Below are 72,089 nucleotides of genomic sequence, written 5' to 3' on the forward strand. Positions count from 1 at the left end.
GGGAGCTAAAATTCCAGATGAGATTTGGGTGGGGACACAGTTAAACCATATCACGCCTCAATAAAACCATAGATGCTGACTCTCAGGCGGGCCTCCTGGGTTGGCCATACTTGGCACATATTGTCACGAGTACCTTCTGGGATAGGAAGGACAGCACACCATACTGCCCCATGCAGGGCTTCCCGGATGCCCCCAACTCTGTGTCTCTTTGTTTGCTTGTTCTAATTTGTATCTTTTTGCTGTCATTAGAATGTAATTGTAACCATAGCATTCCCCTGAGTTTTGTGATTCATTCTAGTGAATTATTGAAATGGAAGGTAGTTGTGGGGACATGCCTCCAAATTTTTAGTCAGGAGGTCTGAACTGAGGGTGGCCCTGGAGACCCCCAATCTTGCAGCTGATGTCTGAAGTGAGGGCAGCCTTATGGGGACTGTTGCCTCAGCCTGCGCAGTTTGGCCGAACTCCTTTGTGATAATTCATTGAATTCATTTTTTTTTATTTGCTCACACGTTTCATTTCTTACAATTTATATTTAGGTTCACAAAATTTAAAAATTTCAATTATAAAGCATTGAAAAGAGACATTTAATCACCATGTCAGACTGGCCTCTGTTCCATATGGACTCATCCATAGGAATATTAAACTAACGCTTATTCAAGACCTGCCTGCATCAGGGATAGTGGGAGTTGGGCGTCCATGCCAATTGGCATGAGGCATGGCCCTGCCCTGGAGATTTCAGAGCGTATTTCTGTCAATCTGGAATCACTGCACAGTCTATTAATATACATTATAATATATGTTATTTTGAATCATATAATTGTTTTTATTTATACTTACGAGTTTCCAGTCTATTAATGTCATGCCCAAATGTGTGAGGAAATCCAGTTCTTTATCTCTCTCTAAATGTGTGGCTTATCTCCCCCATCCTACCTCGTTAGGTAGCTGGTGGGGGTTTCAGGATGGGATGAGTGGGAAGGGAGGAGTAGGTGGGCTCTTGAGAGAACTTCACCGGTGATGGGCGAATTTGGGAGAAAGATCAGCTGCTTGTCCTTGCGTTTGCCTGACCACGAAGGGGCTTTGCTGTTGTCCATGCTCCACTGCATGCTGACCTTCCCTGGAGGGTTGACAGGCCACTTCAGGCTGGGGAGCCTGTTTTGACTGTTTATCTAAACTGCACTCCCAACTGACTTTACCAGCAGCCAAGAGCTGTATTTTGGTCTTTCTGTCTGTGACACATACATTTTCTGCTCAAACCATTCCTTCTGAACCTAAGATGTATGACAAGTTGAATGGTGTCCCCAATGAAGATGTGTTGAAGTCCTAATCTTCCATACCCTATTTGGAAATAGGGTCTTTGTGGGTTATCAAGTTAAGATGAGGCCATTAGCATGGGCCCTAATCCAATATGACTGGTTACCTTATAAAAAGGGAAATGTGGACACAGACATACACACAGGCAGAACCCCATGTGAATATAAAGGTATATAGGGGGGTGATGCCTTCACAGCCCAAGGGATGTCAAAGATTGTCAGCAAACACCAGAAGCAGGAGAGAGGTATGGGATAGATTCTCCCTCCAAGCCACAGAAGGAGAAGCTCTGCCAGCACTCAGTGTTGGGCTTCTGGACTCCAAGACTGTGAGAAAATACATTTCTGTTGTTTCAGGCCACCCAATATGTGGTATTTTGTTCTAGCAGCCTTGGGAAACTAATTCAGGAAGATAACAAAAGGTGAATTATGTTGCTCCCTAAAAAACTCAGCAGTCTCTTTACATATATTTTGGGTCTCATTTGGATAAAGAGTTGAGGCTTCCATTGCGTCCACGCTGGGATGGGCCGTGGACCTTCTCATCAACGCTTCTTCCCCTCAATATCCCAGAGCAGAAAGGCCACTGGACACACCAACTGCCCTACACTTAACAGGCAGCAGGAGAGTCCCCTCCACTGGGGAAGATGCTCAGTGTGACCTTTAGGTTTGGTCCTCATGTGTTCTATGAGATAAGACAACTTAGAATGTCCCACTTTCAGGGCAATATCTAGGTTTCACGTCCCTTGTTTTGCTGAAGAGTTCTATTAAACTCAGTTCCAAGACAAAGTATTGATGCATGGGCTCTTTATTCCCTAAGCCTGGGTTCCTCGAGGCAAGAAAGCTCATGGCTCAGCCTTGGAGGTAGAAGGCTGCAGAACAGGATCTCATAGGAGATGCAAACGCTTGCTGGATGTTTGCGTGCTTGGGTGAACATCTGAGCACCCTCTCGGCAGCCAACTGCACCAGGACAATGGTCAGCAGCCCCCCTGCACATCTCCACTTTGCATATTTGTGCTTTGAGAAGTATGTAGGTTAGGATGCTTTTGAATGTGTATTAGTCAGTTCTCACACTGCTATAAAGAATTACCTGAGATGGGGCAATTTATTAAGAAAAGAGGTTTAATTGGCTCATCATTCCGCAGGCTGTACATGAAGCATGGCTGGGGAGGCCTCAGGAAACTTACAATCGTGGTGATAGGCAAAGGGTGCAGGCACATCTTCACCTGGCCAGAACAGGAGGAAGAGAGAGAGGGCAAAGGTGCTACACACTTTTAAAGAACCAGATCTCATGATAACTCACTCACTATCATGAGAACAGCATCAAAGAGGAAGTCCATACTCATGATCCAATCACCTCTCACCAGCACCCACCTCCAATATTGGGGATTACAATTTGACATGAGATTTGGGATGGGACACAGACCCAAACTTTATCAGGCTGCAAATAACAGAAGCCCTGAATAAAAAGCATCAACATAAGATGTTTGTTAACTCACAAATAAGAAAACTAGGGGCAGAGTGGTTCTATAAAGTCTGCAGTTTCAGTGTTATGATGGCATTATCGAAGGCCTGGAAGATTCCTGTCTTTTTGCTCTTCCATCAGTGACACCTAGGCATGTCTGCCTCCAGGGTGGAGGATGTCTGCTGTAATTTCAGACTTCACAGGCAGACCTGGGTCTTCCGTGGCTCATACTTAGTTTCACTTTTCAAAGTAGGGAGGAAAATGCATCCCCTAGGCCCACACGTTCCTCAACTCCACTGGCCATAGTGGATCACCCTTCACTGCCTAGACTGGCCCTTGGCCAGGGGAAGGGCTAGTTCAGGCCAATCACATTTCAGTCCTGGGGAAGAGAAAGTTTCCCTCTCCCCAATCACAGAGCTGCAGAGACTCTGCTGCATGAGGAAGCAGAATGGCCCTTTTTGGGAAGGGAGCTGCAGTGTCTGCACAGGAGAATCCACGGTGTTATGTCTTGGCCAGGACACAGGGTAGAAATAGGTGAACAGACAGGTGTAGCAAAAGCATTCAGAGTAGAGTCTGTTTTAGGATTTAGATCTAGGATCATGCTCTGGGCCTTTAAAGCTCTGATATGGTTTGGCTGTGTCTCCACTGAAATCTCATCTTGAATTGTAACTCCTACAATTCCCATGTGTTGTGGGAGGAACCAGCTGAGAGGTGATTGAATAATGTGGGCAGGTCTTTCCTGCACTGTTCTTGTGATAGTGAATAAGTCTCACGAGATCTGAAGATTTTAAAAATGGGAGTTTCCCTGCATAAGTTCTCTCTTTCCCTGCTACCATTCATGTAGGATGCGACTTGCTCCTCCTTGCCTTCCGCCATGATTGTGAGGCCTCCCCAGCCATGTGAAACTGTAAATTCATGAAATCTCTTTTTCTTCCCAGTCTCAGGTACCTCTAACCAGCTGTGTGGTCAACTAGAGTCCAGGGTTCCCTAGAGGTTAATTGAGAGCGATTCCTTGGCCTCCCTGCCTCCTTCTTTTCTCAGGGTGCATCTCTACAGGGGACTTAACACCTTATTCTAGAACTATGAAACATGGGGTCTATAATGAGTAAAAGGAGGACCATAAGAGCTGCCTCTTGCTGGGTTCTGCACTCAGCTCTTCACTTGGAGTGTCTCCTTTAACAATCCTGCAAGGTAGGACCTATTGCCCCCATTTCACAAAAGAGGAAGCAAATCCCCAAAGACTGTGTTACCTGCCCAAGGAGTGGGACTGAAGTGGCCTGCATTCAGCTTCAGCCACATCTCTCTGGGATGCTATGCCCCTAGCAACCGTACTGGGATTCCTAAAACGGGGCTTTCTAAGTGACTTAGGTCATACTGATAGCTTGCGAAGACCCCAGGCTTTTTCTTCTTATCTCAAAAAAAAAAAAAAAATCATTTTGCTCCTCCCAACCACTGGCTCTGCTGTCACTTGTCTTTCCCCACCCACATTTGTGGAATCTTTAAGAATCCCTCCATCTTGAGCACAGGTCCAGGGGTTCCCAGAGGTTGCAGTGAGTGGAGACAGTGTCCTGCCCTGGTGACTCGGACCATGCATCCATCTTCTTAACCTCTCAGCCTGTGGGCTCTCCACCCTGGTTACCCTCTGGCTGATATCAAGGGTGCTGGTGATTGAAAATGGACAGTTCTCCTTCCTGATATCTTCCTGGGAAGATGCACTGAGCCGCTGGTATCTCCTCACTCTCCCTAGCCATTCTTTCCTGTGTCCACTGCAAAGATGTTCAAAGTCCTTTTGGAGCCTAGATTCTAGGCCCACATCAGGGACTGGCAGCTCCAGCCAATCCCTTGAGAGCCTCCCAGTTTTGCCCCCTGCCTGTCCTGCTTAACCTCAGCCCACAGGGCCTACACTTCTCAGTTTGCTGATTGGCTATGCCAGAGCAGAGGGCCAATACATGGCCAGCATGATCTTTTCACTGGACTGGTGACTGGTCAGTCATGCTGTGTGGCCAACACCATCTGTTAGGCTGCAGTGGCCAGTCCCTCACCTCTATACCATTGGTGTTCTGAGTGCTGACACTGTGGAAAATCTTGATCCTGGAAGTGGCCCAAGATTGGGAACAAAGTCATATGGTTTGGCTGTGTCCCCACCCAAATCTCATCTTGAATAGTAGTTCCCATATTCCCCACATGTGGGAGGAACCCACTGGGAAGTACTTGAATCATGCATGTGGTTACCCCCATGCTGTTCTCGTGATAATGCATGAGTTCTCATGGGATTAAGGGGCTTCTCCCACTCTTCCCTATGCACTTCTCCTTCTTGCTGCCATGTGAAGAAGGGCGTGTTTGCTTCCCCTCCACCATGAATGTAAGTTTCCTGAGGCCTCCCCAGCCATGCTGAACTGCGAGTCAGTTAAGCCTCTTTCCTTTACAAAATACCCAGTCTTGGGCATGTCTTTATTAGCCATGTGAGAATGGCCTAATACACAAAATAAGGATGTCCCAATTCACTACTCCTGTCAACATCATACTGGAAGTCATAGCTAATACAATCAGAAAAAGAAAGGAAATAAAAGGTATACAGATGATGAAGAAAGAAATAAAATTGTCTTTGCTTACAGGTGACATTATCACTTAAATAGAAAATATGAAAGAATCTGCAGAAACAAAACAAAACAAAAAACCTTCCTGGAACTAATAAGTGATCGTAGCAAGGTTGCAGTATACAAGGTTAATATACAGAAGTCAATTGGTTTTCTATGTACCAGTAATGAACAAGTGGAATTTGAAATAAAAAACACATTACTATTTACTTTGGCACCTTCTAAAATGAATTACTTAGGTGTAAATCTAAAACAAAATTGTACAAGACCCATATGAGGAAAGCTACAAAACTCTGATGAAAGATATAAAAAAAAATAAATAAATCTTGCCTGTGCATAGATAGAAAGACTCTATATCATCAAGACATCAGTTCTTCCTACCTTGATCCACACAGTCAATGCAATCCCAATCAAAAGCTCGCAAGTTATTTTGTAGGTATCAGCACACTGATTCCAAAGTTCATATGGAGAGGAAAAAGACCCAGAATAGTCAACTCAATATTAAAGGAGAAAAACAAAGCCAGAGAACCGAAATTACGTGACTTCAAGATTTACTGTGAAACTGCAATAATCAAGATAGTGTGGCCCTAGTGAAAGAATAGACAAATAGATCACTAGAACAGAATAGAAAGCTAAGAAACCATCCCACATAAATATAGTCAACTGATCTTTGACAAAGGAACAAAGTTAAAATGACCAAGCAAAGATATAATCTTTTCAACAAATGATATGGGAATAATCAGACATCTATGTGCCAAATAATGAAACTAGAAACAGACTCTACACACTTCACAAAAGTTAACTCAAAATGAACTATAGTCCCAAATATATAATGCAAAGCTATAAAACTCTTAGAAGATAATATAGGAGAAAATCTAAATGATCTTGGATATGGTGATGGCTTTGAAATACACCAAAGGCATAATCCATGAAAAAATAATTGATAAGGTAGACTTTATTAACATTAAAAAGTGTGCTCTATGAAAGACATGTCAGGAGAATGAGAAGACAAGCCACAGTCTGGGATAAAATATTTACAAAAGACATATCTGATAAAAGATGTTTATCCAAAATGTGCAAAGAACTCTTAATACTCAACAATAAGAAAATAAGAAAATGAACAACCTCATATAAAAAAAAGCCAAAGATCTGAACAGATACCTCACCACAGAAGGTATACAGAAGGCAAGTAAGCATATGCAAAGATGTCCAACATCGTATGTCATTAAGGAATTGCAAAATAGTAGACACCATTGCACACTTATTAGAATAGCCAAAATCCAAAGCACTGACATCACCACATGCTGGTGAGGCTATGGAGCAACAGGAATGCTCATTCATTGCTGTCAGGAATGCAAAATGATGCAGCCACTTGGGAAGGCAGTTTGGCAGTTTGTTACAAGACTAAACATGTTCTTACCATATGATCCAGTAATCTCACTTCTTGGTATTTATCCAAAGGAGTTTAAAACATGTTCACACAAAAGCCTGTGCACATATATATATAGTAGCTTCATTCATAATTTCCAAAACTTGGAAGCAACCAAGATGTCCTTCAGTAGGTGAGTGAATGAAAATATCTGTAGTATATCCAGACAATGGAATATTATTGAGTGCAAGCCGTAAAAAGACATGGAAGGAGAACCTTAAGTACATATTACTAAGTGAAAGAAACCAGTCTGGAAAGGCTGGATGATTCCAGCTATATGGCGTTATGTAAAAGACAAAACAATGGAGATCAGTGGTGGCTAGCGGCTATGGGGAGGAAGAGATGAATAGATGGAGCACAAGTCTGGAGGATTTTTAGAACAGTGAGACTTCCCTGGATGATACTATAATGGTGGACATGTGTCATTCTGCACTTGTCCAAACCCATAGAATGACCAGCACCAAGAGCAAATCCTAATGCAGATAATGGACTCTGGATGATAGTGGCATGTCAATGCAGGCTCATTAACTGCAATAAGTGTACCACTCTGGTAGAAGATGCTGATCATGGGGGGAGGCTGTACAAGTGTGGGGATGGAAGGTACTTGGAAAATCTCTGTACCTTCTGCTCAGTTTTGCTGTGAACTTAAAATTGTTCTAAAAATAAACTTTGTAGTTAAAAATAGAACTTTTTGGAGTGATGGAAATATTCTATATCTTGATGGTGATGGTGTATGCATTTGTCAAAACTAATCAAAATGGTGAGGTTCATTTAATAAAAGTTATATTTCAGAATGGCTGATTTGAAAAATTTAGAATTATCCCTAAAATCTGCTTCTCTGCAAAGGCAGCATTTTATGTGCATTGTATTTTATGATTTTGGCTTGGCTAATCATAGAAAAGGATGAAGTTTCTACAGTTGATGTGACAACTCTGAGCTTGGGGGTCTGTGTACTAAGTGCATCACCATCAGGATCAGAAGCTCCAGGGGCCCACCAGAATTATCATGGGCATGGGATTAATATGTGTGATCAGCATCTGCCCAGAATGGGCCCATGTGCCAAGGGGAGAGTGAAGGAACACCTCCCCTTGTGTGTGAAGTGTGAAAAGTGAAGGGCACCAATTGCAAGACTGGGGAGCAGGGGCCTGGCAGAGGTTCACCCTCTGGCCAGCTCAGGGCAATTCAGTTGAATTCAATTCAGCATAGGTTTGCTGAGGCCAGCTATACAGACCCTGCTGCCACAGCTGGTGAGGGAAGAAGAGAAGATGAGAACAACCTCCTTAAGGGAGTGGTCTGGGAGGCAGACGTAGACTGGGAGCAATGGTTTGTAGCTGGGGGGTCTCCTTTCATGATCTGTGTTGTGGAGTGTGGAGCAGAAGAGCTAGGGGTCTCTAACTGGGGGAACTGAGGGCAGTTCCCTGCCACAACATCTTTACCTGGGTCTTGGCATTGGGCAGGTTTCCACAGGTGACAATGCAAGAATGGCAAACCAGGAGGCGGAAAACTCGGGGTAAGGGATGTGGTATGTGTGTGCTCCTCTTGTGTGAGCAAGGTAAGCAAAAACAGCAGAAAGAACCAGAAAATGGACCAGCATCTTGGGGCTGACACCCAGGTGTCCCCAGGTGAGTGGGAAAATCCCCTCCCAGCCTGCCTTCCCATCACATGGTGTGCCATCTGCTCTGCTGGTTTTTGGTCTGAATGTCTGTGTCCCCCTCAAATTCATATGTTGAAGTCCAGACACACAAGGTGGTAGCATTTTGGGGTGGAGCCTTTGGGAAGTAAGGAGGTTATGGGAGTGGAGCTGCCATGGTGGGATTAGCATCTTTATAAAAGAGGTCCAGAGAGCTTCCTCACCCCTTATACCACATGGAGACTTAGCAAGAAGGTGCTGTCTGTGAACTAGGAAGAAAGTCCTCACCAGGAGCTAAATGAATCAGACCCTTGATCTTGGACTTCCCAGCATCTAGAACCATAAGCAATACATTTCTATTGTTTATAAACCACCCAGTTTATGGTATTTTGTTATAGCAACCTGGACAGAAGAAGACAAGCACCAAAACCCTCTTCACTGTGTGGAGCTGCCCCTCCAGCTATAGAGAAAAGAGTGGGTCCCGGACTCACTGAGCACCCTGGGGGGCAACAGGTTGGGGCCTTACCTATGCTGATTTATGCCAGGAGTGTACTTGAGCCTACAGGGATGCATGAGGCTGTCTGATGCTGTGAGTGGCAGAGTTGAGCTTTGCTTCATGAAGACCACTGGGCTGTGGGATGTGAATGGCCCAGAGCTAGGAGGTTCTTTCACCAGGGCAGGCTGGAGGTCAGTAGAATGGAGCCAGGTGGCAACACCGTAATAAAGGAAGGGGACAGATGCACAGAGCAGTTCAGAGGTGGAGTTTATCTTTCTTCAGCGCAAGTTGGACACGAGCCATGAAGGGAGGGTAGCATGGATCTTTCTAGGACTCTCAGCCTGGGTGACTTGGGGAATAATTAACAATAATAACTACATGTGACTATTACTGAGTGCCTATGTGTGCCAAAGAAGTTGTACAGCATGCTGAGATAAAGAATTCTAATTTTAATCTTCGCAAATCCTCTAGGAGGGGAGGGCTGAAAAAGCAGTCTCAGGGAGGGTAGGTGTCCCGCCCAAATATCCAGGAGGGACTAGAATTCAGAGCCTCAACTCATGTTTGTCCACTCCTGTCACTCAGCAGAGGTGATGTCCCAGGCTTGAATCTGGGTGCAGAGATTCTGGGTTTCAGACCTAAGCTGACGATCCTGAGAATGACCCGGCAGGTGGCTTGAGAGGAGTGTGGAGCTCAGGGGGCAGCAGGTGCAGCAGGAAGGGGACTGGAGGACCGTGAATGTGTCCCAGTGGAGAACATGGCAGAAGCAAGGGAGGAGGCGGTGAAGGGACCTTTGAGGAGCCGTGCAAACACAGACTGCGACCTGGCAGAGGGGTCTGCCACCTTCCTGACCTCCCCTCCCCTCCCCTCTTTTTCAAGCCATCTGTCTCTCCCTTCTCTCCATTTCAAACTAATCATTTATTTCCTTAAATAAACTGTAGCTTAGACATAACATTTCACCAGTGAGAATTAAGCACGAAAACTCCACCTGATTTTTTTTTCTTTTAAGAACAACCCAGACCTAAGCAAAACTGGAGCTTTGATTTACAAAATCACTCTCCCGGGCAAGCAGAAGGAAAGATGCAAATGAAAGCTACTGTTTGTAGTGAACACGCTGAGTACATGACTACGGTGTTCCTTCAGCCAGGGGGGTTGCAGTTGGCTGCAAACATTCATGGACCACCAGAAGGGAAGACAGGCAGAACGAAGGGCCGAGGCGTGGGGCAAAGTCTGACGTCTTCATTGCGCTCTCCCACAAGAAGCAATCGCTGGCGAGTGCCACGGAAAGCTGCAAGACAGGAACAGGCCAGGGATCCAGGAGGGCGCAGGAATTTGGGGAGCAGTTAATATCAACTTTGTCATTCATATGCTACTCTCCCTAAAGCAGAGCTGCCTCAGTGTGCCTTGGGGTCCTCAACTTCCTTGGCTATTTGATATAAGAACCCTGCATTGAAATTTGGGTGGGAAAAACACTGAAATACATGAAGAGAAGTTAGACAAGATTGGCAAAGTGAGCAGCACACATTGATAAGCAGCTTAGATGGAGCCCGCCCATCACCTGTCGTCCTCCATGGTGTCCAGGTGACCCAGGTTCTTCTAGGTTTGCAGTGGGAGCTAGAATGTTCCTGCCCAAAGAGATTCGGAAGCAATTACAGAAGTCCTGGGGGAGCCGAGGGCACGCTCATGGGGTTCAGGAACAGCCCACTCACCCCCTTTATTCTTCATTGTTCCAGCTTCAGCAAAAGCTCAGGTTTTCTTTTAGCTGGAGCCAGGGCCAGGGCAGGTGGGAGCCAGCCAGGCACCACCCCCACCTCCGCAGCCCTGGGCTTCTCACTCCTCCATTCAATTTCTGTGCAGCGACTAATTATACTTGACTAGTTGCCAAATATCCTATTTTGGTGCCTGAGCTCATATGACTGAGCCGTGATAACAAGGCTGTCTTTTTTCACACCAACTGAGTCATGAATAATGATCTTATATAGATATTTTTGGTGTGGGTCAGAATTTTGTTCTGTTTCTAAATGTTCCCTTTTTCTTCCTTTTAAAACCAGAGTGAGGCTTGAATGGTAGGCAGCTAAGCCTTCCCGAAAAAGGGTCAGAGACAGCTTTGATGCCAGGGTCTGTGGTCCCCTTTGGGAGCCAGGGCAGCCCTCTCTTCACTCTTTTCCCTCCTCCAAACACAAACTTCCCACGAAACCAATTTTATGTGCCAAATGTTCCCCAAAGCTGCAAATCTCGGTTCTGTGAGTGACATTGATTGAAAAACATGAAATCAATCACAACATTTATTAAGTATGTAAAATGTTGTACAACACCAGGGTTTCATATTGAGGTGTAAGCAGCACTAAATTAATAACTTCTGAGATCTTGGGGCCCCAAAATAGCCAGGAGATAGGCCTTGGGGAAGAGCAAATGAATCAATGTGATCAATTATTTGTCATTTACAATTTAAATAAGCCCCAGGGATAACATTAACATCGCAGTCAAAATTGGATAAGCCTCTCAATGATATCTGGAGTTATTATTTTGGGGCCAGGTCAGTGTTTTATTCACGCCTCACTTCTAAATTCCAATTACAGATGGCACTTGATCCTGAGGAAAGGAAGCGGAGTGAGGATGCTGGAGGAGGGAAGCGTGCCCAGGAGGCAGCGGACAGGAGGGAAGGAGGCTAGGCTGCCTGGAGTGTCTGTTCCACAGTCTGAGGGTGAGGAAACTGCTGGGTGGAAACAAGTCCTCCAGTGTGTGGCTTGGCGAAGGTGAATATTTAACACCGTCTACGGTTGACTGAGCAGCTCAGATTGTTCTAGGGAAGCGTTTCAGAAAGTCTTATGAGCCTTTTTTTAGTATTATTTTTAAAAAATCGGGTTGTTAATGGCAACCATTGAAAAGATGATTGAATAACTGCATGATGCAAGCAGTGTGCCGCCGGGCCTGGAAATGGAATGGGAGTGTCTCCATCACTGCAGAGGTGGCATTCTGATCTATCGTGTGTGTGTGTGTGTGTGTGTGTGTGTGTCTGTGTGTGTCTGTGTCTGTGAACATCGGGCAGGCCCTTCTGCCCTCTTTCAACCTCAGTGACTGAGAAAGAAGAACTGCTCCTGTGAACAGGTTACCCCCAGGGCTCCAGCGTCCCACTCGTGGAGATGTTTTTCAACCCCCAAGAGAAACACCCTTTGGATAAGTATTTGTGAGCATTGAAATAATCCTCAAAACATGTCCTTTGTTCCCCCCACCCCTCTCTAGTTAAGGACATAACATTCAATTCCTTTTGCCGTCTCACCTAACCTTACATTCAGCTTAGCAGCAGTGTGTGCTTTGGGTAGAAGCTCATACAGAGGGATCTCCAAGAGCTGAAGAAGCAATCCGTTATTTGGCTTCCAGAGTTCTCTTCCAGTGCTGGGGAGAATTGGCAATCCCCCCTTCCCCTGCAGAAAGAACATGGTGCTCTGTGTTCCTGGGTCATCGTTCTCCCAGGAGGGGCTGCTGAACCCACAATGCGCCATTCAGTCTTCTCAAGAATTGGCAAGAAAGAGCCTTGTGCATTGAAGGCCACTGAGGGCATGTCCTCCTAGGTCTGCAGGGCTTTCCTCAGCAGACAGGACTTTTCCAAAACCTTGGACACATTCTCCCAGGTAAGCAAAAGCAGCAGAAAGAACCAGAAAATGCATCAGCAACTTGGGGCTGACTCCCAGGTGTCCCCAGGTGAGCGAGGAAAACCCCCTCTCAGCCTGCCTCCCTATCACGTTGTGTGCCACCTCTCTGCTGGTTTCTTGGTCTTCTTTGGATCGGGAATGCATTTGAGGAACTGGAGGAAGCACAGGCCTCCCACTGGATTGCTGCTGCCAGACAAACTCACAGGATTCCATAGTCCTTCCGCGGTACCTTGAAACCATTTAGGGCAGCACAGCCCCCTGGAATGCTCCAGGGTGATGGGAACATTCTATGCCTCTATTGTCCAGTGTGGAAACGACCAGCCACATGTGGCTATGAGCACTTGGAGTATGGGCAGTGTGGCTGAAACACTGACTTTCTAATGGTATTTAATTGGGACTCCTGGATTCAGGTCAGTGGCCTTTGGCAAATGAAGAATGACAGTAGGTTCTTAAGTGTTCACTCATGGGCACATTGACCTTCACTTTCAGCTTAGGGGCTGGGAGCAGGGGGACTCAACAGAGGAGTCTGGAGAGTGAGGGTCAGGGATGATGCAGCCACGTTTGCGCAGCGTCCCATTCCTGTCCCTGTCACTATCACTATCATCAAAGCAGCCCCAAGTGCCAACCAGCCTTTGGGCAGAGCCTTCATCTCTGGGTCCTGAGCTTCTATACGTGAAGCGGCTGGACACACATTCATCTACATTCACACCTACTTGAAGGCGGGCACCAAAAAACGCCAGACATTGCGGGCAGCCTGTCCATGCCCCTGACAGTGGGGATGGGGACGTGATCGGCTGTGCTTCCTGTCGGAGGCAGTCAGGGATGGGCAATGTGAACAAACAGCGCAAGGTCCTTTTTGAACACCACTGACCTTTTATGAGCCCAGGTCCCCCCAGGCACTGCCTTTTCTTGGGCCTTTACGAGGAAGAGAAGGACTTCTCTTGTGAGCTTTTCTAGGAGATGTGAGTATCTTTGAAAGGGAAATAATCATTTAAAACGAAAATGCTTCTTACCAACGTCCAGCTCTAGAAACCTGCGAACTAAGGACCATGGGAAACAGGCCCTCCAGGTGGCATTTTAGAGCAAAGTCGGGAGTGACCGTCGCTGGCAGGCACCTATAGTGATGAAATGGGACAGTTCTCTTATCCTCCTTGCAGGACATGTGACAGGGGTGTGGCCCTCTCCTTCGGTCACCCACTGCTCAAACCCCTCGCGGAAGCATGCAGTTGGGCAGATGCAGAGGCCGTGGGGATCACTTCTGGTCTCTGGCCCCACAGCAGCATCTAGCGATGGGTGTCTTCGACTCCCGAAGCCCGAGTGGGCACGTGTTACCGAGTCCTGTTAGATTTGCTGTTTGCAGACAGCTTGTGTGTTAATCAGCTCAATGAACCCTCTGCCTTATCCCAAGAGCAGGGCCAGTGTGACAGGCTTCTGTATCCTGAGTCCTTGCCCAGTGTATCGGAAGAATTGGATCACAGGTGAGCTTGAGGGAAGACAGCAAGGTTTTATTGAGTGGTGGAGGTGGCTCTCAGTGAGACGGATGGGGAGCGGGAAGTGGAGGATGGAGTGGGAAGGTGGTCTTCCCCCGGAGTAGGACTGCCCAGCAGCCATATTATTCTCCCACCGCCCTCGGCTGAACTCCCCTTGGCGTCTGGATTTCCTTCCTCATCCCTCTTTCTCTGCCATGTTGTTCCATTGTCACTAGCCTGCTGGTTCTGACATTCAGCTGTTTGTGTGTGTGCCCACTGAGGTCTCAGTTCTATATGGGGGAAGGATGGGGAGTGTGGCAGGCCAAAAGGCAAATGTTTGGGTGCAAAACCAGAAATATCTGTCTTCATTTAGGGCTGTGGCTCTTCAGGCTTGAGGGTGGGGCCTTTGCCGGGGAACCACCCTCTTCTACCCAGCATTTCCCTGTCTCCTGTCCGTATCAGTGACACCTGCCTCCATGTGATGTGTCTGTCCTTTTTGAACAGAGATTTCAGCCCTGCATCCCAACAGACATTTCAGAGATCTGTTCTCCCAACACAGCCCCTCCTCTCCTTGCCAGGGTGCTCAGTGTCTCTGCTCTTGAGGTCAAGGGCCAAGAACCCAATGCAGAGGACACTGTGTGATGATGTCTCCCAGGGTTGCTCCTGCTGGTAGGAGCCTCACCACCCTGGGACCAGCCCCAGACCCCCAATATCTTCATAAGGCTCTTTCCCTCCCTGGGTGTGGCTGGTCCTAAAACTACTGCCACGAGTGGCTCCTGAGTCTTTTGATGGGGGTTAGAACATTTCTGCCATGTAACTGCCTCCCCAAGGCCAGGGACAGCCTGTCCTCTGAGTGGGGATCACCATGGGCCACCCCTGGAGCTCATCTTTGTGTTGCCAGCACCAGGCGGCACCTTCCACTGTGCTCTGGGCTTTTGGGTCCCTCCACAAAGCAACATCTTGATGCTACCCCCTCCTGTGCCTCCTGCTAAGAGTGGCAGCCTTTCAGATTGGGTGTGATTGTTGGGGATGGGGGAGGCTTAAGGAGGTAGAGGAAACATGGGCCTTAAATGGGAGTTTGGAAGGGCTGAGAAGGACTCAGAGGCCCTGGAGACCCCAGATTCCAGCTCTGCCTACTTGACCATGGGGCAAACCCACCCACTGGGTCTACTAAGAACCCCTCCCTCCCGGCATTGTGGGGAGAGCTGAGGAGTTGATCTGTAAAAGCCCTCAGCCCTGCTGTGCTTGGAAAAACCTCTCCCCAGATCCGGGTGCCACGTTTGTCTTTTATTTTTCCACAGGTGAGCCGAGAGGTGCAACTTCCTTCTTCATTTCCTCTGCCCCCAAGCCTACACTACAGTAACCCTTTAAAGATTCCTCCCAAATACATACCTGCCCAACCTTGACAGTGAGATTCGCCCTTGTGTTTGTTGGTTATCCTATCTGGGCAGGAACCCTTTCCTCCTGTAGTGGCGGGCAAAATGGAACTCAGTTGGCCTCCTCTTTGGGGAAAGGGAGTGGATAAGAAGATCATGGAGGTACATGTGAATTAATTAACTTAAATTCAAATTAAATTCAGATTTTAATTACATTTAATTCACATTTTAAACTGATTAAATTAAGTCACATTAAAGTCAAATTTTATTCAGCCAAATTTCTTTTAGAATAAACTCAATCTTCTTTGAGGTCAGTTTTAAGATGATCAACTATTGGCCAAGTATTTGTTGACTACCTCAACTGTTGACAATACTCTGCTAAGGTGTTGAGATGCAAAATAAGCTGTGTTTTACCTGCAGGTGACAGAAGGATGAGTTCTGCCTTCCTTTCTTTTTATTTTTTTCCCCTTTGAGGCAAGGTCTTGCTCTGTTGCCCAGGCTGGCATATGGTGGTGCAATCATGGCTCACTGCAGCCTCAAATTCCTGGGCTCAATCGATCTTCCTGCCTCAGTCTTTTGAGTAGCTGTGACTACAGGCATGTGCCACCATATCTGGCTAATTTTATTTTATGTTATCGTAGAGACAGGGTTCTTGCTATGTTGCCCAGGCTGGTCGTAAACTCCTGGCCTCAAGCAATTCTCCTGCCTCAGCCTCCCAAAGTGCTGGGATTACAGACATGAACCACTGTGCACAGACCTTTCCTTTTTCTTGAAGGTGACATAGCTTGGCCAAGGATCCAAGGTTTAATTTAAAACAAAAAGTAAATTCAGAACAATGCAAGATGTCCAGTTGTGTGAAGGCATGGAGTCTGTTTCCCACAGCACAGCAGTAACCCCATCCCCAGGGCATCTGGGTACAGCTGGTGCACAGCAGGGACAAGGCAGGTAGGGTGTTCTAGACAACATGGCCTCCTCCCTGGGAGGCTACACCCAGTGACCAAGACCAGCTCTGGTTCCCGGGCCTGGGCCCCATGAAGTGGCTCTGCTTCTTGGGGGAACTTATACTGTCTCAGATTCTGGGCCCTAGGCTGACCTTTCTCTCACTTTGGAATTGGGTCCAGAGTTTGAAATTGGCATGATGTGAATGGAATATGAAAGTCTCCTGCAATTCAGCCATATAAGAAGGAGTAAAAGAAAAGAAACAAATGAAAACTTCCTCATAATCCTCACTCCTTAAATTTGGGCTGTAAATAGCAGTGACTTTCTACCAGACACTATGGTATGGAAAAGGGGAAGAGTCATCGCCTGGTGAGAAATCTGACAAATGCTCCTCCACCAGGTAAGCATGAAGGTCACCACAACCGTGATGCATCAGCTGCCCTGGGTCTGATGTGATGGGAATAGCAACTTCACCTCTGGGGTCTTCCTTCCCTAAGACCCGTAACCCCAGTCTGATCACAAGGAGATCATCAGACAAGTCCCACTAGAGGGATATTCTATAAATGCCTGGCCAGTCCTCAAAACTGTCAAGGTCATAAAAAACAAGGAAAGCCTGAGAAATACTGCTGGGCGGAGACTGAGATGTGATGATCAGATGCCACATGGTGTCCTGGGTGGGATCCTGGGACAGATAAGGAGATTAGGTAAAAACTAAGGAAATCCAAGTAAGGTATAGATTTTAGTTGACGTATCAAAGTGGGTTTGTTAATTGTTACAAATGTAGCATACTAATGCAAAATACTAGTATTAATAGGAAAAACTGAATGTGGGGTACATGGGAACTCTCCAAACTGTTTTTGAAATTTTTCTGTAAAGCTAAAACTATTCTAAAATAAAAAGCTATTAAACATTTTCCCTCCTTTTACCAAGAATAGTCAAATTCATAGAGACAGAAAGTAGAAAGATGGTTGCCAAGGGCTAGGGAGGGGGCACCAGAGGTTAAGGATTAATGAGGACAGAGTTCAGTTTTGCAAGAAAGAAAAGCAAAGCAAAGTCCCGTGGATAAATGCTGGTGAAGAATGCACAACGAAGGGAGTGTAAATGTCATCAAACTGCACACGTAACAAAGGTTAAGGTAGTAAATTTTTTGTTATGTGTGTTTTACCATGAATAAACATTTTTTTAGGTTTTGACATTTGATTTTTTTTTCTTTTTAAGTTCTGGCATACATATGCATAAGATGCAGGTTTGTTACATAGGTATTTGTGTGCCATGGTGGTTTGCTGCACCTATCAACCTGTCATCTAGCCTTTAAGCTCTGCATGCATTAGGTATTTGTCCTAATGCTCTCCCTCCCCTTTCTCCCAACCTCCCAACAGGCCCCGGTGTGTGATGTTCCCCTCCCTGTGTCTATGTGTTCTCATTGTTCAGCTCTCACTTATGAGTGAGAACATGCGGTGTTTGGTTTTCTGTTCCTGTGTTAGTTTGGTAAGGCTGATGGTGAGACAGTGTGGTGGTTCCTCAAGTATATAGAACCAGAAATACCATTTGACCCAGCAATCCCATTACTGGGTATATGTCCAAAGGATTATAAATCGTTCTACTGTAAAGACACATGCACATGTATGTTTACTGCAGCACTATTTACAATAGCAAAGACTTGGAACCAGCCCAAATGCCCATCAATGATAGACTGGATAAAGAAAATATGGTACATACACACCACAGAATATTATGCAGTTGTAAAAAAGAATGAGTTCATGTCCTTTACAGAGACGTGAATGGGGCTGGAAACCATCATCCCCAGCAAGTAAACAATTTTTTTAAAACTTCCCTCATCATCTTCCATTGCAGCCTTGGCCCCTAGCTGCCCAGTGTGTGCCAAGGAGTGTCTTAAAAGCCTGCCTACACCTGTCCTCCCAGCTTTGCCTTCCTTTTGGGTCATGCAGCTCAAGAGCAAGGCTCTGCGCTCAAAAACGCCATGCCTTAGGAGAACGTGTTAACCGCACATCTCTACACTCAACACCACCATGCCTTAGGAAGACGTGTTGACCACACATCTCTGCACTCAACACCACCATGCCTTAGGAAGACGTGTTCACTGCACATCTCTGCACTCAACACCGCCATGCCTTAGGAGAACGTGTTGACTGCACGTCTCTGCTCCCATTTCCCTGTGGACTCAACACCCAGTGGTTTCTGCCTGGTGCTGAACAGCTTCTCCCAGGGTCCTAAACAGCCCACAGTGGACAGATGTGTGGCTGACAGCAGCTGATCAGAAGAGTTCTCTTGTAACCCAGTTGGGGAGAACAGATTTACCGCCTTTCTAAACATTTCTGATTCCTCCACGAATGTTTAGGAGCTGGACGGACGGTGATGACTGATGAGTCGTGTGTGCTGGGCCCCCTGTCTTGGCATGGAAAACACACAGGTGCTGTCCTCCACGCAATTACCCTTTGCTGCTTTCTAGCAGTGACGTATTTCCACCACCGATAGCACTCCCCTGGCCGCCTTCCCTTCGGGTGACAGCTCTTCACCTTGTTACGTGGCAGGCTTCCTCTATGCATGATAAATAGTCCTCATTTTCTTCCCAACAGTCCCACAACCAATAAAAAGCAATAAAAGTGAAATGACACACAAATTGCATCCCCAAAGGGCTGTAAAGGCCTAAGATGTTGCTGCATGCAATGATCAGATGAGATTCTTTGCCTTTAAACAAATAACCCTCATTAACAAAGAGAGGTATTCAAATGAGGGGGAGGCAGGGCCTTGGGGGGCTTGGGCAGGGCAAAGAAAGGTGAGTGGGCTGATGCCAGCTCACCTCCAGGTGCTGGGGGCTCCGAGTGCATGTAGAATGGGTCAGGAAGCTTCTTTGGGATGATGGCAGATGACCCAGAGACACACCTGGCAATTTTGTGCCGTAGCAAATGGCCGTGTCATTGCTCTGGGTTTTGGATTAGTGAAAAATGATATTGCTGCAGCTTTTAAGAAGCCTCAAGAAACACTGATCTCTGGTTTGTGTGTGCCGTAATGATCAGATGTGACCATCCCCTAGAATCTCCCCAGGAAACTTAACAAGAACCGATGCCCAGATCTTGGGCTTAGCGTTTCTGATCCCGTTGCTTTTGGAGGATGCCAGCATCTCTGTTTTTAAAGGGAAGTGCCTGCAATATGCAGCCAGGTTAAGAGCCTTGGGAAACCCAGGGTCCACACATAGCACACTGGCAGAGGCTTGTAATGTTCAAAGTTCTCCATTCTCTAAAGTGATGGACTATCAGCTCCTCTCCCTCCTGGCACCCTCCTCATGGGAACATGCAGCCTTTCCTGATTTACCAGAGAGGAGGAGGAGGGAGGAGAAAGCAGTGAATTCTGCCCAACTACCTATGAGAGTTTAATTTCCTCCTACTTACCGAGTGCCAGGTACCTGCTCAGTCCCTCCTCACACCAGCCCTGTGTGGCATCACTGTCCTCTTGGTAAAGATGAGGAATTAGGGCAGCAGCAGGAACCCAGGCTGCTCCCCACCCCTGCAGATCACACCTGGTTTGGAGTTGGGGTCTATGATTGGGCATGAGTGGATGCCAATGGGAGATGCTAGAACAGTCTACAGAGCTGGGCATTTGTAAAGTGAGCAGCCTGGGAGGCTTCCAATGAGAGCCAGGCTTGGCAGTGGCTCTTGGAGGCTCTCTGTGCACCCATAGGTGGGCTGGCTGGAGGAAATAACACACTAGAAAGTGTAGTGTTTGAGGTAACAGTTAGGAAATACCAAGTTACCAAGTGGAGTCACCACAGTTAGTTTTAAATGTGAACAATATTTTGCCTTTGGCTGTTCCCAAAATGTTTTTCTAGAATGAGGGGCCTGAGTGTGCATTGGCACGGGAGGATCCCTGCCTCACCTCTAATCTTTCAGAGGGAAAAGAGTAAGGTAGGCTTTTGAGCTATAGGACACACATCAACCCCAAGCAAGCACTGAAAAGTGCAGGTGTGGTTACCCTCTCTGGTGTGCCCCGCCCTCTCTGGGAAGCTCATTTTCCTTCCGTCAGCTGCAAGCAGGGTCTGTTGTCCTGGGCTTGGAGATGGCTGCATTCGCACCATCAGAGGCGGTCTTGCCTGGAGTCTTTTGCTTGCAGCCACACTGGCACTTACGGCTGCATCTCCTGCCTGACAGACAAGTCTATCATCCCCAGGAGGCACAGAATCATCACTCACTGTCACCCCAGCAGGGCCCCAAGGGGCCAGAAAGGCAGGAGGCCTCCAAGCAGAGCCAGGGGAACCCAACGCATGTCGGTGAAAGGCAAATCCTAAAAGTAACCTCAGAGAGACTTTGGCTGGGAGGGAGTCATGGTCGTGCCTTCTGACCTGTCCAGGCCCTGGGATCAGTTGAGCCACATGCCCAGCATCGTGGTGACTCTGACAACACATCCACATAATTCCCTGGGCCAGGAGAGAGACTGGAATATTTTTAAATTCCAAGCAGCGCTGAAACAAAAAGACAGTTCTGGGTACTTTTTTTTTTTTTATTTTTGAGACAAAGTCTCACTCTGTTGCCCAGGCTGGAGTGCAGTGACACAACCTCAGCTGACTGCAACCTCTGCCTCCCGGGTTCAAGCAATTCTCCCACCTCATCCTCCCAAGTAGCTGGGATTACAGGTGTGCACTTCCATGACTGGCGAATTTTTGTATTTTTTTGTGGAGACAGGTTTTTATCATGTTGCCTAGACTGCTCTTGAACTCCGAGGATCGAACTATCTGCCTACCTTGACCCTCAAAGTGCTGGGATTACAGGCTTGAACCACCGCATCTGGCCCTTGGTATTTCAGCTGACTAGGATCCCGCTTCACCAGGGTCCCTGGAATCCAGGCATCGGGTTGAGTGAGGTTTTCCTCCCCACAGACCAGAGAGAGAAGCCAGGGAAGACTAGAGTCCAGCAAGCATCACGTGGCCTCACTGGTGTGTTGAACACTTGGCAGTCACTAATATTTCAGCTTTAATCATGAAAGCTGGACTTTTAGATGGGCATCGAGACACCTGGGGTGTTCTAGCTGAGAATATAAAAACAGATGTGAGGACTGTGAGGACAAAACAAGGCTGAAACAGTGAAAACATCTGACGCCAGTGAGGGCTCTGGTCCAGTCACACCACTTTCATCTGGGTGACTTTCAAGTTCCCCTTCAACAGGACCGTAGGTGGCAGGGATTCCACCACGCCTAGTGTGGATGCGCCAGAATCGGGATGCCGCTGGCGGGTGTCAGCAATGGGTTAGGCTATTTCTGGCGCAGACCAGCTGGTTCTCCCAGCCTACCCTTGTGACGTGGGCTCTGCTACCTTCCCTGTCAACATCATCACTGGAGGCTTTGTATAATTTACTCATTCATTCAGTAAGCATTTACATACCTCGGTAACATTTCCTCATTGGATTTAAATTGCTGGAGACGGTTGTCTACGCTGGCGGGCCCGTAAGGAGACTAAAACAGACTCTGTCCCATTTTACAACTAGTGGGCAGGACGGGAGGAGGCCACACATCCACAACAGGGAGAGAAGTCGGCAGTTTATGGAGTGATTATGATGAGCCCTGCACCGTGGCAGGCAGGTGCCCTGCGGTTTAAATGTTTTGCTCCACCCTGTCAGGTGGGTGTTATTTCTTCCCATGGCAGGTGGAGATATGGAGATGCGGAAGGCGGAGCGATCTGCCCAGTCAGGACTCTGACTTTGCTCCCTCTCTTCCCATATGTGAGGTTGCCCCTGTGCTGCACACACACAATGTGGAACAAGGAAGCACCCCATGGGTACTCTAAAAATGCAGGCAGAGTCCAAAGAACTCACCTGGAGATCAGCACGGTCTGGAGAAGAGGCACAGTTAGGGCATGAGCTGGCTCAGGGAGGATGGGCAGGGTTCAGACAGCAGAAGAGACATTTCTAGTGTCTGAGCATCAGGCACCTTGCCATTCTGTCCACAACAGGAAGGCAGGAAGGGAATTGCCGAACCAGAAGAAAATTGCCTTCTCATTGTAGACAGAATGGCAAGACCCAAAGAGAGTTGGGAGAATGTGGGCCATCATTACAGAGTGGCATGTGGCCTGGAGTCCACCTCCCATGCAGGGAAAGAGCAGAGAGCAGGATACAGAGCCCTCAGGGTCACTCTGCACAGTTCAGGTGCCCTTTGGGGAGCCTGCGTCCTGGAGAGGGCAGATCACTGTGCATGCATCCATGCTGTACAGGTTTATAAAATTCAGACATGGCTCTTTTCTGCAGTCACCAGCCCCTAAGGTGGCTGAGACCCCAGGTCCCAATTCCTGCTGCTGTGCACTTTGCTTGATAGATCACAGTCCACAGAGCTTCCCACAGAGCCCACCATCTCGCCTGACCCAGCACTTCACACTTGCTCTTCCTCCTTCCCTGAATGTTTTTTTCCCTGAATCTTAACACAGCTGGCACCTCTCATCTTTCTCCTCCTCAGATAGGACTGGTCTGCCCACCCCCACCGAAGGCACGTACTTTGTGTCCTCAGTCACAGCAGCCTTTTAAAGTTTACCTGTGTCTCATCTAATGATCACCTCAGTATTGTTTTAACTTGTATTCCTGGATGCCTGGGGATGCTGCCCAGCCATGCATGTGTTGGTTGGCTGCCTGGAACCCTCCCCTGTGGCTTGCCTGTTGACGGTCTTTGCCCGTTTTACTATTGGGTTGTCTTTTTCTTGATTTGTAGAATTTCTTCATGTCTTATGAAAAGTATTACTATATCTTATAATCAACAGTCTCCTCCCCTAATAGCTGTTTCTTTTATTTATGATGCCTTTTGACTGTGGTCACCAGCCATACAGAAGTTAGAGTTAGGTACAGCGAAATGTGATAACCTTTTCCCATGTGATTTCTGCTTTGGTCTTGTTTAAGAAATCCTTTCCCATGCAGTATGCTGAAGGTGGTCTATCATTTCTTCCATTTATTTTCAAGGTTTATTTTCCATGTTGGGTTTCAAACCCACTTAGGACTTATTTCTGTACAAGATGTGAGCATCTAATTGTATTTTCTTTCCATATGGCTGGACTGTTGTCCCTGCACAATTTATTGAGCAGTCCCACTGATTTGTAATGCCTTCCCTATCAGTTAGATAAAGATCTACCATGAGAAACACAAAGCCCCAAGATAAATGGATGAAACTAGATAGAAGTGTATTTCTCACTCAAGAGTGAGTCTGGGACAGCCTTTCCTGGGCCAGTCTGCTGGCTCTGCCAGGAACCCAAATTCCTGAATCCCTAGGGCATGACTGGAGCCTTCATAGTCCAAGGTGAAGTTCCCACCAACCCCTGAGTTTCCAGGTGGCATGATGGAGGGAAAGAGGGAAGGAGGGTCAAGGACAGGTCTCAGCTACATTCTAAGCCACCGTCCAGCATTTCTGTCTCTTGCTTTAGCTAGACTTTTTTTTTTTTTTGCAAAGGAGTTGGAAATTCCAAGTAGCCTGGTTCTCAGACTTAGAGTGCACATCCAGCAGTCTCTACCACATCTTCCGTATCTTATGCCAAAGTTATATATATGCAAATATATATTTCTGGATTTTTAATTCTGTTCTGCATATCTAGTTGCCTATTCAAATATGATAGCCCTTAATTACCATGGATACATCTTGACAGATAGAGCAATCTATCTATAGACGGTGATGTGTCTTGGATATTTGTCCCACCCAAATCTTATGTGGAAATGTAACGCCCAGTGTTGGAGATGGGGCCTAGTGGGAGATGTTTGGGTCATGGGGGCGGATCCCTTATGGCTTGATGAGTTCTTTGAGATCTGGTTATTTAAAAGTGTGTGGTACCTCCCCCTGCCTCACTCTCTTGCTCTCTCCCTTGCCACGTGAGACGTCTGCTTCCCTTCGCCTTCTGCCATGATGAAAGCTTCTTGAGGCCTCTGCAGAAGCCGAGCAGATGCCAGCACCATGCTTCCTGTAAAGCCTGCAGAACCATGAGCCAATTAAACTTCTTTTCTTTATAAATTACCCAGCCTCAAGTGTTTCTTTATAGCAAAGCAAGAATGACCTAACACAGATAGAATGGCGGAGATGAGCCTCCACCACTTTCTGTCTTCCCTTCCCCCCGCATGTCTGTGGTTCTTCTTTTCCTCTTCCATGTGAATTTTAGTGAGAATTGGTGTATCAGGTATGGCAGCACTTTTGATTATGAATTTTATTGAATTTCATTGAAATTATAGATACATTTGGGGAAGTATTGATTTATTTATGGTATTACTCCATCTACCTATGAACATTATAAATCACTCCATTTATTCAGTCTTCTTTTATATCCTTCAATAATATTTTATAACTCTCTTTTCTAGCTCATCTTTCCTTAGATTTATTCCTGGGTAACTTACAGTTCTTGTGGTTTGGGTAAATCTTTTTTTTTGTTTGTTTTTTTTGATGACATTTTTGAATGGGCTTTTCCTAACATACAGAACGACTTCTGATATTTGAATATTGATTTTGAATCTAGATTCACTTACTAGTTTTAATAGGTAGTCAGTAGAATGTCTTGGAATTTCTCTGTAGACAGTCTATTTATCTGCAAACAACGGCATTTTGCCTTCTCATCCGAATTCACATTCTGTCAGTTCTGTTCCTTACATTGAATGGGCCAGCACCTGCAGAAAAGTATCAGGAAGGCGCCATGATAGCAACATTCTAGAAAGTTCCTGATGTCAGTATCGTTTCGTGACTCTAAAGTTTCGTCATGAAATTCAGTGTTTGCTTTTTCTCCTTCTCCTCGGCACTTCTTTCCCTCCCTTTCCTCTTCTTTTTCTGTTACTCTTTATCAAATAAAGGATGTCTTTGTCTTTTTTCTCTCGCTTTGGATTTCCTAGGAGGTCTCTGGTTTGCCAGTGTTCCGTTCTCGTTTGCTTCTGTTACCGGCGGCAAATCAGTACAGTTCTGCAGCAACCTCAGTTCTTGCCTCCTCAAAAAAAAGAATCCGACTGAGGGGCATAAGGCAGAGGGGGAAACTGAGGCAAGTTTTAGAGCAGGAGTGAACGTTTATTAAAAAACTAGAGCAGGAATGAAAGGAAGGAAAGTGCACTTGAAAGAGGGCCAAGCGGGTGACTTGAAAGATCAAGTGTGTGGTTTGACCTTTGACTTGGGGTTTTATATGTTGGCACACTTCCAGAGTCTTGCGTCTCTTCTCATCTGACTCTTCCCTTGGGGTGGGCTGTGCACATGCGCAGTGGCCTCCCAGCACTCCGGAGGGGAGCATGCGCAGTGTGTTTACTGGAGTTGTGCGCATCCTCACTTGAGGCGTTTTTCTCTTAACCAGCGCAATGTCACTAGGAGGTCATGCACTGGTTAAACTCTGCCATTATGCGTCTTACTGGGCATACTCGAGCCCACTGGCCCAACTCCTGAGATCTTATCAGGAAGCTGCTGATCACCAGTTTCAAGTGTTTCTGTTTACTGGGAGACTGCCTTTCTCTGGCACTGGCTGACACCAATTTTTATTTTAGAGACAGTTAACAACGGCCTGACCATCACCTGATGAATATCAGGAATGTGGCCTGACATTCCTGGTGTGTGTGGTGGGGGGTACGAGGGGAGTGCTCTTCTGCACTGCTCATGTCTGACTAGTTGGAATCTGCAGAGTGGAAGTGGGAAACTCCTTCTGACCCTGGCCACCTGTCTCCATGTGAAGGCAGATCCATTTGAGTGACAGTCCGAGGCAGTACCTCAACTGCCTCTCACTTCCCAGGACAAACAAACCCCTTTGACCATGATGTGCTTTTTGTGAATACATGGTGAGACTGGATTTTCAGATATTTTATTTAGAATTTTTGCATCTATATTCTTTGGGAGGTTGGCCTATAATTTTCATTTCTCATAATGCCCTTGTTCAGTTTTGATATCAAATTATACTGGCATCAGAAAATGAGTCAGGTATTTTATTTGCTTCATCTCTTCTGGAACAATTTGTATAAGAAGACAATTTTCTGTTTCTTGAAGCTTTTGTGAAACGCTCCGTGAAAAATCACCAGCACCTAGTGTCTGAATGATTTTTATAAATTTTACCTATAAACCATTTCTTCTAGGTGTTCAAATTTATTGTCAAAAGTTGTGCATGATAGTCCTATGATTTTTAACCTTCCTTTTGCATCTCTTTTTACGTTCCTAGTGACGCTTTGTGCCTGCTTTTTTCACCATGATCTGTCTACTCAGTTGAGTATTTTTTTTTTCTCATTAGTTTCCAAAGAAACATCTTTGGTTTTATCCATCAGCCATATTTTGTTTGTCTTTTCTGTTTTCTTAATTTCTGCTCTTATCTACTGTTGATTTTCTTCTCCTTCTTATAGGCTTACTCTTTTTTCTTTTAGTTAGTTCTCTAATTGAATGATTAGCTTATTTTATAACATTTTTAAATGCATTAAAAGCTATAAATTTACTTAGAGAATTGCTTTAGCTATATCTTGTGAGTTCTGACATAAAGTGGGATTTTTTTTTCAATCAATTCTAAATATTTTGTCACTGCTACTGTGATTTTTCTTTAATCCGTGAATTATGTTATATGTAGTTTTAGTACATCGTTGTATACATATTTATTACAAATGTCTGCTTTTAGCATTACTCTTTTAAATGGCATATAGAAGGATTTTTAAGTTATCTAATTAATCTCTGTCTTTAATAAGTAATATTGTCACATTTGTTGTAAGTGTTGGTATATTTATCTCTATTTTTGTTTTTTATTGATACCAGCTTCCATTTTCTCTATGTATTGGCTTGTTGTTTTCGACACAGCTTTTCTTTTGTATTTTTTCCCACCAATTTGGAAGTTATGATAGTATATCTCTCCATATATTTTAGCTGGTACACTTAAATTGTTAACATAATAACTGTCTATTTATCTAACAAAGTCTAAGGTTATTTGATGCTTCCCTCCTTTTCCAGTTTTCCCCACCCTACATTCTTATCTTGCATTTTTTCTTTTTTTTTTTTTTTTTTCTGAGACAGAGTCTCGCTCTGTCGCCCAGGCTGGAGTGCAAGCTGGGCTTGCACTCGGATCTCTGCTCACTGCAAGCTCCGCCTCCCGAGTTTATGCCATTCTCCTGCCTCAGCCTCCCGATGGGACTACAGGCGCCCGCCACCTCACCCGGCTAGTTTTTTCGTATTTTTTTTTTTCTAGTAGAGATGGGATTTCACCGTGTTAGCCACGATGGTCTCAATCTCCTGACCTCGTGATCTGCCAGTCTCGGCCTCCCAAAGTGCTGGGATTACAGGCTTGAGCCACTGCGCCCAGCCTATCTTACGTTTTAATTCAATTTTCTTAAATACAAATTTCCAATTAGTGGTTAAACACATTCACCAAAATACTTTTATTATTATTATTTTTTTGCTCAGTATTATCTCTAGCAGACCACTCCTTCCCCTTTGGTTCACTTTTCTTCTTGCTAGAATATATCCCTTAGTAGCTTTCTCTGCAACCATCTGAGGGTGGTAAATCATGTTTTCTTCCAGTTCATATTCTAAAAGTATCTTGGCCTCTTTTGCCCTCACTCTTGAATAATGGCTTCACAGGGTACATCGAATATGGCATTTGCAGTTAGTTTTCTTGACACTCTGAGGCTATTTATTCATTGTCTTCTAGCACTACTGTCACTGAGTAGATGACTCTCAGTGTCATCTGACAGTCATCTACAAGTGTTGCCAGTCTCATGGTCATTCTTTTGTCATACTATCTCTTTTCTTTTGGTACCTCTAAATATTTTGTTTCATCTTTCTGCACTGCAACAATGTTTCATCATAATTTGTGTGTGTGTGTGTGTGTGTGTGTGTATACACATATACATACACATATATATTTATCCTGCTCAGCACTCCAAGTGTTTCGTTAGCTGAAAGTTCCTGCTTTTTCATTGAATCTAGAAAATTTCTAGCCATGCTGACTTCAAATATTGTTTGTTTGCCATTCCCCTTGTTTTCTCCTTCTTGTGTGGTGGAATCTCAATTTCTTTTCCGTGTCTCTTCTCTTTCATGTCTTAAGATATTTTCTCTGTGTGCTGCATTGGAAGGAGCTTCACAATACTATCTTCCAGTTCACAAATCGTTCTCTGACCAGGTTCATATCCATTTGTAATTTTTAAAAGTTCCAGGCTGGGCGCAGTGGCTTATGCCTGCAATCCCAGCACTTTGGGAGGTCGAGATGGGTGGATCACTTGAATCCGGGAGTTTGAGACCAACCTGGGCAACGTGGCAAAATCCTGTCTCTACAAACAATACAAAAATTAACTGGTTGTCGTGGTTCACGCCTGTAGTCCCGGTTGCTAGGGAGGCTGATGTGGCAGGATCACCTGAGCATGGGAGATTGAGGCTGCAGTGAGCTGTGATCACGCCACTGCACTCCAGCCACCTGGATGACAGAGTGAGACCCTGTGTCAAAACAATAAATAAATAATGACGATATATTTCACTTCTAGGATCTTGAATTGAGCTTTAAAAAGTGATCTGTTTTTAATTAATATCTAATTCATAATCTTTTCTTTTTTTCATATATTTCTTTCTTTACATCTTTGAGACCTTTAGACCTTTGAGACCATAGGGTATTCTATAGACATCTCAAGGTTTTCTGTTGTTTGCATTTCATTGGTGACTAATGTCTTAACTGATAATTGCCACTTTAGTGTAAATCTTCTTCATGCTGTTCAGAACCTTCTATTGAGTGGGTCTCTCTCTCTCTCTGCCCTCCACCCGACCCCATTTGGTGGTTCTGCAGGTGCCTTTTCTCTGCCCCTGAGAATGCTGGTCAGAACCACGCTGCATTGGAGGCCCCTGCTCCAGCCTGTCAAGATGCTGGGGAGAGCACAGGTGCAGTCACAGGGCAATTGGCAGCTTAGCCCAAGTCTGGACCACGTGGCTGCTCTGCCCACACTGGGACCGGCTCTTCCCGACCTCCTTACACTCGCTCCAGGTTTCATCCATGAATCTAGCTGGGGTGTCCTGCTATGTGGGGTGCCTGGATCCCTGTCAGTTTCAGAAACCAGATCCCTGCCACTTCCAATAGACCTTGCCCTGGAGCCCTGCATGTCCACAGCTCTGCCTCCTCCTAGCACGTGCCTCTATTTCAGGTACACAGAGTGCCTTCTTTTGGTTTAGAGTTTTGGTAAGTACTTAGTATAAATTCGATTGACCTTTGCTGTGTTGGAGAAGAGAGGACAGTTCCAATCCTAGCAGTCCAGCCCCACATCCCTCCAGTGAGCCTGGCTCACTGGAGATGTCTCTGAGTAGGAATGAACAAAGCAGAGTCGGTTCCTCCAATCTCATGTATTTTAGTATTTTAGGTTACTAAGAGTCTTCTCCCTCTGAAGTTATAGAGAGGGAGCTTTCCAGTGCAAGGAAGACCCAGGGCACAGTCTGTTCCTGTAACCCCAAGGCCATCAGGAGTCCACAACCAGGCTCCCTATCCACGGGGTGGAGTGGAGCCTGCAGGAGAAGGAGGCAGGGCCCATCAGAGGCCTGATGGAAACAGGGTCCCTACACAACTGTGTCAGGGGCAAAAGCCATGAAGGGAGATAATGAGGCTGCTTTTGGATGGGCTGGTGATGCTGTCTTTCCTAATGAGATGTTAAATGAAGTGATGGCAGACACAGAATCCACTGATTTTGGAAAAGATGTTCAATGAATTTCCATCTTCAAGTGCACTTATTAGCTGCTGCCTGACGTGACAAACTGAAAAACTTGGAGATGAAATTAGTGGTGTCGGCTTGTCATGACCCAGCTCAGTCTGAGTGGATATGCGTGTGTGTGTGTGTGTGTGTGTGTGTGAGGGAGGGAGAAAGAGAGCGAGCGAGCATTTTCTTAAATAACTAGAATTCAGGGGGCTGCATAATAGAAGCATATGTAGCTGTTCCAGCTTCAGCTGCCTCAAGTCTGCCTGGGCCTCCTGCATGAGGTCATGAGTCTTAATCAAGCCACTGACCCACACATTTGGAATTGTACTGACTTTTCACAGCTAACAGCCAACACATTGCCAAGAAGTAATTCAGTTGTTGGGGATATCACATCATGCCAGGGAAAGAGAGATGGAATTCAGAAAGCCTGGGATATTACAGGTAATTACTAAAGCATGTAGTTTATAGATCAATTTGCTCCATCTACTCAAATCCAAATAGTCTAGGACCTCAACTGCATGGAAATCTCTGAAAATATTTGTGTTAAAAGCCCCTTGGTAAACATTCCCTGTGGTGCATTTGGAGCACAGGCAATAAAAGATGTTTTGTTTCAGTGCCTTCTTCCCGTGATTTAAAAAGGAAATGGGAGAACTGTGCAGTCACACTGCCATCCCACATCCACGTGGAATCTGCTCAGCCCCGGTGGGTCATCTATTGGTGCACTGAGGGGGAGGGCAGGGGCCCCAACACTCAATGCAATTTATATCAAAGCAAGGAGTGGCCAAGTTTCCTCCTTCTAAAAATTCAGTTGCTTTAATTTCGTGTTTAAAGTGGCACAGACCCTATCCTGTAAAGAGAGCATGAAAAATTGAGCAGTGTTAGACTGCACTGAGGTGATAACGTCGATTAAAAAAAACCAAAAAGGGTACCTGTAATCCCAGCACTTTGGGAGGCCAAGGAGGGTGGATCACATGAGGTCAGGAGTTCAAGACCATCCTGGGCAATTTGGTGAAAACCCATCTCTATGAAAAACAGAAAAATTACATGGGTGTGGTGGTGCATGCTTGTAATCCTAGCTGCTTGGGAGGCTGAGGCTGGAGGATCACTTAAACCTGGGAGGCAGAGGTTGCAGTGAGCCAAGATCATGCCACTGAACTCTAACCTGGGTGTCAGAGCAAGACTCAGTCTCAAAAACAAGCAAAAAAATTTAAAAAATAAAAATAAAAAGAGGTAGATGCTGCCATTAGTCAAAGTGCAGTTACAGTGACCAACAGTCATCCATGTTCACATCTCTTTAAAAATTTGTATTATAAAAATGTTTGTATGTATATGGCTTCTATTGGATTGAAAAGACCTGACATTGATAATGCATTTCATAACAAATACAATTTAATGATGTGATGAACACAATGCATCCCTAATAATCTCATGATGCTTTCATTCACACAGCAAATAATTATAAGCCCAGGTCATGTGTTTTAAACTGTGCTGGAGGCAGGGGCACTGTGGAGAACGTGCAGTAGAAGCTCTCTAACCTCACTTAATTTTCATTCTAGTGAAGGGGTTGGTGGCTTCAAGAAACAAGTCAACAAAGGAGGTTATTTCAAGTTATGATCATTGCTGGGGAATAATCACAAAGGGAGGTGACGGGTGTGTGTATGGGGTGAGGCAGCTCTGAACGCTTCTCTTCCCCATGGCAGGTTCTCCATTCTCTCTCAGTACCCCCCATTCTTCATTCATGAGGCTTATTACCATTCTCTTTCCATGAGCCCCATGTGGACAGGGGCTTTATCCGTCTCCTTTGCTTGGTCATCTCTGGGTCCAACATCCAGCCTGCCTGTGGACGTTAACATTCTGCATGAAGGGACCAGTCTACCAACGGAAACTTTGGCTGCCTGGTCTTGTCTCGGGATGACTTCAGAATTATCGTGATCCTGTTCTTTTTAATTATTTCCACCATTCTGCTGTATGCAGTTTATGTTACAATTATACGTTGGCGACTAAATCTTTAATTGTCCTCTACTCATTTCATGGATCACTAGGAACCTTTTTCCCCCCAACTAAATTACTTCTTAAGGGCAAGGATATGGCTTCAATTTCTTTATAACTCCTCACCATCAAAGCATTTCAGCACTAATGTCTGGGCCGAGCCCAGTGCTCAATCCATACTTGCCAACATTGTAGACTGTGTATTATTCCCTGCACAGTCAGTGGGGCTCTGCCACTGGAAGAGAGAGGAAGCTTGGATAATTGAAATATCCCCATTTCAGATATTACCGACTAAGGTTAGGTAAGGGCAAGTCAGACTGACTTTCATATCTTGGGGTTTTATTTCCTGCTGTTTATTGTATGTATTCTTTCAGAAAACATTAAGAAGGAAAAATCTGGGCCACAGAGAAAACAGGGAGGTGAAGAAAGATTCTCAAATGTTTTTCCTCGGAAGTCAAGAGATTGCTCTAATCAGTTTCAAGAAACAGCAACAACAGAACCCAAAGGCCATGATGAATCTGTTATGTTCTCTCTCCCTCTTCCCTCCTCCTCCTTCCTTCCCTCCCACTCTCCTTTTGGACACAATCAGCTCCAAATGGAATAAACAAGGAAAATGATGCTTAGGTGGTTTCCACAAAAACTGATGTGCTGATCACCATGAATGTGCTGGAAATTCAGGATGCACAAGGCCTCCAGGAGTTCATGCCTACTGCACTTGACAAGTGGACGAGCTGGGTGTTAAAGAAGTAGCTGCAGATGAGATGGAACACACAGTATCTGGATGGAGTGGGATGAGCCACTTAGACATGGCTGGTTGGAATTCAAGCACAGAGCCCTTGGGTTCTCTGCCAGGACACAAGCATCGTCTTGCTACTCTTGTCCCCTCCCTCAGGCAACATTCTCCCCTTTCTTCATGCTCTGCCCTGCCACAGACCTTTCTCTAACACCCAAAAATGACTGATCTTGCCTTTAGCATTTTTTAGTCCGTATCACACAACAAAAGATTGGCTGCTATTTTATCTCCATTCACAGAGAGGCAGTGTGGCAGAGTGGACGGGCTATCAGTGTAGATCAATAAGACATGGCCTTGACATTTACCGGCTATTAGATCTTGGCTGAGTTACTCAATGTCTTCTGACTTCCATTTCCCCTTCTGCTAAATGGAAACAGTAATTACCACCCACTGGGTGAGAAAGAAGATCCGGTGGGTTAAGGCTGGCAAAGCGTCTTGCAGATTGGAGAGTGCTCTCTGAATGTTAGCTAGTTATCATGACTGTGGGTTGGTTTCTATCACCAAGGAGTCTAAAATGTGGTTAGAGAGGCAGAGTTCTATTTTGTGCTCCCTTTCTGTTCTAATGAGTCTGAACTATCAGGAGAACAGTACAGGTGGTCATTTTTTGATAGATGAGTATAGGGTATGAATCTATTCCACAAACATTTATTAACCAAACACCTGCTCCAGAAACCCTCTGTTTGACCCTGCAGACAACATAAAAATGAGCAACACAGCATCTCAATATAACCACTTTCTTTTTTCTTTCAGGGAAATCCCATTTTGTCTGATGATATTTGTGGTTGGCAGAATCATGCTCCCCCAAAGATGTCTATGTCCTCATTCTTGGAACCTCACATATGTGACCGTACATAGCAAAGGAGAATAAAGATTGCAGATAGAATTAAGGCTGTTCAGCTGACCTTGAGCTGGGGAGAGGATCATGAATGACCCACATTGGCCCAAAGTAATCTTTAGGATCTTTAAAAGTGGAGGAGGAAATCGGAAGAAACAGTCAGAGAGAGAGAAGCATGAGAAAGACTTCGCCCAATGTTGCTGGTTTTAAAGATGGAGGGGGCCACCAGCTCAGGAATGTAGGAGACCCCCAGAAGCTGGAAAGGGCAAGGAGGTAGATTCTCCCCTTTTGTCTCCAGAGGAATGCAGCTCTGCTGCTGACACAGGATGTTTTACTTCTTTCCTTAGCTAGGTCCAGGTTCTTGTCTCACAACCAGGAAGAATTAGGCACACAGACGCTTGAAGACTGAGTGGAATAGATTTTATTAAATGAAAGGAAAGCTCACAGCAAAGAGAGGGTTCCTGAAAGCAGGTTCCCAGTTGCCCCATTCCCAATTGAATACCAGGGTGTGAGGGTGTGTGTGTGTGTGTGTGTGTGTGTATACACACACACATGGGGCCAGGTTCCCTATTTGTATAAGGCACAAATTCCTGGTGGCTCTACCCCATCACCCCTGTGTGCATGCAGGCCCTTAGTCCACTGTGTGCCCCACTGTGCAAATTCCTTTATCTGCACAAAACATCTGGTATAAGCACTTGTGGGACAGGTCAGAGGTTCTCTAGGGACCCTTCCCTTAATGTCTGCCTGAAGCAAGTTGGCTAACTCCTTTCACTGCCTCCTTGATTTCAGCCCAGAGAGACCCGTTTCAGACTTTGACCTCCAGAACAATGAGATAATAAACCTGGGCTATTTTCACTACAATCTTGCAGTAATCTATTACAGGCGCGATAGGAAAAAAAACACTATACTCATCATGCTCTTCTTTTCAAACATTTATTTCATTCAGCCAATGTGTATTGAGTGCTTACTTTGTATCAGCCATGGATAAGTACTCAACATGAAGTGATAGCTGGGGACCAGACATGATTGGTCCCTGGCCTCATGGAGCTTACAGTCTAGCTGAGAATACAATGTTAATCAAATAGAGGGGAGATTAGCAATTGTCACGAGGGCTGAACAGGATGGGTACATGGCTCATGTCTTCTATTATCCCAGGCAATTTAACAGTGTTTCAGAAAATCACCCTGAGCCCAATCTGCTGGCTCTCATCCAGTCACTTCCTCCTCCAAGGATCAGAGAAAGGCAGGGACAGAGTTGGCAGCAGAGGCAGCCTTGTCCCCAAAGTGCTGGAGGGCCTATTCATCAGAGTGAAGCACTTGACCAACTCCTCTTGACATTCCATCTCTGACCCTTTCGAGGCCAGCTGGATTGGCCGGGCTGCCTCCTTCTGTCTTTTTTTTTTTTTCTGCACTGTCAATCAATAGAAAAGACATCAGAGACATTTACGAAGCACAACTAATCAGTTAAGCATTCAATTAATTAGGCAATCATTTTTCTGCACTTGATTTTCATTACAGTGAGTTTATTTTCGTTTCTTGTGTAGGAAAAAACAGGTGCTCACATTTAGCTTCATCAGCTTCCTGTTGCCGTTGGATTCACGTATTATTTTAAAAATAGGTTTATTTTAGGGGAAAATGTGACCTGGGAAAACCCACTTGTATTTACTCCCCAAGGTTGCTGCTTTTGTTGTGGTGTTGGTGGTGGTTTTTCTCCCCCACAACACTGGGACAGTTTAAAAACATAAGTGAAGCTGTATCACATTCCATCCACCATTGCTGAAGCCTTTGTTCCTTCTCACAAGTTATGCCTTTTCGTTTCTCAGAAAGGAAAGAGGCCTAAATTTACCTTTACTAGGAGCCTCTGAAACAGGCTGGCCCCAATATAGGTGGTGGTTAACATTATTTCCTAAGAGGAGACTCTGTTCACCCACTGACAGCTTCCAGGCCCTTCCCAGGGGGCTCAGAACCACAGGAAACCCAGACCCAGTGGCATAAGGCTGGCCGTGAGCCCAGGTGCAAATCCAGAATCATGACGTTTCTCACTGCCTCCAGGATCAAACCCCCCATTCCGAGGCTCACAGATCCTGGGATGAAAATGCTGCTCCCTGAGTTGCAATTGTCTTTGTGGTACAAATAACAGACTTAACGATATTCATGTTAATTACTTTTCCCGAGTGTCATTCTAAAGGGAAGAAATATACCAGTCTGCTTTCCGTTTTCAGATGATGTTGGCGGGCTTGTCCTCCAGCCCAACCGCACTTGTGAGGTCTTTAAAGCACAAGTGAAGATGGTTAAGCTGCCCCTCTCCATCTCTCCCTCTCTTGTCTATTTTTCCTTTGTTTGTGATATGAAGGGTTAATGTAAAAATAGATGTTCTCCAGGCATCATAGAGTTCCTCTTTAAGTTCCCATGGAAACCGAGCAGCGCAAGTATGTGAAGAATTTTTTTAAGTTAGCCCAAGATTTTATCCTCCAAAGATTTAGGGTCATTCTGCCTTATGGTTTGGAGAAATTTTTTTAAAGATTTTTAAAAAGTAATTAATAAAATATCTTCACCTGCTCTCCATCCTCACCCACCTATTCACAGAGCGTTCTTTTATTTAAAGTGTCCAACATAAAGGTTATTTTGTGACATTTCAAGTAATGCAACCCCTTAAGGGTATTTTTTTAAAGTTCTTTTGCAACAAAGTTTCTTCTGCCCAACCTCAAAAGAAGGAAACAAAAAAAATATTTCTTTCCTTCGATTTAAAGTAATTTGGAATTGCTGCTGGGGTTAGATTATGAGAAACTGTCCACCAAGGAAACAAGTTTGATCACCACCCCTGAACTGCAGTGATGACATCCCATGGGGGCTCACAGGACAAACAAAACACTGAGAAACCCGAGGTTCTTGCTCTGCCCATGGAGCTCCGAGGTGCGGCTGCCTCTTGCTGCTCCTTTTCAGTTCAGATAAATTGCACTTGGACAAAGCAAATGTCCTAAGGGCATTGCAGCTGCAGCTGGAGAATGAAGAAGACATACAATTAGGGCTTTTGTCACTGTCGCTTGATTTCATTAAAGGGCATTAGTTCTCTGCGAGATGTATGGGGTCGGAGAGGACAGGAGCCAGCAGCTCCCAGTGCAGCAGCAAGGCCGGCCCAGGTGACCATCTGGAGCATCGTTTCTGCTGCCTCACGCATGGGCTGCACCGCGCTGCCCTACCCCGCCGTGTCCTGCTCAGCTGTGCCCTGCTCCATCTCCATCGCCAGGCCTGAGACCGGCCCCCAGTGTGTTGTGACTCCTGAGGTCTCTCAGCTGTCCCTCAGCTCCCAGGAGAACTGCTCTCCGCTGCAGAAGCCGCCTGACGGGGAGGCTGAGCCCGCTCCAGGACTGACTGATAAAGGTACAAAGGTCCCCTTGCAGCAATGGTGGAGCACCCTGTAGAGTAGTTTGGGCTCTGGGCTCTCCTTTGAGATCAGGCCAAGGCCTGAGTCATCCTGGCTTGAGGTGGGATGAAGGTCTCCTCTACCTCCAGGTCCCTTCCTTCCCTCTTTTTTTTTTTTTTTGGAGACGGAGTCTAGCTCTGTCGCCCAGGCTGGAGTGCAGTGGCGCGATCTTGGCTTACTGCAAGCTCCGCCTCCTGGGTTTATTACGCCATTCACCTGCCTCAGCCTCCCAAGTAGCTGCTACAGGCACCCGCCATCTCGCCCGGCTAGTTTTTTGTATTTTTTTTAGTAGAGACAGGGTTTCACCGTGTAGCTCACGATGGTCTCGATCTCCTGACCTCGTGATCCACCCGTCTCAGCCTCCCAAAGTGCTGGGATTACAGGCTTGAGCCACCGCGCCCGGCCCCTTCCCTCTTTTATAGGTTCATTCTGACAGTAACTGCTCCCCAGTTCAGAAGATCTCTCAGGCTCTGTTTCTAGGGAGCCTGACCTGCTGCCAGTGCTCCTAGCTGGATTTTGTAAGGTAAAGTTACCCTTTTGTATGGGTTGAGTTATGTCTCCTTAAAAGATGTCAAAATCCTGACCGCTAGTATCTGAGAATGTGACCTTATTGGAAATTGGATCTTTGCAGATCATCAAGTTCACAAGAGGTCACTGAGGTAGGCCTTACACTAATAAGAAATGTCAAAGGTCAGTGTCAAAGGACAAATCAAGTGTTTAAGGTCAATGCCAAAGGACCAATCAAATGTGAAAGTCCATGTCAAAGGTCATATCAAATGTGTAAGGTCAGTGCTAAAGGACAACTCAAATGTCAATGGTCAATGTCCAAGGACACAAGTGTGTTCCTGACAAGGTCTCTCTCATTGACCAAGCTTGTGCCTGCCTTGGCCACCCCCAGTTGCAGCCCAGTTGCAGCAGGAGCCCTGCTGAGTCCACAGTGAGAGTCCCTGTCCCCGGAGTCTCCTCTTGGTGTTTCCATCCACCAGCCCCTCATGGGCTCCCAGACCACAAATCCCAGTGTCTTCATTGCATTTGGCATTGATCTCAGTCTCCCTCTTCCTTTGCAGTGGTCTTGAATAAAGTCCTCCTTACTGTTTTACCAAGGGACAGGGTAAGCGTTCATCAAACATCTTATACAAAGAGGAAACCTGGCACAGAAGTGGACACGCACTCGGAGGGAAAACGCCATGTGACAATGAAGGCAGAGATCAGGTGATGCGTCTGCAAGCTGAGCAACCCCAGGAATTGCCAAAAACCACCAGGAGCTGGAGAGGCCTGGACAGACCCTCCCATGGAGCCTCAAGGGAGCCAGCCCTGCCCATGCCTTGATCTCTGACGTCCGACCTCAAAAACCATGAGAGAACCCATTTCTGTTGGTGAAGACTCTCAGTCTCTGGTCCCCTGTCCTGGCAGCTCTGGGAACCTGACCCCTGGTCTCTCTGCATCCCTGGCATCGCCCTGTCTCCCCCTCTTGTTCTCCAGTGAACCTGACACACTCTCAGTGAGACAGCCAGGTGGCAGGGCGTCCTCAGAGAAACTCCAGCCAGCCTGCTCACTGGGAATGCACACTGAAGTGGAGCCACAGGAGTTCGCGCTGTTTGTAGCAGGGAGGAGCCTGGCCACTCCTCTTCCTGGTTGGAAGCTAGGATTTATTCTGTGAGGCGGGAAGCCTATACTGGGGGGACTTTTGTTCTGCTGAGTCCCTGTTCCCCCTTTATTTTCCTTTTTGCCCAATAAATGCTGTTATTCTCACCCTTCAAATTGGTCTGCGAACCTAATCTTTCATGGCCATGTGACAAGGACCCTGTCTTTAGCTGAGTTAAGGAAAAATCCTGCAGCATCGGAAGACTGAGTCCCAGCTCCTTTGTTCCAAGAGCTGAGCGTCCTCATGGATTGTGGGGAGGGGGTCAGCACAGGTGATCCAGAGGACTGAGGCTGTTGGAGGGGGACCCCAGGGGGAGATATCAGGGGCTGCATCCAGAACTAGGCCACCTGAGCATCCTTCTGAGGCAGGTTTCTCTCCACGTGCATGACGTGGCCCTTCCACACAGCTGTCACAAGCCAGGAGGCTCACATGCTCTTGGGACTCTCGGGCCATTATGGGTCCCTAAGGGTGGTGCAGGCTGAGGTTGCGATTCCCCGCCGGCCGGCCCGGCACAATAACAGTAACAGTAACATGCTTCTCCAGACCAAAGAGGCTGCTCTCAGTGTAATAAATGATGGCAGGGACTTCAAAATGTGCTTTTCCAGTGAACAACAATATTTGCCGCATGTAGTCATCAGGCACACCTAATTGGCTCTGGAAAGTGTTATGTTGTGAATTAAGATGACTGACAGGGAAATGTCAGTTGTATTAACATTCTCCCTTTGGATGATAATTTTATGTCTATAAGGATGAATTACAAAGAACTTAATGAAGGCGTCAGTCCAGAATGATGGGGTCCTTTTAGCAAAGCCTACTTCCTTCCCTTGCTGTGTGTGTGGAGGTTTGATCTCTGCGTGGGGCATGGTTTCCATGTTCTAGACACGATTGGCAAAATGTCACGAGAACAGGCTGCTTGGTTTCAGGCTGACTGTGTAAAAGCCTCACCGGCTCAAGGAGGGATGGTCCTGGGCCCGGGGCAGCGAGTGAAATAGTGGCAGTGTGGCCGTGGAAGATGGTTACGTGGCATCCAGACATCAGCAGTGGGGCTGATGGGACTCATACCCACCCCATTACGACTTCATCTCCCAGGAAAATGTCCTCTGGAGCTGGGACGGTTCTCCCTTTGCTTCAGTTCCCATCTTCTGCCCAGGAGCCTGTGCAAATGGCTCGTTGCTTCTCCCCAGCCACTTGCGATGACTCGTCTCTGGGAAGTTCCCCACTTCCTGCACATTCCTCTCTAGAAATTCCTTCTCTGCAGTGATCTGGTCGTGTTTTCAAAAGGTGAGGTGCATTTTCAATTTTCAGCTTGCACCTAAGCTTCTGGCAGTTTTCAGGTCCCCCTAAAATGGCATCCAAGGCCTCATCCTAGCCTATAGCCCTGTCCCCTTCTGGCCTGTGCCTCCCCCCGTAGCCCCACCCCTTTCTGTGCTGTGCCTCCTCCCACAGCCCGGCTCCCTTCCCACGCCCCGCCTCTGAGCTCTTGCCCTTGCTGTCCCCTCCTCCTGGCTTGCTGTCCCCCTGGAAGCTTCCTTGCCCTCTCCCTTGTGTTGTGAGGTCTGAGTCAGGATGTCATTTATGAACAGGCCTGCTCTGAGCTTTCCACCTGCAGATTAGCCACTGCTGAGATCTCCTGCATGGACTTCCTACTTATGGAGGATCTCACATATGCTAGAAGGTTTCACGGGGAGGCCCTGGCTGCTCTGTCCAGGGTCTGGAGCAGGGCGGGTGCACAGTAAGGCAGCTCACTTCATGGTTATTTGTGGAATGAAAAGACTTTGCCAAAGCCATGGCTGCAGACATAGGATGCTCTAAACATGTTCATGCTTCTTTAGGAAAGCTTATTTCTTAGGAAACCTCTTTCAGTTTCTGTGGCAACCACTCCGATATTCCTGAGGTCCAGAAATGCGGCTTCTCTGCACGCTGGTCACGGGCCACTCCTCACCTGCCCCCGGGACAGGCTCCATCTCTGGGCCTCCTGGAAAATGAGATGTCGACTTGAGTGGCCTACAACCCTGTGAAGCTGATGCCATCGCTCACCAGGCTGAAGTTCAACCACGCACTGAACCTTTGTCAGGCCCTCAAATTCAAACCCAGACCAACCTGTCACTCTCCTTTCCAAAGCATGGGCCACTCATCATGATCAAATGTCCCCTCTTCAATCTACACATGGCTTGGCATTGCCTGTTTGACTGTGAGAGACTCTGTGTCTGTGTGCATGCAAGTGTGTATGTGAGCGTGTGTGAGATTGTGAGAGTGTGAGTGTGTATGTGCGAATACAAGGAGTGAGTGACTAAGAATGTGTGTGGGCGTTTATGTGTGTGAGACAGAGTGGTGAGAGAATGCAGAGGCTGAGTGCGGGTGTGTCTGTGTGAGTGTATATGAGATGGGGAGTATGTGAAGCATGTTGGTGTGTGTGTGTGAGTGTTAGAATGCGTGTGGGTGTCAGTGTGACAGTGTGAGTATGTGTGAGTGCGTGTATGAGTGTGAGTAAAGTGTGATGAGTGGGTTTGAGGTGGTGTGCAAGAGTGTGAGATGGATTGTGTCTACAAGATGCAACAGAGACAGAGTGTGTATGTACATAAGTGTGCAAATATGTATATGATATCCACGCATACATATGGCGTGTGCCCAGATGTGCAGATGATATATAGTACACATATGTGATGTGTGTATAAACACGTATGATATAGATGCATATATGCATTGTATATATGTGATGTGTGTATAAACATGTACATGGTATAGATGCATATAAATATGTGATGTGTATGTATACACATGTAAATGGTGTGTGTGTGTGTGTGTGTGTGTGTGTGTTGGGAGGGTCTGGCTAGTCATGGTGTAGTTAAAACATCAGCTGGGATCCTCTACCTACACAAAAGCAAGGCAGTCAAAGGAGAACTTCATGTGGCTTGATACCATTTCAATGAATGCAGAGTAGTGGTTTTCTCTGGGTCAAATTCAGAGGCAGGGAATAGGTTTCAAGAGGGGCACACACATGCAAACACACACATATATATGCATGCACGCATGTATACACACCTGCACACACGTACATACACATATACACATATGCACATACATACAGGTACACACACATGCACACATATACACTTGCACATACATATACATATATACACACATATGTGCACATGCACACATACATGCACATTTATACACTCATACATGCGCATTTATACACACAAACACACATGCACACATATGCATGGATATATACACATATTCACACATGTACACATGCACACATATATACAGATACATACACATACACACATACATATGCACACCTATACATGCATATACACATACATATATGTATACCTACAGACACATATGTCTATACACATATATACATACATACACTGATGTGTACATATATATACACGTATACATATGCACTTATGTGCACATATACACAGGTGTATACACACACATATATGCACACATATATATAGACACATACACACAACACAGGAGTTTCACTTATATTGTTGATATTCTGGCTTTTAAGACAACTGCTAGTTTCACTGTTTTCTACTTTTTGTATATACGGCATTTCCCAGTGAAAGCAGTAATTGAGCTCTTGTTAACAAAATGAACTCTCCACATTTTTCATAATTTTAATTATTTTGAAAAAATCCAGCCCTTTTGTTGAAGGCACTTAGAGGTGGCTGAGGTTCAGCTTCCTTTTTTACCCTCTGCTGGCTGTTTCTACTATGCAGAAATGTCATAGTAGAAAGAGTATCTAATTTCTTTCGACTGCGCCTTCAGTGCATTCAGGTTTCAGTAGAATCCACAATGCGAAGTTATCTAGACTCAATGAGATGTGATCATTTCTGCTCCCTCCTGCATCCCGTCAGCAAAGAGCAGGATTTGGGATCTCAGTTATGCAAAGCAGGGGCCTGGTGAAGACTGTGGGGCTTACAGACTCTGGCAGAGCCTGTTGACACACGTGTAGAAGAGAACCGGAGTTTTTACAATCTGGAATTTCATAGCATAAGGCCCCCAGCTTTTAATTGCAGGAAGTCTCAGTGAAATAGTAGGAAAAAAATAATAACAATAAGAAATATATATTTGGTTTCTGCCCTCAGTTCCTGGCACAGAGCTCCCCAAATCCTTGGAATTTCCTGAGTGGTAGGGGTGCTGTGAGAAATATTTTGTTCAAGTATTTAGTCTTTGACCCTGGTTCCTGACACAGAGCTCGTAAATTCTTTGGCATTTCCTGGGTGACTGGAGCATCTTTTAGTCTAATAAGGTGACTCTTGAAGGCTCCTGGAAGGGGGCTGGCCATCAGAAATATTGAGCCAGGATTAGGAGCCTGGAACTTTCAACTCCATTCCCTTCCTCTGGGAAGAAAAGATGGGCTAGATATTGAGTCAATAATCCATCATGCCTATGTGAGGAAGTCTCCATGAAAACCCTTGAACTATGTGGTTTGGAGAATTTCCAAATGACCAAACATGTGGGTGCACTTGTAGGGTGGAGCTCTGGAGAGAAAGCATGGAAGCCTCACACCCCATCTCCCATGCCTGGCCCTAAGAACCTCCCATCTGGCTGCCCCTCTGTGCCCTTTGGGATCCCCTCTGTTGGCATAAAATGCCAGTGAATGTAAGCGTGTGTTTCCCTGAGTTCTGTAAGCCATCCTAGCCAATTAATTGAACCTGAAAAAGTGTTGTGGGAACCTCCCATTTGTAGTCAAGTCAGACAGAAGTTGTGGGCAAGCAGACTTGCAACTGGCATCTGAAGGGTGGGCAGCCTCTGGAACTGAGCCCTTCGCCTGTGGGGTCTGACGCTAACTCCAGGTAGGTTGCATGAGGATTCATTTGAACTGGAGGACAGCCTGTCAGTGTCCCCTGGAGAACTGCTTGGCGTGTAGCGGGAAAGCCCCACAGGTCTGGAGTTGGAAGTGAAGTGTGGGTAGCAGCGAGAGTGAGAGCCTGACCGGAGTTTTGCTTCTCTGTTTGCTGCTCTGTGGCCTCACACAGAGTCCCCGTAGAAGAGAGCCTGAGTTGAGTGCAGCATCAAGGGCTCACGTGTATAGTTGTAAGCCTGTAGGAATGAGGAAATCCACACCTTTCCTGCTATGCTCTGAATTTCTGTGCTCCCCAAAACTTCATATGTTGAAAGCCTCACCCCCAAGGGGATGGAATTAGGAGGTGAGGGGTCTATGGGAGATGATTACATCATGGGGGCTGAGCCCTCAAAAAGGAGATGAGCGTCCTTATAAAAGAGACCCCCTGGCAGGGCCTGGTGACTCACATCTGTAATCCCAGCACTTTGGGAGGCTGAGGCAGGAGGATCACTGGAGTCCAGGAGTTCAAGACCAGCGTGGGCAACACAGGGCACTGGAGGTTTTCACAAGAGGGGCAGTGGCGAGAACAGATCCAGACCATGACACCTGTGCTCCTTACTGAGATGGGGATAGCATCAATAAGGAGGTGCCCGGTGCACATTTCTAGTCTGAAATATTTATGGATTGGCACATACCCTAGAAAGAAGCTGTCACAATCGGCGGCATGTGCTGGAATGCTGGCAGGACAGAATGATCAGAAACCAAGCTTAGAAACAACCCTGTTCACTGGCTTTCTTCCTGGCGAGTTCTTGGGGCTAGTCCAACCCTACAGCTCTCAGCTTCAACACTGGCATGCCTCGTCCCTCCCTGCAATAACAGACAGACCTGATCCCTGCAAGATGGCCAGGACGCTCTCCCCAGTCATCTCAGGCCATTCTCCCTCCAACCCCGGCAGGTTGGTAGGACAGATCTTACCCTTGTTTTAGACACGAGGGGCTGGAGCTGGGGGAGTTTAAGTGGCCTCTTTCTTCCAGGTGACAATGAAACTCTGATGATTACAAATCCCACATTATTGACAATATATCTGTGTCTTTCAATGTGCATTTTGCAGAAAACTACTTATGTGGATTATAAAAGATGTTCTCTAAATACAGGACATATGCTTAAAAATATGGGGAATGCTGGGCTACATGAACCTGATGCTGTCACCCCAGGGGGTCTCGGAGCTTTGCCACGCCATGGTGCACTGTGGATCTCCAGGCAGCAGCAGTGATCCTGTCACTGGTTGAATTGGGGTGTCAACTCTGCCCTCCCGTACAGTCGTGTCCTGTCTTGGTGTGGTGGTTGATGTATACTTCTTCCGCTTGAGTTGGAAGTGGCCACATAACTTGCTTCAGCTGATGAAATATTCCAGGACATGACCAAGCAGGATCTGAAACATGTGGTGTGATCGGCTTTGCCATCTTTCACCATAAGAAAAGATACCTGGGTCAGGCGCAGTGGCTCATGCCTGTAATCCTAGCGTTTTGGAAGGTCGAGGAGGGCGGATCACCTGAGGTTGGGAGTTCGAGACCAGCCTGACCAACATGGATAAACCCTGTCTCTACGAATAAAACAAAATTAGCTGGGTGTGGTGGTGCATGCCTATAATCCCAGCTACTCGGGAAGCTGAGGCAGGAGAATCACTTGAACCTGGTAGCCAGAGGTTGCAGTAAGCCAAGATCACACCATTGCACTCCAGCCTGGGCAACAAGAGCGAAACTCTGTCTCAAAAAAAAAAAAAAAAAAAAAAGATACCCGAGTAGCGACTGATCCAAGCAGGATGAAAAGCACACAGGTAAGATGGGGACCCCACCAGCTTGGCACCCAGCCCAGCTAAGACCAGTCTGGACAGGCCAAACTCCTGCTGGCCTGTGGTCACTTGGGCAGCAGATATCACGGAACTTGAGTGCCAGGTTGTTCTTCCAGACAGCAGTCTTGTGGCTGTAGCTGACATATTGTGCTGTTTTTTACTCGTTTTTGACCACAGAACCCTTTGTCTATTGAGTAGCTGCAGAACACACTTGGGGTATATCCAGAAATCTGTCCTAAGACTTGCCAGAAAGCATATTCACAGCACGGCCAAGGCATTTACCATGAGTGTATGGCCTGGCAGAGGAAGGGAGGGATGCTCACTGTACATTCAAGCCTCTAGCTTGATTATTTCTTAAAAAATCCACCTCTGCAAATTTCATAGAAAAGGAGACAGGGTTAGACCAGAGCCATTGAGCATACTTTCCCTGCCTGAGCACAATGTGTGCATCTTTCATGATCAACATTCTTGTTGTGTGATGTCATGACCTGTATAAGAAAGAGGTGGGCAATGTCCATCAGCTGAGAGGAGCCTCTCAGAGTCATGGCTTCTTGGAGCTAAGGTGCATGGCCCTTGCCACAGTGCTTGGGCAGCAATTGGCCAATCCCTTCATCCCTGGGGATCACCACCATGGGTGGTGTGGTCACAGGGTCGGATCTACTGTAATATTAATGGGACTCTGAGGTTGGCCTTATGGTTCTTCTTCTTTGGGACACAAATATGCATTCATGAAATGAGAGCATCTTTTTCTTAGACTCCGCCTTATTTACCATAAGACCCTGTCGAACTGTCACTCGGGGAAAAGAATCTGAGTTATCTCCAGGGCCTTCAGACTTTTGCTCAGAGCCTCAATTTGGATGAAAAGAGAAAAAGAAGAGCAGTTTCCAGTATGGTGCATCTGCAGTTCCGTGGGGGAGAGGCAGCCGGTTTGTTCTAAATGGGACCTGTTGGGTGCAGGGTGGAATATTCTGGTGGGTTCTCAATTTGCTGCATCCCATGGCGTGGATCCCTGAGGGTGAAGTGTCCATGGGTACTGCTGCATGTGATGGGAACATGGGGATGTGCCATCTCCTGCTACCTCTCCCAGGTGGTCCCTCATCTCTTCCTAATGGAAAACGGCCGTGGGATGTGTCTTCATGACACTGGGATGGCCACCCAGAAGCAGGTCACTAGGAATGGCAGTGTCTCTGAATCCTGGTGCAACTGGACCAGATAGTCAGCATCTCCTAAATGTGTGGGAAAGTCCCCATCCCAAGAACAGATCAAGAAAGTCTTTTCTGACTTTTGCCATGGTAAGAAATCATGAAAGAAGCATGCCTCGATAACTCAAAGCAGATGAAGTGTGACCTATCTGAAATTTGTAATCCTTCAACTTTATTAATCCCCTGGCATTTTCTTTCCTTCCGGCTTAGAGAGAGGTCGTTTTTCAACCTTTCCAAGCACCACTGGACTTGCGGTGTCCCCAGGCTTTGGGATTAGAAGATGCAGGAGGAAGGGAAATGCCATCTCTGGTTTTTGGCCCCAGCTCTTAAAGAGGCAGCAAGGGTTGACGTCCACCTCCAGGGCACTGATGTTTCTCGTTATTTATATCCAGTGGCAGTGTAGGATGTTGGAAGGAGGACAGGGAGTACTGAATCCCTTGTCCTGAAAAAATTCTGTAATATAGGAGCAGCCAGTTGACTTCCCTGTGTCCTTATCCCCTCTGTACACAGGACAAAACAGGCCTAGGAGGGCAAGAGAGTGCTGAGAAGGGCCTGGGTGGGCAGAGCATTCCACAGAACCAAGGGAACACTCTTTGTACACAAAAAACCTCTGTAACATTTCCTTGCTGCTCTTTTGCCCACTTCAAAATGAATTTGTCCTGTTTTAGGAAAGGGCACTTAAGGTAAGTCTAACTTTTTCTTGATTTATTTCCTAGGTAGGATCTGAAATAAATGAAAACAGGTGGATTGTTTGCCAACTCCTAGATAGCAGTTCTTGAAGCTTGAGAGACCTAAATTGAGGAAAATCAAAGATGTGTAGCAGTTAAATGCCCGGCCCTTGCTAGACAGAGGGGGGAGCACGGACAGATAGACAAGCCAGAGGCCGGCAAGTATAGCCTGGGGGACATAGCCAGCTCTCCCCTGCAATTTTTCCAATTGTGGTAAAATACACATAACACTTACCATCTGAACCACTTTTTCTTTTCTTTTTTTGTTTTTAGACAGAGTCTCACTCTGTCACCCAGGCTGGAGTGCAGTGGCGCCATCTTGGCTCACTGCAACCTCTGCCTCCCAGGTTCAAGTGATTCTCCTGCCTCAGTCTCCCAAGTAGCTGGGATTACAAGCGTCTGCCACCACGCCCAGCTAATTTTTGTATTTTTTAGTAAAGATGGGTTTTCACCATGTTGGCCAGGCTGGTCTTGAACTCCTGACGTCAGGTGATCTGCCCGCCTCGGTATCCCAAAGTGCTGGGATTACATGCATGAGCCATCGCGCCCGGCCTTGTTTTATTTTTTGAAAGGGAGCTTTGCTGCAGTGTCCAGGCTGGAGTGCAATGGTGCAATCTCAGCTCACTGCAACCTCTGTTTCCCAGGTTCAAGTGATTCTCCCACCTCAACCTCCTGAGTAGCTGGGATTACAGGCCACTCCATCATGTCTGGCTAATTTGTGTATTTTTGGTAGAGACAGGGTTTCATCATATTGGCCAGACTGGTCTCGACCTCCTGATTTCAAGTGATATGCCTGTCTCAGCCTCCCAAAGTGCTGGGATTGCAGGCATGAGCCACCGTGCCCGGCCCCTGAACCACTTTACACGTACAATTCAGGGGAATGAAACACAAATGATGTGCAACCGTCACCACCATCCATCTCCAACTTTCTGTATCCTACGAAATCAAAACCCTGTCCCCTTAAATGCTCACTCCACAAAGCCCTTCCCCCAGTCTCTCACACCCACCATTCTACTGTCTGTCTGTATGAATGTTATGACCCTAGAGAGCTCCTGTAAGTGGAATCCTACAGTCTCTGTCCTTTTGTGATTGATCTCAAAGTTTATCCCTGTTGTGGCAGGTGCCAGGGCTTCCATTTTAAGGCTGAGTAATTTTCTGTGGTGTGGATGGACCACGTTTTGCTTATTCATTCATCTTTCTCGGAGGACAGTTGGGCTGCTTCCTCCTCTTGGCTCTTGTGGGTAACACTGCTGTGAACATGGGTGTGCAGGCAGCTCTTCAAGACTCTGCTTTCCATTCTTTTGGTATACACCCCGAAGTGGGATTGCTGGGTTATTGGGTAATTCTACCTTTAATTTTCTGAGGAGCTGTCATACTATTTTCCATAGCCTCTGCACCATTTTACAATTCTCACCAACAGCACATAGAGTTCTGACTTTCTCCACATCCTCACCAACACTTGTTATTACCTTTTTTTTTTTCATAGTAGCCACCCTATTCCCCCTGCATTTGTAAATAAAGTTTTATTGGGACACACTGGGACACAACCACAGCCATTCATGTACATATTGCCTATGACTGCTTTCCCGCTATAGTGGCAGAGCTGTGTCATTGTACAAGATAACTTGGCCCACAAAGCCTAAAATACTGATCCGCTTGTCCTCTACAGAATAAATCTGCCAGCCCCTGACACATACACACAGATTCCTAAGTAGAATTCCTGGATTTGCAGTGGCTTCTAAGATCTCCCAGGGTAACTGAGAGTCATGTGAAGAAACTGTGCTTGATTAAACCATGTCACATTGTATACATACATCAAAATCTAGCAGTGAGCCTCATAAATATTCACATTTATGATCTGTCAATCAAAACTATTGTTAATACTAATTTAAAAAGAAGAAAAAGCAAGTCAGCTGTCAAAACTTTTCACCATCAGTCTCCTGGGCCGATGACATGGCTGACCTATAAATGAATGAGCATGTCTTAGCAGGGGCCGTAGTTTCCCCACCCTATGGCCTCAGTCCATCCCAGTCTCCCACAGCTGTGGACAGTTTCCAGAGAGCTCAGCATGAGGGGTCACTATAATCCCATCAACCCATGGGCACAGGAGGCAGTGATGTACACCTCCCACATCTACAAGACCATCCCCAGCAGGCTCCCTCCCCATGGCTGTGGTTTCCCAGAGGACCTTCATCAGGAGTGAGGCCCAGAGGCCCACAGCAGGAACCCACTGCTTAGCACACTTTGGTTTCTCTCCTCCCTGTCTCTTCATTTTTCTATTGCCTACTGTGATTCCTGGGTCACCCGACAGGTAAACTACCTGCACCCAAGTCCTGTCTTTGCGGTGGCCCTTGGGATAACCAGTCTAAGGAGCTAGTACTTATGAGGCACTTACTCCATGCCAGATTCCAGGCTAATTGCTTCCATGTAAATAATATGTGTGGCATTTTTCTACATAAGCACCTTCACCCTGAAAACATTTCTCCTGGGCAGGCAGTGATAGCAGTGGGGGCAGAGGCAGGTTTCCTGAAGCCTGAAACTTGTTTAATTTTAAATACTCTCTTTAAGACAATTATGCTAGGACATTCGTATTTGTTTAGAGTGGGAAAATACATTTGAAAAATTACAAATTTTAAAAAGCTGATAAGTGCCACCAACAAACAAATAAAAACTATATCAATAACGTTGTTTTATTTAACCACCTGACACAGCTGTGGCCTGGTGCCCCACATTATAGCATGGGATGAGCTGGCCCAGTAGGTGATTAGAAAGTTTGGGGGGGTGACCGGGCGCGGTGGCTCAAGCCTGTAATCCCAGCACTTTGGGAGGCTGAGAGGGGCAGATCACAAGGTCAGGAGATCGAGACCATCCTGGCTAACACGGTGAAACCCCGTCTCTACTAAAAACTACAAAAAACTAGCCAGGCGAGGTGGCGGCGCCTGTAGTCCCAGCTACTGGGAGGCTGAGGCAGGAGAATGGTGTGAACCCAGGAGGCGGAGCTTGCAGTGAGCTGAGATCCAGCCACAGCACTCCAGCCTGGGTGACAGAGCGAGACTCCGTCTCAGGAAAAAAAAAAAAAAGAAAGTTGGGGGGGTCATTCTTCCATGGATACCCTAGCTGTTATGGTCTGAGTTATGTCACCCCAAAATTCACATGTTGAAGTCCTACCGCTCAGTATCTGGGAATGTGACTGCATTTGGAGATAGGATTTTTAAAGAGGTGAATAATTAGAGTGGGCCCTCATCCAGTAGGACTGGTTTCCTAATAAGAAGAGGTCAGAACACAGACACACACAGAGGAGTGACCATGTGAGAACACAGGGAGGAGATGGCATATACAAGTCAAGAGACCTCAAAGGAAGCCAACTGTATCAGTCCATTCTTGCATTGCTCTAAAGAACTACCTGAGACTGGGTGGTTTATAAAGAAAAGAGGTTTAATTGGCTCACGGTTCTGTAGGCTGTACAGGAAGCATGGCTGGGGAGACCTCAGGAAACTCACAATCATGGTGGAAGGCAAAGGAGAAGCAGGCATGTCTTACATGGACAGAGCAGGAGGAAGAGAAAGAAGAGGGAGGTGCCACACACTTTTAAACAACCAGATCTCATGAGACCTCTATCATGAGAACAGCACTAGGGGGATGGTGCTAGACCATTAGGAACCACCCGCATAATCCAATCACCTCTCACCTGACCCCACCTCCAACCTGGGGGATTACAATTCAACATGAGATTTGGATGGGGACCAACACGATTTGGCTCTGTGTCCCCACCCAAATCTCATGTCAAACTGTAAAATCTCCACGTTAGGGGAGGGACCTGGTGGGATGTGATTGGATCATTGGGGCATATTTCCTACATGTCATTCTCATGATAGTGAGTGAGTTCTCATGAGACCTGGTTGTTTAAAAGTATGGCACTTCCCCCTTTTCTCTCTCTCTCCTGCTACCATGTAAGACGTGCCTTGTTTCCCCTTCAAGTTCCACCGTGATTATAAGTTTCCTGAGGCATCCCCAGTCATGCAGAACTGTGAGTCCATTAAACCTCTTTTCTTTCTAAATTACCCAGCCTGAAGTAATTCTTTATAGCAGTGTAAAAATGGACTAATACAGGGACATAGATCCAAACCATGTCACCAACACTGCCAACACCTTGAGCTTGGACTTCCAGCCTCCAGAACTGTGAGACAGTAGGTTTCCATTGTTTAAGCTGCCCAGTCTGCGGTACTTCCTTCTGGCAGACCTGGGAAGCTCATACACTAGCAATAATTAGTCATATGGAGAAGTGGCTGTGATTGCAGGATCCACCCTATTGACTCAAACTAAAGATATTCCCAACTCAACTTCCTCTTGGCTGGATCCGCAGCACCCATGGCCACTCCACCAATACCTGACCCAAGGGTCAAAGGTCTGTGTGACACAGACTCTAGTGGAAGGAGATGACTATGAGGAGCCCTGAAGTTTCATTTTTGTTGGTTTCCTGGTGAGTTCTCCAGCCATCCCAGCCCAGAGGCCACCTTGGCTTCCATGTTTTCATGAGGTCTTGGTACCTTGACCTCATGAAAAGGTCCAATGTGGATCACTGCAGGACTCTCTGCTGTCTTGGTGAGGCATTTGGTCAGACACTAGACATAACACAGCTGTGCTCCTGAACTCTGCTGATGTCATCCTATCCCTAACTAGCTCTGGCCACCCACTTGCTCAAAAACCTCCAGGGCTCTACTAGAATCCTCAGCCTTTTCCGATACTCACACAATTTACGGGATACCCAAAACATGACGGATGTTACAAAAGCTATGGTAGAATTATAGAAATATAGTTACCATAAGATCTACAAAATGAAGGAAAAGGCAAAAGGATGGTTTTAAAAGATGGAGTGAAAGAGGTGAGAAATCCCAGAGCATAGGAATAAGATTATTGTAATAACCACAGCCTACACATTTGCATTCTACAAAGCACTTTCATAGGCTGAGCGTGTAAACAGATTTCAAAAAGCTTTGCTTAGACTCATTAGGCCTGGGAGCACTGTTAGAATATCCCCATCATGTAATCATCTGTTTTACAGCTCAGAGAGATCAGGTAACTGCTCACCATAGAGAAGCTCCTCGAGAGATTAAGCCTGGATATAAATGTTGGCCTTCTCACTCCAAATCTTCTTCCTGCATTCCCACAGCAGGCTCAGCGAGGCATCATGGGACAGAAGAGTAAATGGGAAAGGTAGGTGGGACCAATAGTGGGTGGAGAGCTGACTCCTAGGTGGATACCACTGGAGCACTGAGGTGGGGGGGGCACATTGGACAGGAGCTAAAGCCCAGGGGGTTGATCATGTCAGGGACTCATCAGGGAGCCATTTGTCAAATAGGGTTTGGATTGAGGAATTCAGCATTTTTCAGTTGGCCCTCCATGCCTGCTGCCTGAGCACTGAGTTCACCTTTGACCCTCCCTGGGTAATATCAGGCCCCTGGGAGCTGGTCACCATCAAATCCAGACTTCTCCCTGGACCGCTCTGCTGGGCTCAGGAACTGCAGTGCTCTCAATGGTTCACTGGAGATGTCCACAGGGTGACTCACAGACCCTACGACTCAACACCTCACCACATCCAAAATGGAAGTCAACTTCCCCCAGCCCCCATGGGTGCCACCACCTTCTCCTTTGTCAGTGGGGGTCCCTGTTGGAGAATGACACCTTTATGCAACCCAAGTCATAAGGGTGGTGCCCTGATCCTTATAAGAGGAGACATCAAAGAGTTTCTCTCTCTCTCTCTCTCTGTATTCTTGCACCAAGGAAAGGCCATGTGAGGTCACAGTGAGAGATCACCGACCCACAAGCCAGGAAGAGAGCTGTGACCAAAAACTAACCATGCTGGCACCTTAATCTCAGACTTCCAGCCTCCAGAACTGTGAGAAAAAAAGTTTCTGTTGTTTGTGCCGCCTAGTCTGTGGTGTTTTGTTATGGCAGCCTGAGCCTACTAAGACACTTGGGTTATGAACATCTTCCATTCCCATGTTCATGGTGGTGTCTCTTACATGATTATTTTTATATGATAATCGTACAAGAAATCTTCTGTTCAAAAGTAGTCAAACATATCAACCTTCCCTTTTATGGTTTGTTTTTTGAATCTTGTTTAAAAATCCTTTCCCATGTGATGTCCTGTGAATCGTCTCCCCTGTTTTCTTTGGAAAGATATTGCACTACTGGCTTTTTATATTCAGGTGTTTAATCCGTCTGAAATGTATTTTACATACATGACACAGAGGAGCACTTCTTCTCCAAGACCAGAAGTTCTGCCCATTGCAGAGAGCTCCATGTGGGTGATCCTGGCAGCCTCTCTCCAGCCTCTTTCCTTCACCCCAGGGAAGTTGAAGCGTTCCTTGGGTTGGCAAACCTGAGAGACAGCCTTGGTTCAGCAACTTATTTTTGGCTCCCATGAGCTAGTTCCCTGCACACTCTGTGCTTCTCTTGGATGGACCCATCCTTCATAGAAAGGAGGCCCTGCCCTGTCTGAGTTTCCTGGGACTGGATGGGAGATCTGGCCATTTCTCAGGGGCAGTTAGCAGAACTCGTCACTATGCCGAGCCCCCTTCTCCATCTCAGCCCCATCAACAATAGGGGTGAAGTTGTAGACTTCTACAACACCTTGGTCCTAGAATTTATGTTTCCATGTGTTCAGAAGCCAGGGGAGAAAAGGGTGCTGTGTAATCTGTCCCCTGAAAGATCCCAACAGGAAGGGGTGTGGTGGTAACATGTCCATCTAATTTCATCAAGAGGAGATCGTTCTTACCCCTCTGGTCTGAAACTGTAACTGTTCAACGGGTTCACCTTGCCCGCTGCCCAGACAGGGCCAATTTATTAAGACAGGGAAAGTGCAATGGAGAAAGAATAATTCACGCAGAGCCGGCTATGTGGGAGACCACATACTGTTACTCAAATCAGTCTCCAAAACATGGAGGGACAGAGTTTTTATAGATAATTTGGCAGGTAGGGCCTGGGAAGTGAGTTTTTCTAACTGTTTTCTGTTCCTAGGTGGGATGGCAGAACTGGTTGAGCCAGATGACTGGTCTAGATTGTGTCAGCTGATCCACCCAGCGTAGGGTCTGCAGAATATCTCAGGCACTGATCTTAGGCTTTACAATAGTGATGTTATCCACAGGAAGCAATCTGGGGAAGGTTCAGACTCTTGGAGCCAGAGGCTACATGACCCCTAAACTGTAATTTCTAATCTTGTAGCTAATGTGTTAGTTCTGCAAAGGCAGACTGGTCCCCAGGCAAGAAGGGAGTCTTTTCCGGAAAAGGGTTATTATCAATTTTGTTTCAGAGTCAAACCATCAGCCGAATTCCTTCCCGAAGTTAGTTCAGCATACACCCAGGAATGAACAAGGACAGCTTAAAGGTTAGAAGTAAGATGGAGTCGGTTAGGTCTGATTTCTTTCACTGTCATAATTTCCTGAGTTATAATTTTGCAAAGGCAGTTTCAAAACGGTGCCTCTGTCCTAGACCGGTTTCCCAGATGCAGGTAGATTTGTGTCTGGTGCTATCTTTGGTGCCGGAGGTCTATTTTTCTCTCATATTTCAATCCCTGGAGCTTCTGTCTCAGCGTGTAGTAAGGAACATCCCGACCTTTCCTTTTTCTTCCCCTTTAAAATACTCTTGACTCTTCCCAAGTTTTTATTCTTTCATACAAGTTTCAGAATAGGTTTGTTAAATTTTATGAAAATTTTTATTGAGGTTTTTATGGAAATTGCATTGACTTTATAGATTAATTTGGGAAGGATTGGCAATGTCTATGACATTATATCTTTTTTCTCCATTTAGATTTGCTTTCATTTTCTTTTACCAACCAAAGTTTGTCATCTCTGTGAACACCTTGTACTTTTGTGGTCTTTATTTTCAGTAACTTGTACTTGTTTTCCAATTGTAAATGGTATTTTTAAAGTAATATTTTTTGTTATTGGTTGTTGTGGAACTACAGGCGTGTTGCCAGTTTTGGGGTTTTGCACCTCATAACCAGAAGCTGTGCAGAGCTCTATTATTTATACTGAGTTGATCTCTGTTCTCTTGGGTCTTGTGTGCTGTCAGTCATAACAGCTATGAATAATGATGGTTTTTGTCTTCCTTTTAAACCCTTGTAACGTTTATTTCTGTTTTTCTTGTCTTACTGTGCTGGTCAGGACCTCCAGCACAAAGCTGAATACAAATGCACCTCCTTTTCTTGCTTCTGATTTTGAAGGGGGACTGCTGCTGGCATGTTTCCGTAAAATGTAATATTTGCCACATGTGTTCTGATAAATATAGTTGATCACTGTGGCTTTCATGAACCACAGCAAAAAAAAAAAAAAAAAAACCAAAAGAAACACAAAGCAAAACAACCTTTTGACTCCGTGACTAGTGCCCATGTACATGCGCAAACAGACATACGCCTGAAACAGACACTACCCCAGATGTTACTTATCCTGCCTGCATGACACTTGCTCTGGCAGTTTATTCTACTCTATTCTGTTCTTTCTCTTCCATGAAATATGCTAAATTCTATTATTTTTTATATCAAAAAATGATTACAAATCTAAAATGCATAGCAACTCATAACTTGGAAATAATGACAATAGCCACAATAGCATTGCTTTAGCAGGTTAGGAAGATGAGGAGATTTCGTCCACTTGTAGGAAATTTATTTCCTATTGTTTTTAATCCCGTATTGGCTTGTTGCGAAGCATGAGAGGAAGAGGCGGGTTAAGGATGGCTCCAGGGATCTGGCCTTGGGTCTCTGGAAAGGTGGCATTGTCCTTTCCTGAGGCGGGCACTAGGAGGGAGATGCCAGGCATGCGAAGTGTCCGTCAGCCCTCCAGGTGGAGGCGGGAGTGGGCAGTTGTGTGCAGGAGCCTCGCATGAGGGGACAGGCCCAGGCTGGACGCAGGTCCTGTTCTGTCACTTCCTGTGACTTTCATTGTTTTAATCACACTTGCGTTTTCTTGCAGGGCCCCAAGCTCATGCACGCTCCGACCCTCTTGTGTGCTTTACCCACTCATGGGAGAATGGGTCCTCACATATCTCAGGAAGGTTAAGTGGAGACTCATCTTCATCATGGGTTTGGACTCCCTTGTGAGACCCCACGGACGTATGGGGAAGGCTCCTCCAGAGAGGGTTTGGATTTGCTGCTGTCAAAGGGAGGTACCCCTGGACCACATTGATGATGTGAGCCCGAACTGCAGACCTGCACGAGGCACAGCTCCAAGCTGTTTGTTATTGGGGCAGATTTTTATTTTTTCATCCTGAACCCAGGTAGAGGTGTCTGCACTTCCTCATCTCTCCGCATACAGGTGGCGCCTACAGCATCTCTAAGGCTGCCACAACTGAGGCTGCACTTTAATCAGGTGTCTTGCCTCTGGCTCCCCAGTTGCCTGGATTCATTTGCTGTTGACACTTTGGTGTTAAAGCTCAAGCTGTTGTTTACAAACACACCTGCCCACTTCATCTGCCCACTGGACCTTCACACTTCACCTCCTCACTTCACCTGCCTATCTCACCTGTACATCTCACTTGCCCACCTCACCTGACCACTTTACCTGCCCAAATCATCTGCCCATCTCCCCTGTACATCTCACCTGTCTACCTCACCTGCTCATTTCACTGGCATACTTCAGTTTCCCACCTCACTTGCCCATCTCACCTGCCCACCTCACTTCCCCAACTCACCTGCCTATTTCACCTTGGAACAGCAGCCTTAGCTCAGGGCTCCTCATGTTTGCTTTCAAGTCTCTCTTTATGCTGGAGACCAGAGGGTGTCCTTTCCTCCTTGGGTGCTCATATATGCACCTAAAATAGGCTTTTGTTATCTTTCATCCAGCATATCTGGGGATAAGTTTGAGGTCTTTGGTCTGCCATCTTGCCAGAACCACAAGTCCTCCAGATTAATCTGTAACACAAATATGACTGCATCTTTCCCCTGCTTAAACTTTTCTGGATTTACCCCTTCCCCTCAGGGTAAGGTTGTTACCACTTTTTGGCCACATGACTTGTGCTGCTCCTGATGCTGGACGGCTGTGAATTTGAATCTGGACCCTGCTGCTGGCTCCTCGGCCTCAGAGTTTCCCCTGTCTCTGAGCTGCGTTCACAGAGAATCTCTCCCGATGTCTTTTAGAATGATGCATAGCATTCTGGACCCAGTGTTTTAATAGATGCTCGTCATGGGTGTAAGAATGCACACATTCAGAAACTGAATGTTCAAACTGAATAATGAAATATCAATAAGCTTATGAACAATAAATATTTTCTACTGTAGAATTCAAGGACTCATGTTTTTGTCATGTGCTTTTCTTCAATCACGGCACATTTTAGTTGCTTTTCTCATGGGACTAGTATGAGCCCAGCCACCTCACAGCCAGTGTCACTCTACGATGTGGATGTGTGTGTCCATAGCAATAGTGAGGGTTCTAAAGCTGTCCCGTGAGATCGCCTCCCTCTGCTCATCCAAACACCGACCTAGGGGCTGCTGGGAAGGGGTTTGACAGCCATCGTTAAGGTGACTCATCAGCTCACCTTAAAATAGGGAGATGCCCTGGATTATCTGGGTGGGCTCAGTGCAACCACACAAGCCCCTAAAAACAGAAGAGCAGTTCACAGAGATGTGGCAGAAGAGCTACCAGAGAAAGCTGAAGTGTGAGAGGGATTTGACCTCCTGCTGCTGGAGGGGCTACGTGGAAGGCATGAGAAGGTGTTTTTCCTGAGAAGGGATTCCCCGATGACAGCCAGCAAGGAAATGAGACCTCAGGGAAGTGGAAACTGCAGGGTACTACCTTTGACTGACAACCTGAGGGACCTTGGACATGGTATCTTGCCCAGAGCCTCCAGAAGGTTGGAGCCCAGCCCAGCAGACACCTTGATTTTAGCTCATGGCCCTGCTGAGCCCCCGTGTGCCCGGACTTCTGACCCATGGAATAAGACAGAAGTGGGTGCTAGTACAAGCCATTAAGGGGGTGGCACTTTGTTAGAGCAGCAATAAGAAAACCAGGGCATATATGGGCATGCTGGAATGATCTCTCATTTGTTTTTTGTTTGTTTGTTTGTTTTGAGATGGAGTCTCGTTCTGTCACCCAGGCTGGAGTGCAGTGGCATGATCTCAGCTGACAGCAACCTCTGCCTCCAGGGATCAAGCAGTTCTCCTGCCTCAGCCTCCCGAGTAGCTGGGATTATAGGTGCACACCACCACACCTGGCTAATTTTTGTATTTTTAGTAGAGACAGGGTTTCACCACGTTGGCCAGGCTGCTCTCGAGCTCCTGACCTCATGATCCATCCACCTTGGCCTTACAAAGTGCTGGGATTACAGGCGTGAGCCACCGTGCCGAGCCTGGAATTACCTTTTATAAGTTATGTGTTGTACGTCATATGCTGCTAGTGAAATGTGTATTCTATAGGATATAGCATTTATCGTACACCAAATGATTTACACACACATACATTTGTGCTGCTCAGATGCTATCTCAGCCATCTGCTTCCCTTCTCCTTCTTTCCTATCATCTTGGTTTGGTGGAGGGAGGTGGGATTTGCAGTGAGGAAGCACAGCTGCAGGGTACACCTTGGGTTCATGTGTGGTGCATAAGATAACTTCATCCACAAAACCTTTTCGAATAACACAAACAAAGAGATGACAACGAGAAGGCGATCGAGTGTATAGATTTCCCTCCTGCCTTTTTTTGTGAGATGGTTTGCAGGCGTTGGGTTAGGAAATTAAATGCTGCACGTCTTTTGCCTGCTGAGTTGTAGGGAGAAAACCTCATTTACTGTAAGACTAAGAATTAATTAGAGGTTCACAATTAGACATTAAACCACTAACAAATTAAATGTAAATGATGAGGTCTATTATTAATAAAGAGGAATCCAGGATAGTATAAAATAAGTGGTTATATTAGAATTCTTTTTTTTTTTCCCTGAAAGATCCCCGCTTTCCACCAGCACTAGAATGTTGGTAGCACATTGCACAAACAAGCTGCTTTTCACCCCTAGGACTGTGACATTGCTGTCTCTCCTGCCGCCAAGGGCGCGCTCTGATTTCTTCCTTAGCTTGGCCAGCTCCTCTGCATCCTTTAAGATTCTGTCCAGATTCCCCCTCCTCCAGGAAGTCTGTTCTACTTGCTCTTGTGGCACTGAGACTTCTCCTGCAACGGTGCTACGGTCTCCTCTGCCTCCTCTACTACACCAGCGGCTGCTGGAGGCAGGGGCAATTTTACATGTTTACAATATACCTTTATCTTATCGATCTGAGTCTCTCCAGAGCCTGATGCTGGGGAGCAACGTGTAGCCTGAACGACCAGCCCTCTCATTGCACACTAATGACATGAATATGTAATTGATTATCTCCACCAGGCCTGTGGAGAGTGAAGAGGGTGCATGAGTAACCCAGTGGGACTGCAGGCCTGCCCTGAGACCATCCTGCTGGCTGGCAGGAATCAGGTCTTGGATGGAGGTCAACTGGTCATTTTAGCCATTTCATAAAGACAACAATGGGATATTCATCGATCATGGTTATACCTTTGGTAAAGCTTTCCACACTCATCAGATTGGAAATACACGGTGCTGGCTGATGGAGTAGGAACATCACCATTTTGGGCAAGCCCCTCATTCTAAAGTTCACCTTAATAAAAAAACTGCCTGCCTCCAAAGGGCATCAGCCTAATGGCTAAGGTCAGCCGGACCATAAACCACAAATGACATCTCCAGCCAGAAACATTCCAAGCTCCTCCCTGATGAGAGACACGCTAGCGCCAAAATAAACCCCCCTCCAGGCAGGAAAGATGTAGCCCCAAAATAACCTCCGCTCCTCCCAGAGAGATTCCAACCCCGCCATAAACTTCTCCACACACGTAAACATTTAGAGCTTGTGATAAGCCTCCTCACCCTAAAACCAATATATACTCTTAGTCCGTAAGAGAAAGCACTCCTGACCGCAATGGGCCAGGAGCACCTGTCAGGCTTTACTTAAAGAAAATCTGTCTTTAACTGTGTTTCTTTCCTCTGTCTTTTACCCTTACATTAGTATGCTGTTGGTTCAGATTTGCCGCGATCCACTGGCTGCTCACAGCTCAGCATCCTGTCAACCCGTAGATCACAGGTTGGTGGATCATCGCTCATGGGCCAAATCCATTCATCATCTGGCCCTCCTGCCCATTTTTGTAAATAAAGTTTTGTTGGAACACAGTCCTGTTCACTGGTTTACATACCATCTACACTGCTTTCAAACCACTGTGGTAGTGAGGTTGTGGCAGGAAAAAAAATCTTGGGACCCCCAAATCCCTAAGCTAAAGGGAAAAGTCAAGCTGGAAACTGCTCATGACAAACCTGCATCCCATTCTGTTCAAAGTCATCCCTCTTCTCACTGAGATAAATGCGTATATTTGATTGTCTCTTTTGGAAAGACTAATTAGAGACTCCGAACAATGCAACCATTTGTCTCTTATCTACCTGTGACCTGGAAGCCCCTCCCTCATTTAGAGCTGTCCTGCCTTTCTGGACCAAACCAATGTTCTTCTTAGGTATATTGATTGATATCTCACATCTCCCTAAAATGTATAAAATCAAACTGTGCCTCAGCCACCTTGGGCACATGTCGCCAGGACCTCCTGAGGCTGTGTCATGAGTGTCTGTCCTTAACTTTGGCAAAATAAACTTCCTAAATTGACTGAGGCCTGTCTCAGATATTTGGGGTTCACAAGGTTTTGTGACAGGGACCTGCATGGTGACAAAAACAGAAAACATTTACTAAGTGGCCCTTTACAGGAAGAGGTTGCAGACTCTGTTATAGATGCCACAAACTTCTGAAAGCACAAAAACAGTTGTTTTTCTATATTTCTAGCCTAGAACAGCTGAGCCCACTGTGATCAGACACCAGCAAAAGGCCCTGTGCTTAGCAACCACGGTAGGTACTGATTAGATACAACAGCCTAAGCAAATCACCTGCTCATGCCTGCCTCAGTTTCCTCATCTGTCAAACACAGATAACGCCACCTTCCCTGTCTGTCCTAGAACCTGCGTGGTGGTCAGATGAGATGATGCAGTAAACGTACTATGTGCCTTGTGACATGCTCCACAAATGCACAGCCTGCTGTCCCAGAGCACTGCAGCACCAGTCAGAGTGGGCCCCAGGGAGGGGGTGTGCGTGCCTCCCAGAGAGTTCAGTCCAAATGGGGAACCCCAGAACTACACTTAAGAGCCCTGGATCCCAACCACAGAGACTGAAATGGAAGTTTTCAGAAATCCTTTGTTCAAGCAGTGAGTTTGAATTTCCCAGTGGCTGAAATTCCCTGCGGGCTAATTGTGAAATGGCTTTGGAGTTAAATGTGCAGTTATTCTCAAAGAATGGGGCAGGATTTGCATTTGAAATGCATGGTGCTGACTGTGATTGGGAAAGCTTAGAGGGGCTGGTTTCAAGACTTCTAGGCTCTTAGTGCAGTCTCCAGTAATTTTCCATCTCTGAGATGCTCGTCACCCGCTGGGGCCCTGGAGAAACTGTCTCTGGCAGCCCCCGACTTGCTGGCGGGTCTAAAGAGAATTCTTGGTCCAGAGATGGGAAAAAGCAAGCCAGACCAAAAATAAAGAGGCTTTGTGATGCGCACACGAACACTTGTGAAGAATTCCAAGTCTTTTGAGGGGAAAAAATTAATTTATAAAGGAAGAAAAAGATGTCCAGCCACCAGAAGTTGCTTTCTCCCTCCGTCTCCAGCCATATTTGCATAGAAAGTAAGCTCCCCAGTAATGCTTTAAGAGGAGTACAGATTAACATGGGATTTGCATACTTTTTGTGCCTTCCGTTTCCAGAGATGTTTAAATGAATTGCTTGATTAAGCCTTAGTCAATTTATTTTTTAATTTATTAGAATTTTGTTAAGTCACTAAATGTTTTCAAGGTGGAGAAGAACATCTAAACTTGGAATGGAATAGACACTGGTAGAGGCATCTCATCTGTCTATCCCTAGCCCGTCAGCCTCCCTTGCAGAAGGAAATTTATTTTATTTATTTATGTTTTAAAAGTTGCATTTTAGGTTCAGGGATACAGATTTTTTGGGGTACAGATTGTTTTGTCATCGGGGTAATAAGCATGGTACTCAATAGGTAGATTTTAGCTCCTCACCCTCCTCCTGCCCTCCACCTACAAGTAGACCCCAGTGTCTGTTATTCTGCAGGTGTCTTGAAACGATGTATGACCACACTTGATCTCTTGATGGCCGGCCCGGAGTGCAGCAGAGTGAACTGGCTGTGCACCAATTCCAGGATTCCCTGCATGAATTTGAATCCACTTTCTGACATCGTGACCTTCGCATTAACCCACTTTCCTATGCTTCAGTTTCCTCCTTCATACAACATGACAGAATGTGCTCACCTTGCAAACTGTTGTGAGGAACAAGTGGGAAGATCCAGGTAAAAAGGCTAAACGAAGCATCCATCCTGTGCGGGGCACTGTGCTGACCTCATCTTTATTCCACTTAACATCCCTCACCCGCCCATGATAGAGGACCCTGGAGGCGGGAGGACGTGGGCTATGGATCCCAGCAGCCCCAAAGCCTGGCACACAGGAGGCCCTCAATGAACCCAGTGATGTCGAAGTGTGCAGGCACCACATAGGTTCTCACCTACAGTGACTCAGAACCTTGGTGTCGAGGTCACATTTAATCTAAGTCTCGGCTGGGCGAGGTGGCTCAGGCCTATAATCCCAGTACCTTGGGAGGCTGAGGCAGGCAGATCACCTGATGTCAGAAGTTCAAGACCAGCCTGGCCAACGTGGTGAAACCCTGTCTCTACTAAAAATACAAAATTTAGCTGGTCAGGGTGGTGGGTGCCTGTAATCCCAGCTACTCGGGAGGCTGAGGCAAGAAAATCACTTGAACCCAAGAGGCGGAAGTTGCAGTGAGCCAAGATCGTGCACTGCACTCCAGCCTGGGCAACAAGAGCAAAACTCTATCTCATAAATAAATAAATAAATAAAAATAAATAAATAACCTAAGTCTTCTCTGGACCAAAGCTGGCTCAGAGGGACTGGTGGCTTCCCACAAAGCCGAGTGGCATTAATTTTATTTATCCATTTTCTAATTGACAAATAAAAATTGTACATACTTATGGTGCACAACATGATGTGTTGAGATATGTACGTCTTGTGGAACAGCTCAGGTGAGCTAATTAACATATGCATTACCTCTGTGAAAACTGCCGAATCAAAGTGGAATCGCTTGTGTTAAAAACCCTGACAAATGGAAGCAGGGAAGGCCAGGAGGGGAGGTTCTTATGCATGGATGCCTGCAGACAAAGCCATCACAAAAGACACTGCAAACACCACAACCTTGCACAAAGATCATCACAACCTTACACACAAAAATATTTCTGCACGGACATCTGCCCAGCAACTACCTGTCCCACCCCAGACTGGCATCACTCATGTTACTGATCCTTGTACACAGGGATAATTATCTCAGAGCAATTATGTGATCCTCCTCATTTTTTCCCTGAAGAATTTTTGTCTTCCTGTTTCTCCCTGAATACATATGTAGTTTGCTATGGCACATATACTCCCATTGCAATACTGACTCCTAAGGAAATGTCATTTTCCTTTAGAGAGCCTTTCTTGGTTATTTAGGTTGGCATCTCCTACACTTATTCCTTTGTGAGTACACTCAAAGTCTACTCTCTTAGCAATTTTCAAGTCTACAGTGCAGTGTTATTAACTACAGTCACCAGGTTGTTAGGTAAATCCCCTGATCTTATTCTTCCTGTCTAACAGAACTTTTGTATCTTTTGACCAATGTCTCTCTGACACAGTCGCTCCTTAAACTCTAATACCAAGTGGCATTAACTCCTAACCCCTGATAGCCTGGAATGGGCTTAGACATCATAAATCGGATGCTCCTTGGGCCTGTTTCCTTTAATCAAGAAAGACCATGTTCAGTGATGTCCATGGTAGGGTCTGGAGCATTTGCTGACAGTGAGGCAGTGGGCTCCTTGAAGAGGACTTGGCCTTTCTTATCTTTTGTTTGTGTGGTTTTTCATCCCCTTAGAATTTGTCCAGCAGTGGAGCTGGGCACACATCACATGCTTGCAGTGTGGTTATTAAACGGGGTTCAACTTCATCAGCAGGAAGGAGAAGATGGTTTGGGTGTGGGAGACTGGAGAGCTGGGGGTGGGGACTCCCCCGGTCAGTGCAGAGCTAGAGGCTGACCTGGAGCTCCCACCCATTCCTGCTACCTGCTACGGTGCCAAGACGAGGCCAGCAAGGCATGGAGAGTGTGCACCGGACAGTCCCTGCCCTCCCAGTTGCTGTGCCCACACTGGTGCCCACCCGCAGGCCTCCCTCCAGCTCTCCAGCCCCTGCCTCCTTCCCAGTCTTTCCCCAACCAGTGATGAGGTTCCTGTGGATTCCAGTCTTGAGGCTCTACTTTTCTCACGTAACACAACACACCGTAACCCCACCCAACTCCAGGTTTCAGTTATACCAGTGTAGCCAGAAATGAACATCCCTCCAGATGAGAACAAACAAAGGCAATTTACTCAGAACTTGCTGTAACATGGGAGTTAGCCACCACTCCTTGCCCTGGCAGAAACTCAAAAACAGGCAGGGGAGTGGGAAGCCTCAGAGTGGAGAAGGGGAAGCCCTGGGTGAGGCCCAATGGAGGCTGTTGACCTGCGGAGCTGGAGGTGGCCAAGAAACAGGGGAGGGGGCATACTTGGAGTTGGAATACGAGTTGAAAATGGGGACAAACATTAGGGAAGCCATTAGTCACTTCTCAAATGCTGGCCACGTGGGACTTGTTTCTGCATTTGGTGGTCAGAGCTGCGTCTCTATGTACAGCCTGTCTGTTCATTTGTGTATTCAGTCTTTCTGCTCGTATATGTAGACGTCTACGCTGCCTGGCCACTCAAGATCCTGCCAGGTCCCCATTGCCTCCCCTCAGCTTCACGTGGATGGCCTGCAGGGGTCTTACAGCCAACATCTTCTGCCATCTTTTCTAACCTTACTGCCATGATCTGAATGTGTGTGTCCCCTCCTAATTCCTATGTTAAAATCCTCATCTCTAAGATGATGGTATTAGGAGGTGGGGACTTCGGGAGGCGATTAGGCCATGAAGGTGGCACTCTTGTGAATGGGATTAGTCCTTTTTCAAAAGGGGCCTCAAGCCTTTTGTCCATTTAAAAATTTTTTGTGATTTTGCTATTGAGTTGTTTGAGTTCCTTATAGATTCTGGATATGAGCCCCTTGTCAGACGCATGGTTTGCAAATACTTTCTACCATTTTACAGGGTTTTCTCTTCACTTTATTGTTTTCTTTGTTGTGGGACAGATTTTTACTTTATTGTAATTCCATTTGTTTATGTTTGCTTTTGTTGCCTGTGCTTTGTAGTTCTTACTAAACAAACAAACTAAAACCATATCCTTGCACAGGCTAACATCGTGGTGCCTTTCCCCAATGTTTTCTTTTAGCAGTTTCACAGGGTCTTACATTTAAGCCTTTAATTGATTTAGAATTGACTTGTGTTATATGGTGAGAGATAGGTGTCTGGAAGACATATGAATGGACAGCAAATATATGAAAAAATGCTTGACATCACTGATCATCACATGAATGCAAATCAACATCACAATGAAATATCAGTTCACCCCAGTTAGAATGGCAATTATCAAAAAGACAAAAAAAATCACTAACGCTGGCAAGGATGTGGAAAAAAGGGAACTCTTTTACCTTGGTGGAGGGAATGTTAATCAGAACATTCACTATGAAAAACAGTACGGAGGTTTGGAGGTTCCTCAAAAAATTAAAAATAGAAGTACCATATGATCCAGCAATCCCATTACTGGGAATATATCCAAAGGAAATGGGCTAAGTATGTCAAAGAGAACATCTGCCCAACCATGTTTATTGTGGCATTATTCACAATGGCCAAGGTATGGAATCAATTTAAATGCCAATCTAACGATGAATGGATAAGGAAAATGTGGTATACAGAAAACAGAATACTATGTAGCCATAAAACAGAATGAAATCCTGTCACTTGTGGCAACAGGGATGAACGTGGAGAAAATTATGTTAAATGAAATAAGCCAGGAGCAGAAAGACAAACACTGCATAATCTCACTCATATGTGGAATCTAGAAAAGTTGATTTTATAGAAATAGAGAGTAGGGCTGGGCACAGTGACTCACGCCTGTAATCCCAGCACTTTGGGAGGCCGAGGCGGGTGGATCACGAGGTCAGGAGATCTAGAATATCCTGGTTAACGTGGTGAAACCCTGTCTCCCCCAAAAATACAAACACAAAAATATTACCCGGGCATAGTGGTGGGTGCCTGTAGTCCTAGCTACTCAGGAGGCTGAGGCGGGAGAATGGCTTGACCCTGGGGGTGGAGCTTGCAGTGAGCCAAGACAGTGCTATTGCATTGCAGCCTGGGTGACAGAGCGAGACTCCATCAAAAAAGCAAGCAAGCAAGCAAGCAAGCAAGCAAGCAAGCAAGCAAGCAAGTAAGCAAGCAAGCAAGTAAGCAAGCAAGCAAGCAAGCAAGCAAGCAAGCAAGCAAGCAAGCAAGCAATAGAGAGTAGAATAGGGTTCTCAGAGGCTGGGAAGGGTGGGAAGAAGGGGCCTGGGAGAGGTTGGTCAATGGGTACAAAGTCACAATCATAGAAGTTGGAAGAAGACATTCTGAGGTACTGTCACACAGTAGGGTGATTACAGAAAGTAACACTGTTTCATGTATTTCAAAATAGCTAGAAGAGAAGATTTTGAATGTTGTCACCACAAAGAAATGATAACTGTTTAAAGTGACAGATAAGGTAATTGCCCTGATTTGGTCATTAGACTATGTATGCATGCATTGAAACATCACAATGCACTCCATAAATATAGACTATTAATATGTGTCAGTTATAAAGAAAAAAATTAATAAAACAAAAGAAGGCTTCAGAGAATTCTCTTATCCCTCCCACCTGAGAACACGTAGAAGATGTCATTGATGAACAGGAAACAAGCCCTCCCCAGACAGGAAATCTACCATGCCTTGGCCTTGAACTTCCCAGTCTTCAGAACTGTGAGAAATAAATGTCTGTTGTTTATAAGCCACGGAGGCTGTGGCAGGCATTTGGTTGCAGCTGCGAGGATGGATTAAGTCACAGCCCCTCATCCTCAGTGCCTGCATCTCAGTGAAGGCCCTGCCTTCCATCCCTCACCCAGGACAGGTGCTCTGCCCTGCCCCTGCTCCCAGCCCTCCTGCACCAAGCCACTCAACACCAGGCCCTGATGATGAATCCTCCTCCCAAATAGCTCCCAACCCCATGCCTCTCTTCTTGCCTGCTGCCTTCATCATCACCCAGGAAACTACTAGCATTTCTCACCTGGGCCACCAGGGTTTCCCTGTCCCAATCCAGCCCCCTCCAATCCAGTCTCCCAGCTGCAGTTGAAGGAATCCCCTCAAGTGCACATCTGACCATGCTATTGTCCTGCCCTCCCTCTGAGGACTTCAGTCTGCACACTGGGCCACTCTCCTGGCTCAGGCACTTCACCCATAGAGGAGTGGAAGGCTAGCGGGAGGAGAAAGGGCTCCCAGAGGACCCCCTTCCCCACTTGTCTTGGTGTGGATGATGACTCCTGCCCTTTCTCCAATTAGCAGCCTGGGTCACCCTGTGGGAGGCTCCACCCCATGGCGTGTGCCCTCAGCCCTCAGCTCTGCCTTCAGAGTACTCAGGAGATGGCCTTATGGTGACCCATCATAACGCAGTTAGGCTGCAAGGTCCCTGTGCTTGGCTCCTAGTGAGTCTTGCTCACCATGGAAGCCCCAGACCCAGCATGGGATCTGCATGAGCAGCACAGGGGCTCAGGAAGAGTTTTTTGAACAAGTAGAGACCATTTCTACCACTACACACTGGGACTGACACCACTCACCTGCCAGGGGCACTGCCAGGATTAAGGGAAGAGAATTTAGAACAAAGGCACATTGTTACCCCTTGGTGAGCAGGTACCAGGAATACAACCTCCCACATCAGGAGCAGCCTGTGTGTGGCGTGCCCAGAGGCTTACAGTCTCTCCACAGACTCAGGAGCAGCCACTAGAGAACCAGTGGAGTGTGTCCCAGAGAATAGGAAGGGACAGCACCAGATTAGGGTACTGTCCCTTCCTCTTCTCTGGGACACACTCAGAGGGAAGGGAAGAGCACCAGATTAGGAGCCTGAAGAGCTGAGTCCAGCCCTGGCCATGCCATCATGACCATGAGGAAGCAGTAAACTCCAAAGATAGGGTGTCATCTGCCAGACAGATGGGTAGGGAAAGCTAAACAAGTGTGGGATTACAAACTCCTCTGCCTCCAAGAGTGGTGGCTCACTCCTGTAATCCCAGCACTTTGGGAAGCCAAGGCGGTCAGATCCATTGAGCCCAGGAGTCCAAGACGTGCCTGGGAAAAATGGTGAAACACTTTGTCTACACAAAATACAAAAATTGGCTGAGCAACGGTGGTGCATGTTTATAGTCCTAGCTACTCGGGGGGCTAAGGTGGGAGGATCACCAGAGCCCGGGAGGTTGAGGCTGCAGTGAGCCATTATCATGCCACTGCATTCCAGCCTTAGTAACAAGGTGAGACCCTGTCTCAAAAAATAAAGCCCCTCCTGAGCGCTGTGTGGGTGACAGGTGATCATTATTCCCCTTTAGGGTGTGGACGCTATTATTATTTTGCTTTGGATTTTTGTATGCAGGTAAAATTTGCGTGACATATAATGAATCATTTGCAAGCATAGAGTTTAGTGGCATTTAGTACGTTCACAATATTGTGACCATCACCTCTATCTAGTTCCAAAACATTTCATCACCCCAGAAGAAACCTCGTACCCATTAGCAGTCACTCTCCATTCCCCTCTCCTCCCAGCCTCTGGCAAGCACTTATCTGATTTCTGTTTCTAAGTAGTTCCCTGTTCTGGACATTTCATAGAAATGAAGCTGTACAATGTGTGATGCTTTGTGTCTGGATTCTTTGGCCTGGTATAAGTGCTCAGGGTTCATCCTTGCTGCAGTGTGAACCAGAGCTTCATTCCTTTTGTGACTGAGCAACAGCCACCAGATGGAGGGGCCTCAACTTGCTGCTCCTCTCAACCATTGATAGGCATCTGAGCTGCTTCTGCCTTTTGGCTTTTGTGCATGGTGTTGCAGGCATTAATTGTATGGTATAATAAGGACTAAGGAAGGTGTAGCAAGTTCCCACTGAGGCCCTTTGGTCTCTGGGTGCTCGTAGAGAGGAAGCAGAGATGTTCCAGGTCCCTGTCCTCTCTTGTTGTGGCCAGAGCTTCTTTCCTTGTTTGCTTGGGACATTGGTCTTCTGCATCAGATGATATTTAAATGATATGGTTTGGCTGTGTCCCCACCCACATCTCATGTTGAATTGTAGCTCCTATAATTCCCATGTGTTGTGGGAGGGACCTGGTGGGAGATAATTGAATCGTGGGGGTGGTTTCCCCCAAACTGTTCTTGTGGTAGCAAATAAGTCTCATGAGATCTGATGGTTTTATAAGCGGAAACCCCTTTCACTTGGCTGTCATTTCTCTCTTGTCTGCCGCCATGTAAGAAGTGCCTTTCGCCTTCCACCATGTTGTGAGACCTCCCCAGCCATGTGGAACTGGAACTGAGTGTCCATTAAACCTCTTTTCCTGTCTCAGGTATGTCCTAATCATCAGAGTGAAAACAGACTAATACAGTCATCCTGCCTCAAAAGGATACCTTGAGACCTCTGACTTCTCCCCAGACATCTTTCCTCAGCCAAGGAAGCTACCACCTTGAATGCAGTAACTTTCTCAAGGTCACCCAATTCTTTTTTTTTTTTTTTTTCAGACAGAGTCTTGCTTTGTCACCAGACTGGAGTGCAGTGATGCAATCTTAGCTCACTACAACCTCCACCTCCCAGGTTCAATCAATTCTCCTGCCTCAGCCTCCCAAGTAGCTGCGACTACAGGCGCATGCTACCACAGCCAGCTAATGTTTGAATTTTTAGTAGAGACAGGGTTTCACCATGTTGGTCAGGATGGTCTCGATCTCTTGAACTTGTGATCCACCCACCTCAACCTCCCAAAGTGCTGGGATTACAGGCTTGAGCCACTGCACCCGGCCGGTCACCCAATTCTTTAGTGGCCAGGCTGGGATGGACTTGCAGCGTTAATTGAGCTCTCACTTGAGGTCAGACTTTGCACTTGGAGTGTTCAAAAGGTATCTCTCTTGGAAACTGACCTTAGGGCTCTGTTCATGTCCTCCACCATGACAAAGCTACTCTATAGACTACCTTTAACCCATGACAATGGGACCAAGAGTGATTAATTATCAGCCCCTCATTCCTGAGCTGGTCCAGGAACAATTAACATGAACTTTCTGGGGATCCTGAAAACAAAAAGAATCCCAGCAACAACTACTTGTAGCCATAGATGGTCTATAACTCTTTTATTCATTAACAATGGGAACACAAGTCTCAGACTTAAGAATGTAGGTTTTAGGCTGGGTGTGGTGGTGTGCACCTATAGTCCCAGCTACTTGGGAGGCTGAGGTGGGAAGATCACCTGAGTCCGGGAGGTGGAGGCTGCAATGAGCTGTGACTGTGCTGTTGCACTCCAGCCTGGGCAACAGAGGGAGAGCTTATCTTAAAAAAAAAAAAAAAAAGAAAAGAAAAAAAAGAAAAGAGAGTGTAGGTTTCAGATGGTTTCTGTCACTTAATCTGTAGTTTGCTGTTAGAGTTCTTAGTGTTATAGAGAGTATCAAGAGGTGATGAGGGCCCCATGCACAGGAGATATCCAAATAGAGATTAGGGGACTGCCCACCAGGTGTGCGGCACTGAAAGAAGAGGGGAAAGGTTTTCCCTGGTTGCCCTTTGAGGAGGGTATTATTTGAATCCACATTTTTTTTTTTGAGATGGAGTTTTGCTCTTGTTGCCCAGGCTGGAGTGCAATGGCACAATCTTGGCTCACTGCAACCTCTGCCTCCTAGGTTCAAGCGATTCTCCCACCTCAGCCTCCCAAGTAGCTTGGGATTATAGGCCTGCATCACCATGCCTGGCTAATTTTTGTATTTTTGGTAGAGACAGGGTTTCATCATGTTGGCCAGGCTGGTCTTGACTCCTGACTTCAGGTGATTCACCCACCTCGGCCTCCCAAAGTGCTGGGATTACAGGCATGAGCCACTGCACTCAACCTGAATCCACATTTTGAAAATAGAGGCACAAAAGTTAAGTAACTTGTCCACAGCTCTGAATTATATACCCAGCTTAAGGGGTATTTAAATCTTTCTGTTTCTGAAGCCTATTTTCTTCATTGATAATTGTTCCCTGCCCACTAACTGAGATTATAATTTCACATACTGTTTTAAAATCTGCTTTTCCATTTAACAAATATATCATGAATATTTTTCTGTATATTTGAATATTCTTCAACAGCATATTTTTTTTAAAGCTGTGTAGTATTTCATCATATAGCTGTAGTATAATTCATTTACCAAGTCTCTACTCCTCAACGTTTAGGCTGTTTCTCATTTTTCAATGGTTATAAATATTGCTGGAAGAAACATCCCAGCAGATAAATCTCTTTGCTTTTGTGTAGTTATTTCCTTTGGCTACAATCTCAACAGCAAAGTTTCTGAGTCAAAGAGTATGCCACACCATTTTAAAACTATTTCCAAGGGGCACTGTGAATTTCTTATGATCAAAACTGTTTTGAAACCTGCAACAATTAGTATATCAAGGTAGTGTTTGCTGAACCTGGTGTAATAATAACGGTTTGCACTTGAATTGCAAAAAAATGAAGGCAGCAGCGACTAATAAGCTGTCATTAGAGACTGGTGTATTT

General features: G+C 46.2%; 1 long non-coding RNA gene across 1 annotated transcript; it reads left to right on the forward strand.

Moving 5' to 3' along the window:
• Positions 1-25,600: 25,600 nt before the first annotated feature.
• On the forward strand, positions 25,601-38,781 carry LOC105522351. Its single transcript, XR_001003427.1, has 6 exons — positions 25,601-26,183; positions 29,444-29,478; positions 30,193-30,427; positions 36,546-36,983; positions 37,449-37,549; positions 38,094-38,781. It is a non-coding gene; the product is annotated as an uncharacterized LOC105522351 (long non-coding RNA).
• The last annotated feature ends 33,308 nt before the right edge of the window (positions 38,782-72,089 follow it).

This window comes from Colobus angolensis, unplaced genomic scaffold (assembly GCF_000951035.1).
Source record: "Colobus angolensis palliatus isolate OR3802 unplaced genomic scaffold, Cang.pa_1.0 Scaffold426, whole genome shotgun sequence".
Lineage (NCBI taxonomy): Eukaryota > Metazoa > Chordata > Mammalia > Primates > Cercopithecidae > Colobus > Colobus angolensis.